The sequence below is a fragment of the Patiria miniata genome, unplaced genomic scaffold, assembly GCF_015706575.1.
Source record: "Patiria miniata isolate m_02_andy unplaced genomic scaffold, ASM1570657v1 HiC_scaffold_20, whole genome shotgun sequence".
Lineage (NCBI taxonomy): Eukaryota > Metazoa > Echinodermata > Asteroidea > Valvatida > Asterinidae > Patiria > Patiria miniata.
Window position 1 is genome coordinate 29,899,273 of NW_024037059.1, and position 61,814 is coordinate 29,961,086.

Here is a 61,814-nt window from a genome sequence, read left to right on the forward strand (position 1 = left end):
GTGTATTCACGTCAAAGTATGTTGCACAAGAACAATATTTCTTTAAATAATACTTTGATAATGCGTACTAGATGAAGGGAATCTCCTCAAAAAGTCGTAGATAGAGGAGGGGTGAGGGGATTTCGAAATATGTTAAGTGAATTTCTGTTAAATATTATAATCGATTACGAAACGCAGTGGCTATTGTTACGGCAGATGTGAAGTTCTTCGGTGAAATTTCGCCCTGAACTTTTACATGGCTACGGTGATTGTGTTTTCTCGTTTACAATTGATACAGGGCGCATGTTTGTGGAATGCATGCAAGGACAAAAATTGTCTTGAACACTACGTGATAGGTTTACTGAAATTACCCGACAAAAATAGCGTAGGAGTGAGGGATTTTGAATTAAAAACAAATCATTTCCAAACAAGAATTATAGTCTTCATCTCGAAAACAGCCCAGCTGATAAAATGTACTTGAGGGCCTGAATGTTTTGGCATGGTACTATGCTATGCTTTTACGAAATAAAAAAAGGATAAAAGCGGAGCTTACTATTGACGATATAATTTTTGTCAGACAAAAATCTGAGTTTGAGCATAAACTCTGACTCCGGGTCCTGCTGCACGGACGTACTCACGTATACCCGAGCGCGAATACCCATCCGTGGAGCGTTCCGCCGGGAACACGGTGTTCCCTCCCCGTTCCAGCTGGACCGCAGATCGGTGCGTTCCATTCATTGCGTGGAACGCACCCGCGTTCCATTGGGAATGCGGCACGTTCCCATTGGAACGCCTGGCGTTCCTACGGAACGTTCCATTGGACCGCGAACGTTCCCGACTTATGAGACGCTCCCTAATGTTCCTCGATGATTTGAGATTTCCCTGGTGTTTTTTTTTTCTATTTTATATTATTAATTGACTTATAGACTATTTTAAAGACGTTAATAAGAAATTAATATACCAAAGACAACGATAATTCACCAAAATGAAGGTTTTCAATTTATAGAGTGTTGGATTTCTTTCTTTCTTTGTTGTTTGTTTGTGACTTTCTTTGTTTGGGGGGGGGGATGTTCAATGTTTGATTTGATTATAATCAAGTATCTTTGAAATTACATTGGAATACTATATTTGAAATCAATTTTAGATAAATATCTTATTTTTTGGTAGATCGAAGGTTCATGACGTCATAGTTATTCCGTGCAAAATGTCCAATTTTTGATTACCTCCCAAGCAATCGACGTCCATGCCTGAATATTAGGTTACAATTATATTAAAGGGCGAATTGCTGCATATCCTCACTACATTTTGAGTAGCAGCCAACTAGCACATGCCGACATACTAAATGTAATCATGTAAAGGGTGAGTAAAAAAACACACCCGTAAACCAAATGTCGGGACTATCGTTTAAGTGAAGTACTGGATGTAGCACTTTCAAAATCTAGGATATGAAAGCCAAATTCATAAGCTTTCTTTTAGTACAAGAATCATTCAAATCACTCATGTACTTGTCAAGTTACGGAATCCGAAACAATTCACATACTTCCCTGTGTGATTTGTTTTCGTTTTGCTGAAAGAACACTGTTTTTCGATCCGTGGACAGAACTTTAACATGGTGGTTGTGTATACAATTCCGTAACTTGAAAATTACATGAGTGATTTGAATGATTCTTGTACTAAAAGAAAGCTTATGAATTGGGCTTTCATATCCTAGATTTTGAAAGTGCTACATGCAGAGCTTAACTAAAATAATGGTGCCGACATTTGGGTTATGTTTTTGTTTTTGACTCGCCCTGCATTGTACTTATTACGGCGGAGATATCTTAATTGTAAAATAGTTCTACGCTTGAATTGACTGATTTCAAATAGTTTTCAAATTAGTTCAAAGATACTTGATTATAACCCCCCCCCCTCCCAATATTTTGGGCGAGGGACGCCAGCGTCGATGTCCCCAATTGATTTATGCAAGCGCATATAGTGCGTTTAATTATATGTTTTATCAAAGCTGCCAATTTTTTGATTTACATCGTAAACATTACTCGTTGACATTCACGTATACGGGCGATCGTGTTATGTAGACTCCTCTTTAGTTTGATCAAATTAGAGTCAAAGGTGTTTTTTATCATCCAAAATGACCTTTTGAACATAAAGTAGACTTCTCTCAATTTTAATGACACTTTTTTTCTAATTTTGAACAGTTTCTTGGGGTAGAAATTGCGATTTTCGTACGAGGTTTACGGTTGGTGCCGTGCAACTCGGTGCGGTATTGAGTGTTCACGGAGTAGTGATCGCCATCTTAATTTTCGTGTTGCGTTTTGTCATTTTACCCCTATATATCCCTCAAAATTTCAAAACCCTGCCCTCTATCTGTGACACACCTGTATGCTCTGGATGTCGCCAACTAGTTTGGTATTAAAAGTCAAATAAATTAAAACGGGCCTACACTACACGATCGCCATTTAACGTAAACTAGTGCAGGGCCAGTCGAAAATGTGCGTGTTCGGAAGGGGCAGTTGAGAACTGCAGCTCGTGCAAACAACGCACATTATTCAATGGTGTGTACGCACACTCGCAAGTTAAACGCACAAAATGTCGTCACCCCCCTGGCACTGATATTTAGCCCTACCGGACAATATGGTATCGCCCTACAACTGTAGGGCGTAGTTGTAGGGCGATACCATCTTGGATGATTGGAGTTGCTCAGTCGACCGCCTACATACAGTGCAGTGATGGTTGCTCAGTTGACTACAAAATGCATGTGCCCGTGCATGCCACTCACGTATATGCACGTACGAAGACATGGTGTGCAGTGCTATCGCCCTACAATGTGCCCGTCCTTTTTGCACTGTTTGCGTCATATTGAGCACGCGCGCTTTAGCTCGAACATGACGTATAGTAAACAATTGAAAAGAACCCCATGATGTGCCCGTCCTTTTTTTCCATTGTTGCGTCATATTGAGCACGCGCGTTCTTGTTCAAACATGACGTAAACAATTGAAAAGAATGGCAGTGCGTGGTGTTATGTTCTAGGCTATAATACTGCCACGTTGAGGCTCAGAAAATACTGCTTTTTTTGCAGCTTTTTCGAGAACCGCTCGTCCAAACCACTTCAAACTCGACACTGCACATTCTGTTGTCCCGAGCAACACGCCCGCCGATTTTCATCTCCATACGGTGCCCGGTTCTGGAGATAATCACCGGACAGACAGACAGACGGACGGACGTTCCAGTCAGACTGAATTGTGGGGTGATAGCATTGTGTTCCCATTATCCCTTTTTCTAAAGATTCCCTTCTGGGGTGATGTTTTTCTATTGTGAAAAAAGTGGGGTGATGTGTCCTGAAAGGAACATCACCCCACAAGGGTGGTATGGTCAGAACAGACAGACAGACAGACAGACAGAGATTCCCGGAATTAAAGTAGAGATGCCAACAGTATGTGTCTATACATTCTGCGGAGATAGTGCCTCCTTTTATCAGGAAATATAAATTTCAAGATAAGAATATGAAATAGGTACCTCCTCCCAACTAGTTCGGTATTCCGACCGTGCGTAATTATGCTTGTCAAGATTTGATGATTTTCACATCGAAATAAACGCAGATACATGTAGATCCCCCACCCTGCCATGAAATGAGTCCTGGAAAGATACGTATAGTGCGTGAAAATATTGAAAGACAAAAATCGGATGCGGTTTAATAATAAGAAATCTTGTTTTCCACCCACACACAAAAATCGGAATGTTGGGTGTTGTGTTTTATACAGTCACTATGATGTCAAAATGCGTATCCGGGTCGGTAGTGACCATTGATCTCCATAATGGAAGTGACTTCGTCATACACGCGCGCGCACCACTGATTACTTGCTCCCATTGGATACTCAAGTTGCGAATAACTTCCGATTCCAATGGTTACTATGCTACTTTATGTGCAGTGGGCGTGGTTTTAAACTGAAGTGACGTCACACTAACAACCGGATGAGCGCGCGAATAATGGGCGCGTTGTCATGGCACGCCGCGTGAAAGAAAGTCCTGTGAGTTCACTACACAAGCGTTGCGCGCGTTTATGAAACTCCAAGACGCGTTGTCATGACATGGGCAAGTTGACGCACTGTAGTTCTATCCAACAACAAGCAGGGTAAAAAAAAGAACGCCGAGCGCGTTTCCCATCTTCAAAGATTGTTTTGAAAATAAAAAATAATCAACGGAGGGTGGGAGTCCATCAGGGACTTGCAAGGAATCATCATTTTTGGGGGAGAATGTTTGGAGCCGTTTTGTCTCTGATTCTGTAGTACGGTTGTCAAGGATTCGACGGAGCTGTTGATCGGCGGTTCCGTGCCCGAGAATGAGGCGTCTGCTTCTGGCTATCATTTTGGTGGCCGGTGCCTGGGTCTCGCATGGTACCGAGTACAAAATTGCCCTGTTGGTGCCATTCACCGACCCGCAGAACGGCAATCTCCAGGCCATTGGAGATCCCATCGCCGGCGCTTTCCCGTTAGCGGTTGACGATATAAACCGAAGTCCAAGCCTCTTGCCTGGTAAGTGAACAAGAATCCTGACAACAAGCTTGACATGAAATCTTTCAATTTTTTGTATGTGAATGTTTCATTTTACTTTAGCGCACCCCTGTCAGCCAAAGACTGACGGGGGATCCTCTAGGGATCTTGACTACCTCCTAGTCAAGATCCCTAGAGGATGTTTCAGGAGGAAACCAACCAAGTACCAAGTAAAGACTATGGGCCCATCGCATAGGAAGTCATAGTTGATAATGGTTCATCATGTTTATTGCTGGTGTTTGTCCTTAAAATAGAAAAAATATCCAAGCTTAATGATGAGGATGTTTCGGAACAGAAGTAGTGTAGGGCCCTGTTCTCTATCTATTAACTGTGATAAGAAACCAAAAAGCCACTTTAGGACTTGCCAAACTTAGTTAGCGACATTACGTACATGTACCAACCAACCGCATAGAGGGCGGGTTTTCTAATGTTGAGGGGAAGTTTGAGCTAAAGCGACGGCAAAAAGCAACATGATAATAAAGATGGTGACCATGCCATGCGCCACCGCGACGCACAGTGAACACGCAAAATCGCGTTGATTCACCTGGCACGTACCAAGCGTAAAACGCGCAAGAAAATCGCATTTTTGACCGCAAGAAACTGTTCAAAATTACAAAATGACGTCATTGGAATGAAAGGAAAACTGTTTTAGGTTGAAAAAATTTTTTAATGATAAAAGACACCCTTGTCTCTATTGATAAATACTAAAGAGGGGCCCTACACTACACAATCGCCCACATGATCGGGGGGGGGGGGGGTGGCCAACAGAGGACACCCCCAACATACAGACACACCAAAGAGTATTTGACCGCAATCGGGGACCCCCTCCTTTTGTTTGTACTTAACTTTTTAGGAAGATATGTTTTGTACACGATCGTAAATTGGGGACCTCTCGGGAATTGGGGACCCTATTGTCCTCTATTGTTCAACGTCCCCTATTGAATGCAGAAACAAACTCACGAAAAAATGTAGGCCTAGTTAGGCTATAGCCTAAGTTAGACCTAATATGTAACCAGAGGAATACGATTTTTTTAATCGCCCCGCTGATAATCTAGTCACCTCTTTCCCCTCTACGGATCTTTTTAATATTTAATGTTAAAAGGGGGCTAAGAGCGCCCTCTAGCGTCAAATGAGTAGCTAACGACTAATCTCGGATGGTATACGCGCGGCATTGTATTTTACGGAAGTGTATATAGGACATGACCCAAAAAAAAAAAATTCGCCCGGGCGGATTACTAATTCGCCCGGGCGAATAAGTAGTCTGCCCGGCCGGGAGAATTAGTAATCTGCCTTGGCGAATTAGTAGTCTGCCCGGGCGAATTAGTAATCCGCCCGGGCGGAATAGTAATCCGCCCGGGCGGAATAGTAATCCGCCTGGGCGAAATGCTAATCCGCCCGGGCGAAATAGTAATCCGCCCGGGCGAAATAGTAATCCGCCCGGGCGAAATAGTAATCCGCCCGGGCTAAGTAGTGGGCCTAAAAAATATTTTCGGTCATGTCCTAAATACGCTTCCGTAGTATTTTGCGCTCCCACGCATTACAACAGATTTGAAGTGTCCATTTTCATGTTTCATTTAAACTAAAAATAACCTACATCCCTTTGTTGTTTTACCGTCTACATACAACCCTCTAAAAAAAAACCTCTTATTCTGGGTTGCTTTGCGCCTCTTACGCAGAAAAAAAAACCTATTGTTCGGCCAAAAATGATTCGGAATAACTTGGTTGGACGTCTCATTTAAAACGAATGACGTTTGCATTGCTCGAAAAATAGAAAATTAAAAATTATTTGGATTCTTTAGGCCACACTTTGTCGTGGGAATGGACGGACTCCCAGTGCAACATCAATGTAGGAATGGAGGCCGTCGCCGACTACTGGGCGCGTGGATTTGTCGGCGTCATCGGTCCAGGCTGCTCATGCGACTACGAGGCTCGACTTGCCGGCGCTATCAACTTCCCACTCTTCGATTACGTAAGAGACTTGAGTCGTCGGTCTTGAAGATTTAAAATTAAATGCAATGGGAGACTTGTGAGACGCGTGGTGGCAGCAAATACACTGGAGGGGGGTCTTTAAATCCTATATTGGAACTTTTTATATGCGAGCACGGAGCGTGAAGCCGTGGGGTCGGGTGCCCGCTTATTAAGGGCCCCGGGAAATTATTGGATTCTAGATGCTCTGTGGTGCGATGTGAGGCGTTTCCTGGGAACTTTCCCCCGATTTTTTTTTGAATGAAATGTGCTCGTGTTTAGATGGGGTCGGGTCTTCAAAGTGGATACGATTATTACATCACAAACATCACATCAAAACTGTATCGACTCTCTTTCGAGATTTTCCTCTTAGAGTCGTTAGGCCAAATAAAAAAAATGTTAAAGCGTCCTGCCTTTTTGAAAAAAAGGGAGGAGGTGGCCCCCGTTTTCCCTCCAAAATGGCAGTTGGACCCTGGCTATTTTTCAAGATGGTCGCCAACTTTGTATTAATGGCCGCCACTTGGACTCGGGAAATGACATACCAGCTTAAGGTCTATATGGGCTAGATGCAACAGACCAAAAGGCCCAAATGATGTCACTGTTTAAAATGTATCCTTTTTTCGGTTAAAAAAAATTAAAAGGAGGTGGCCTCCAAAAAGGAAGCGGGCGGGGACGCTAAACATTTTTTTATTTTTATTGACCTCACAAAGAATCAGCTCAATTCGTAACTGCCTGCGAGCGAGCACGTGCTTGTGTTTTGCACAACTGTAGCTGTCAACCGCCGTATATGAAGCGACCTCGCGCGGCAGCTCGTGCCGACATGACAGAACGTACACTCTTTTGCCATGGGTTGCAGAACCGGATTTTAGCTTCGCGTGGTTTTGAGCAGCAGTGTTTATTGCTTACATTCTGCATTTTTTCTTCTTCCCTCTTCCTTTCCCCTACCTTCTCCATTCTTCATTTTCTATTTTGCCGACAGCACCCTGATTTTGCCGACAAAACTTACTAATGGGCGGGGGGGGGGGGGTGGGGGGGGGTGGGTGGTGGTGTGACCCCCCTACCACCCCCCACACCCCCCCTACACCCGTGACTGTAACGATATCACCATTTTCATGTACGCTTCTTCGGCCTATGTTCTAAGAGACGTTTATACCTTAATTGATTTTGAGATATGTTACAGCATCTGGTGGGTTTTCACGTTTGCAGGGATGTGACGAAGCTGCTGTGTCTAACAAGGAGGTGTATCCTACCTACATGCGGACCCTACCACCAAGTACGCGTGTTGCCGATGCGCTGATCATTACCATGCAGATGTTTGACTGGGATCAGGTATGAATTATCCACAATACAGGGTTCGACCTAACTTTATTTTCATTAGGCAGCCGGGCTACCAAAACAGCCTCTTAACTGGCCCGCGGATTTTGTACTAGTCCGCATATAATTCTTTTATAGAGGGTCTCATTAACAAAAATGTGCATGTGAGGCAATCTTGCCAGTGTTTTGAATAAACAGACCTAATAATTTGTCGTAAACAGTCAATAAAATTAGACACAATTTGATACAGGTTTGCTTTCTGGATTTATATAATTCATTTCTTCCTGTCCTTTCATCTTGTGCATAATTTGTACATGTCTGGAAATCATTGCCATTAAAGACGAGTGTCGGCCTGCGCTCTCCAGAGTTGTAGTTTATAAACTTCAATTATACGGCAACACCTAGTTAACTTTTAAAAATAGAGTGATGAAACGGGGAACAAGAATGACTCTATATCTTGTGGTAGACCTATCTTATGTGTGAAATGTATTGAGTAGTATGCGTCAATTGGTCGAGATGGGTTTAGTTAAATAGACGCGTCTTAGCTAAGATCGATCTTAGCCAGTGGGGACTCGTCTTAAGTCCTAAGATGAGTCACAAGATAAGACGAGTTTCGTAAAATTGGCCCCACTGCACCCTAAGATGTGCACCCCCCCCCCTCCCGTCCACACCACAACAATTATCACCAAATCAAATAAACCTTTAGAAACAACATCGTGTTTGCTTGTTATTTTTTTTTTCAATCCCAAAACCTCTATAGGTGACCGTAGTTCTCCGCAACCATTCAACCTGGCACCAGGTCTACACCGTTGTCTCGGCTAAGTTCAGGGAGAACAACATCACCGTACAGCACGAGGAGGTCTTCCAGTCCGGCTTCATACCCTACAACGACTCGACACCTGACCCCTTCCCTGACATCATTCGACGCACTAAGGAAACCACACGAAGTAATCTCCCGATTCATTCATTTCTAGCATCGTTTTTTTGTATAGAAAATATATGGAATTCCATCTCTGCCAAGTTACACGGCGCATGTTTGGGAGATCACGGCGCATTGTCGCATTGTCGCATAGTCGCATTGTCGCATAGTCGCATAGTCGCATTGTCGCATAGTCGCATAGTCGCATAGTCGCATAGTCGCATAGTCGCATTGTCGCATAGTCGCATAGTCGCATTGTCGCATAGTCGCATAGTCGCATTGTCGCATAGTCGCATAGTCGCATTGTCGCATAGTCGCATAGTCGCATTGTCGCATAGTCGCATAGTCGCATTGTCGCATTGTCGCATAGTCGCATTGTCGCATAGTCGCATTGTCGCATTGTCGCATTGTCGCATTTTCATTCATTAATTTTCCAGGGCTTCACCAAGGGGGCGCTGTTGTGCGGTGTTTGGGTGCAACTAATTTGGTCATCCTCCCCATATTCCAGTTGCTTTCGAGTTAGAAATCGTGCCAAAAGATGAATAGGCTTACATCTTCAGAGTATACATTAATGAATCCTTTTATGCGTTGCCGAGAGAACAGTATTTTTTTGAAATGCATGTACCCGCAAGCCTTAGGCCTAACGCTATATAGTTAATCGCCCGAATGTATCGATATTTTAAACAATTGGAGGGTATAGCTCCTATCCAGAACTAATAATTAATACAATAGATGACCGCGGCAGGACCCACCCGTCACTAGATACACACTACTAGAGTATTGGACACGGTCCACCGTACTTTCATTTCCATATTTAAACGATAGCCTGCCCCCTCCGACTGTTAATTTGTGAATAAATATTTTTTAATTGACTTGTTGTAGTTGTAACTATTACTATTATCGGTCGGATGTGATGTCACAAAATGGAATTCTGGCACCTGATTGGTCAGTTTGGCTTCTCAATGTTTCTCTCTTGAGTGAAAGTTTTCATTGGGCATGTCTATGACTATGAGTGAGCATGTCAAATTCAACAGCTCCGACCGACTCAATACTAGAATAATCAGGGTTAGAATCCAGAAGAGAAAAGAATAAATTGTAGCTTCTCAGAACTATGTTTAATGTTGCATCCTGTTTCTATGTATTTTCTTTGTATATGTTGCAGAAATGTTGAAAAGCTATGGACCTAATTATAAAAAAAAATAAGCTTTAGTTAGGACATAGGCCTATGTTCTTATATTTGAACTTGAGCTACAATGATGTTTTCCATTTGACCTAGTGTCTATGAATGTTACATATTTTCACTTACATGTAATTCCCAGGGTATGATCTGATCTGCCATTACTTTGCAGCTGGTTACACCTATCCTGAAATTTGTGGCATTTTAGAGATTCGACATGGTCTTCGTTGCTGGTAATTTATGATGAAAAATAATGTTTGAGAAAAACAGTCCTTTTTAAAAACGTAAGATAATCAAATTAAATCAAGAGGTGCAAGAAAAAGTGTTTGCCCAATCCCTCCCTGCCAAAAATGCGACAATGCGACTATGCGACTATGCGACTATGCGACTATGCGACTATGCGACTATGCGACAATGCGACAATGCGACTATGCGACTATGCGACAATGCGACTATGCGACTATGCGACAATGCGACTATGCGACTATGCGACTATGCGACTATGCGACAATGCGACAATGCGACTATGCGACTATGCGACAATGCGACTATGCGACTATGCGACTATGCGACGGCACGACGCGACTATGCGACGGCACGACGCGACTATGCGACGGCACGACGCGACTATGCGACGGCCCTATACAAACAGTACAAAACAATGCGACGGCACGACGCGACGGCACGACGCGACTATGCGACGGCACGACGCGACAATGCGCCGTCGACGGCGCATGTTTGGGAGGCTTGCTTGGATCTCCCAAACATGCGCCGTGTAACTTGGCAGAGATGGAATTCCATAAAAATAGGCCTATAAATCTTAGTATAAGCGTGTTACAGGTAGATTATATCATCTGTCATTTTCGTTTGAAACAAATTTGAGGAGGCATGTTGAAATTGTTTTAAGATATTCCTAAAGAAAAAAGCTCTTGGTGGAATATGGTGAAAGCGGCGTTCGAATTAAAGCCTAAATTAAAACATGGCAGCCATTTACAGAAAAATGGTCAGAAAACCTATTTGTCCACACGCGTGTATGAAATATGATCAAAACAATAGCACGGCGTGCACAAAGAACTGCCATAACGATTACCATAATTATCTCATACACAAGTTTGACCATTTTTCTGTGAAAGGCTGCCATTTCTTAGTTTAGGCTTTATTTCCAACGCCGTCTCCACCATATACCAGCAAGATCTTGTAGTTCAGGAATATCCAAAAATCATGTCCACATGTATCCCTAATTTTGAGAAATCTGCGTATTGACACACTTTTACGGGCCTTCACTAAATACACAAAATAAACTTACAGTTTCTTATTGTGGTTGGTTACAAAATAAATTTGTTTTCCCATTTTTTTTTCAGTCTACGTCTTTCTTGGGGAAATATACGAGTTGCGCAGTTTCGCCATCGCCGGTTACGATCAAGGCTTGAATAGCGGGGAATATGTGACCCTTGGAACGGCCATAGACCACAAGATGCGCACCACGCAGGAATGGCATAGCATGAAATGTAAGTAACCTAAGCAGGGACCAATTTCATAGAGCTGCTTAAGCACAAAATTTGCTTAAGCAAACAAAAAAAACTCGCTTATTATAATCAGGTTACTGGCCCAAACTCCATGCGATGAACTTTGCTTGTGACTGGTATTTAGCTGTTGTTTACTACAATCGCATGGAGTTTTGGTTGGGAACCTGGTTTTTTTGTGTGCTTAATTCAGCAAATTTTGTGCTTAAGCAGCTCTATGAAATTGGCCCCTGGTCTATAACCATAATTACTGATGTCTCCAAATATATCAACAGAACATTTATTCAACAGAACATTTAATCAACAGAACATTTATTTCCATACCAGAATAATACAATTATGTAACCACTTAGTATAATGCTTGACCAAAAGGTGTGTATGCTCGTATTTGTTTGTTGCTTTTTATAATTATTGTGTGTTTTATTTAATTCAATTTTTTAGGTGTCTCATGTTTTACTGTTTTAGATATATATTTTATAAATACTATACAGGATAAGTAAAAAAAACATCCGAAACCCAAATGTCGGGACCATTGTTGTAGTGAAGTTCTTTTATGAATTCATAAGCTTTCTTTTAGTACAAGAATCATTCAGATCACTTATTTTCAAGTTACGGAATTTTAAACACAACCACCGTTCAAGTTCTGTCCACGGATCACAAAAAGGTGTTCTTTCAGCGAAACGAACTTGTATTGTGTGATTTTTTCGTTTTGCTGACAGAACGCACATTAAGAGGTCCTTGGCCCAAAGTAGTACAGGGATTTGCCTAACCATGGAGCTATAAAAAGGAGTGGTCTACAGCCGCACTCGAACAAGTCCCAGAAATAAACAAAACGACAAAACGTAACAAGAAAATAAATTGAAGGTGGCGACCACCGCAATGTACCGTGAACGTGGGCAGCCGAATCGAGCCTGGAATAACCGTAAACCGCGTACCAAAATTGTTATTCCTACCCCCAAAAAACTGTTTAAAATTAAGAGAAGTCTGTTTCAGGTTGAAAAGGTCATTTTTTAATTATAAAAACACCCTTGACTCTCATTTGATCGAAAGTAAAGAGGGGCCCGTATCAACACGCTCGCGGAATTTTTGTGTAAGGTGAGCGCGGACATCCGGGAGCTTCATACATTTCCTTGTCTGGCACCCAGACCTTATTAATGTCACTTTAATGGTTCTTGAGTCTGGAGTGCTGAATGGTAACGCCACCACAAAGCAAGCGTGTAAACGCACGTGCTGATGTTTTATTGCGCCGCTGACGTACTGATTTCCCTCTAAAATCTAAACACCCGGGGCAATACGCCAATTCTTTTTGGCGAAAAGGCAATCAAAAAAGTGGCAAATGAGCAGGGTTTTGATATGAGGTTAATTATTGGACGACGATGACGACAAAACCGTAAACGAAGAAGGCGATAGTAACGTGGCGCATTTCACTTCGGACCTATGGGTCTTCGGACCAATGGGACTTCGGACCAATGGGACTTCGAACCAATGGTAATTCCGACTATCGAGACGTAACCGTTTTTTGTTTGTCATACATAGTTCTTGGCTGGGGTACCTATGAAGACGAGAAGGCCATCAAGGCATACGAGTCGGTCATGATCTTAACGCCTAAAGGACCCAAGAAGACCTATTTGTACAAGGACTGGGCGTGGAACGTCAAGGATACTGTTCAACTCGCTCCATTCTTCGGAACTGGCAGATACGTAAGTCAAAAATATACAAAACTAGCCTCATCACTCAGAAAAAAATACGTAAAGGCCCTGTACTGTATGCTTGATGAAATTAAATTAAAGACAATATACAACATTTGCAAACTTCAAAAAGCAAAACTGCCAAATTGTAATGAAATACCTAACTTCAATTTGACTGTTTGTGAAAAATGGTCTCAATTAAGCATCCTGTGAAATCACAGTACCTGGTGTGTGTCTTTTTTTGAAAAGTGGAATTTTTGTATCCATTTCCAACGATGGTCGGCTGACCATCATTAGAAAAAAAAACTGACATTTTCTTCAAATACTGCCCCCAATTCACCAAATTTAGTTGGTCCACAAGCCAGCTATGATTCCCCATACAATTGTAATACATCTTTATTGTGCCTTATTCAACCTTATTTTCAATTTTATTTTGCAATTTTCAAGGGTATTTTTGTGCCTTTTTCGTTTTTATATTAATGAAAATTTACATATTCATGAGCAGTAGTGCGGTGTCATTTCAGTCAGAAACTCTCATTGTTACAGCTATTTCAGCACCAAATTTGCCAGAAATTTGGATATTTTGCTGTTGTAAATTGTCTTTTCTTTGGTAATTTGTTGTATCAGTACAGGGCAGTAATTAAGCCAATGAGCAAACTTTCTCACAGATGTTTTCAATGAGCTAATTTTTGGGTTCACAATTTGAACAGAAAAACCCCTAAACTAAACGGTGTCTTCCTGAAATGACATCACTGCAACAGCGCCCTCTGTTGTCTGGAAAAACATGGACAATATTTATATTGTATAAAGGGAACATACAACATTTGCAAACATCGAAAAACAAAAGCACCAAACTATTGGAAAATACCTTACTGGACTGTTAGTGAATAACAGTCTATCCTATAAAATCGTGGCGTGCTGTCATTTTCAAGAAAACTGGTATTTTTGTATCAATTTTTAACGCTGGTCGACCAGGAATTTATATGTCCCATCGTTGTGTCCACAGTTCCACACCTTTGCTGCGTTCCTGTACGATGCTACCATCCTCTTTGCTGAAGCCTTACAGGCGACGCTAGAAGCCGGAGAGGACCCATTTGATGGTCAGAAGGTTGTCAGCCACACCTTAAACAAGGCCTATCAGAGTAAGTACCGTGGCCTCGTAGTAGCATTGAATTCGTGGTCTGCGGGTAATTCTGCAGGTTGTGGGTGCGAGTCCAGCCTGGGGTTATGGTGCCTGTGCCCTTGGGCAAGGCACTTTGTCACTCATTGCTTCTCTCCACCCAGGAGTAAATGGGTAACCTGTGAGGGCAGAGATGGTTATTGTGATTAATTTTAGCTGCTTTGCGCCGAAATGGCAGCATCGAGCTGTATACTCCCCAGGGAGCTGAGATTGTCTTTGGAATGTTCATTAGCCCAATAAGCAGGGTAATATTAATGATGTAGCCCCTTGAGCTTCAATACTGATGCACTAATTAAAAAATAAATTATTATAAAAAAGTGACAGTGATCACAGTGATTATGTGACATCATGGTCAACGATGCGGGGCAGATATGTCCCCCTTCCACACCTACCCCCCCCCATAAGTTTTAGGGGGAGGTACCAATGGTGATGGCCCTCCGCCAATAATTTATCCCAGTGCATATAGATTTTAAAAGAATGTACATAAATGTATACACTGTATTTTTCCCAACTTGTGTAATATTAGCTCTAAAATTGCTTGTATGTCGCACATCGACGTAGTATACGATTAGTACATAATAACCGACACCCCTATGTTCCAACACTCCTATGTCCTGGTTAGGGTTAGGCTTAGGGTTAGGGTGTGTGTCGGAACATAGGTGTGTCACCTAGTAAATAGAATAATTTCATTAGAGCTTTTTAACAGCCAAGACTTTCTGTTGCAGGTATTTCCATGCTGAACAACCAGATAGACCATCAGGGGGACGGTGTGTCTAGGTTCCTGCTACTGGATATGAATAAGTTGCAGAAAGCTGACTCGGGCCTGATACCTGGCTACCCAGGAATGATTGGAGTGGGAGAATACATCCGAACCATCGAGGGGCAATGGGTAGGAATAAATGTGATGTGATCAAGCTACATGAGTCGTTTGTCGGGAATTTTCATTTGGAGATATAGGCCAAACTAGGGCCACTTCATCACATCACTTCATCACATCTCTTGGTGTTCCGACTTCCATAATTTTTGAACTAAAGATGGTACAAGCATGCGGTTTTCACAGCAGTAATGCTGAGATTGTGCTCTTTTCAAATCTGTTATAAATTTTTTTTTGACCAGGGTCGACTAATAGCTTGATCGCATCACAAATCTTGCTTATTTGGTGTATTTCTGACCACGCAAATAACCGCAACTACCGTTGCGTCTGGATTGGTCTGATCAATTTCCATAGAATTGTGAACTAACATTATATTTGTAGCTAGGCTATATCTAGTGAGCTATAAGCTGCCGTTTCCATAAGTATTGATACGTTTTGTATTTGAGGCTAAGTAAGGGTGCTTAACAACTAACCTGATGAAGCTTTAGCTCCTAAATGCTGTATATTCCGAGAAAACAATATTCTAGGATCTCAATTTCAGTTCAAAAGTTGCAGAGTCACGTTTTGAATTGCGCCTGAAATCAGCATCCAGGACACGTTCTCATTCAGCTGATTGCAGCTACGTGATGATACAGACTGAACCGATTAATTATAGCAACCGCGTGCGCATGTGCTTCGTGTCAATGCTTGCATGCACCCATTCACGGCTTTGCCAAATTAAAAAAAAATACTAACAGAAATTTCCAAAAATGTGTCACTTGACTCATCTGAGGAAATGGCCTTCTTTTATTGTTTTCTTTAAAATGACAGCATGCCAGAAAGAATAATTTTACAGGGAGTCATAGTGCCATTACTATCTTTAAACCAAGTATGCTCTTCAACAATAATTTTGTCAGTTACTTTTTGGATAGCTGCAAATGATCAAATGAATGTACAACATTTGCTTTTGTTGCAATTTTCAGAAATAAATGGATTTGGAGGAATAGTATGTTATAGCAAATATTGTTACACTGACTTGTGTCACGTTTTGGGCTTGTAAATGCTAGAAAAACCAAGAAAACCAATAATGCTCTCGTAGTCTGGTTTCCTGACCCCACTTAAGATAAAACTCTGAGCAATTTAAAGAGTTTGGGGAGAATCAGTCTAGCAGGCTTGTACCCCTTCACAGGTGTGTTATCAAGTGCAATGGAAATGCGGAAGAACTTAATATGAAAAAAATAGGAGCAGTCTTTGAAAAAAACACAGTTTTCTCTAACCAGCGTTGGAAAAATACAATTTTTCTTGAAAATGTCAGCACACCAGGAGCCACAATTTTACAGGATGCTTTAGACTGTCATTCCCTAACAATCCAGTAAGGTATTTCTTGATAATTTGATCATTTCATTTTTTCATGTTTGCAAATGTTGTATCTTCCTTTAAAGACTTTACAGATATTTATTGTTCTGTCCAACAGACTTTCAATAGGACTGACGACTACGATGTGGATATCCAATGGCCTAATGACATGGGCCCTCCACTGGACATGCCCGTTTGTGGATACTATGGCGAACTCTGTCCAAGTAAGCATTCTTCTTCGGGGGCCATTTTTTTCAAACTTCGGCTCTGATCTAACTTCGGGAACATTTGTAAATCCTTTAATACTTATAATCCAAATTAAGAGATTTCACATTTTTACAAGTATGTAGGAGATTTGGTGTGACTACTGCAGAAATGGCCCCATTACTGAACTTGAGTTTACAAAGGAAACTCGTGAAACTCAGAGTTAGAGGCCAAAGCCCAAAGAAAGTCGAAGTTTGAAGAAAGGCCATACATCTTTTGGACTTTTTTTTTGCGGTGAACCATATCAACCACTGTACAAATTTTTTGACATAAAAATGATGAAGTACCATGATGAAAACAGCAAGTGGTAGGCTCCCTGATAAGTATTGGTATGATTTTCAAAAGGGTTTTGAAATTATTTGTGTTCAAATAAAGACATGTCAAAAACAAACTCAACCGATTTCAAGGAATATCAATCATGCGCATATTTTCTAATGTGGAAATTCTTCATCATGTTCTTGTTAACTCTCTTGCAGAATATGGCTTGTACTTTGGCGTTGGCGTACCGCTGGTCTTACTAGTCGTGTTTCTGTCTGTTGGATACTACTTCTACAGGTACGTAGTCAATAGCAGGCCAGCCAAATGTGGAAAAGTTCTCTAGAAAATAATTTCACATCAGTTTTTGGTAACTTACTGACACCCTAAATGTACCTTATTTGCATTTATTGTGAATACCTGCCGTGTAATATATTTTCCCCGTATTTGGGTAGATTTTTTATGTTTTTATTTTTTGAAAAGTTTATTTTTGTGATTTGACTTACTCATCCTAACTTAAACTGTCTTAAGCATATATGTGACCGAATAATAATGAAGACATAGTAACGATGCAAAATGGCTACTAATATACCCTAAAATTGCGCGCATTTACCTTGTCTCCAGATATCATCAAGTAGTCTTGCCAAACCTGTTTGATGAGCTTCAAATTCACCGCGGTTGCTTACTGGCACAGTTACCTACCCTATTAAAACCTTATGGAAAATCATGTGGACAGTGATAACATTGTGATATTTAGCTTAGCAAGCAAAACCGGGGTAAAATGAGGTGTCTGTTAAAGCCAGAGTCCATCATTTGCAGCTATCCAAAAAGTAACTGGCATAATTATTGTTGAAAAACATACTTGGTTGAAAGATAGTAAGGGGACTAAACTCCCTGTGAAATGATTCTTTCTGGCAAGCTGTCATTTTGAAGAAATCAATGAAAGAAGGCCTTTCCAACGGTGCGTCTTAAGAAGCACCATAGGAAATTTAAGTTAGTGCATTTTGTTATTCGGCGAAGCGCGCGCAAGCATTGGCACGACGCACACACGTGCGTGGTTGCTGTAATTCGTCGGATTGGTGCGTGACATCGCGTAGCTGCAATCGGCTCTGTGAGGACGTGTCTCGGACGCTGGATTCAGGCCCAATTCAAAACATGATTCAGCAACTTTTGATTTGAAATCGAGATCCTAGAATGTTGTTTTTCTCAAAAAAATGCAGCTGAAGCTGAGCTGAAACTTCATTAGGTTAGTTGTTCAGCACCCTTCTTCAGATATTGAGCCCTTTGGTTGCTTCAAACGAACAAAATGCACAAATTACAAATGATGGACTATACCTTTAATTGGCCTAATTAGTGAAGGGGTGCCTAACATGGGAGACATGAAAAAGTTCAAAGAAATTCCCAACATAATCGGAAAGAAAATGAATGGAAAGAAAACGTTTTGACATTGACATAATTATTGCAAGCATTTCAGGGGGGAGGAAGGGGGTTCTTGAACTTTTTCAAGTCTCCCACGTTAGGTGGCCCTTTACTAATTAGGCCAATTAACAGACACCTTGTTTTATGCCTAATTTTAGTCCACTTTACGGACAGGCAGCTCATTTTTCCGTTATTAGTTTGTTTTTAATTCGGCAAAGCGCAAGTAACGGTTGACACGATGCTTACGCGCGCGCGGTTGCTATAATTCATTGGTTCAGTGCGCGACATCGCGTAGATGCAATCGGCTTAGTGAGAACGTGTTTTTGGACGCTATAAATTCAGGCCCAGTTCAAAACAGACTCAGCAACATTTGTTTTGAAATCAAGATCCTAAGATATTGTTTTCTCAGACTGTACAGTATTCACTGAGCTGAAACTTCCTCAGGTTTTGTTCAGCACCCTTCTTTAGATTTTCAGCACTGTTGTTGCTTCAAACAAACATAATACACAAATTACAAATGATGGACTGTACCAAAAATGACTTGACTCGAGTCACAAAACCCAGTGACTCATTACAACTCTGTATGTTAAACATGTGAGTGTCTATATTACAGGAAACGCAAGTACGAGGGTGAGCTGGACAGCTTGGTGTGGAAGATTGACTTTGAAGATGTCCAAGCTCGGGGTGGTGATACCAACAAGTCTGGAATCTCCATGAAGAGCATGGTAATTTGAAATATATTCTGTCAACTGACCTCCATTGGGGGAGCGTGGGGAGGGTTTGTGACCCTAGCCGGGGGGGGGGGGGGGAGCACAATATTTTGTAAAGTTTCCTTTTTTTCACCAACGACTGCCTTTCTTTCCAAATATGTGGCCTTTTTACAAAAAAAGTTGTGCCCTGTTTGAGGCAGCGGCCATTACGAGTGCATGTGTCGCCCTGAATATCGTTATATATTGTTCGTTAGTGTGCATACTCGTCTGTTTTGAACGGCCCCCCATCTGCAGATGGTATTAGCCCCCCGCCCCCCACTATTTGATTTTATGGATGATTTCCTATCTTGTATTCCTTGGCAGGTCATGAGCACGATATCCGTCATGACCAATCAGGAGACCCAGCAGATCTTCGCCAGGATCGGCACCTATCGCGTAAGTTGAACGGATTTGCAGTTAACTTTTCATCACTCTGAAAAGACCATGGACTCTTGGGAACAAACAGTTAGACACGTACTATTAAGTGAGCGTACTTGTTTACACGTGAATGGCGTGAATCAGGCATGACTAATTTTATTCTAAATCTGCATAAAGCGGTAACATTTTCGTGTGAGCGTCATCAGGTGCCTTCAGCAACGCATTGAAGAGTAGAGTTTGTACACAATCACTGAAGTGGCGTCTGGATACTACATTCTTTCCCTGAAAGGGTCAACCTGTTGTCTTCTGACTGACTGAGTCACTGACGGACTGACTATTACGGACAGTGCCGCTGAGATGATTGAGACTCTAGGTCTAGCTCGACTCTAGGCAAGCCTTGTATGTTCTTTGAAATGTCTCTCTTTCTCGATTTCTTTGTAGGGAAATGTTTGCGCCATTAAAGCCGTCAACAAGAATCACATCGATATCACCAGGGAGGTCCGAAAGGAACTGAAGGCGGTATGTTAAATAAGTCACATTTTTGATAAAATGAAAGCAGTCTAACGATGCCATTGGTATAAACGTGCTTTTTCAAAATGTTGATTTTCTTTTCTGACTGAAATTTAGATTAATAATAAATTTGCTTGTTTGTTTTTGCAGGCCTTTATACAGTTTCAAAAATTGGTTTTAAATGGCGCGCTCCAGTTCAGAAATTGCGCATGCCATTCAGAACGAATTAGGAGCATCCCGCTCTTAATTCAAAAGTTGAAATTAATTACTTGATTACTTGTCATGGACCGATGTTTTGTGTGCAATGTCTCATTTGAAAGATCATAACTAAAGTAATGCTAAGAAATTATCAATTCTATTTGGAAATCCATATGAATTCCTTCGGGGAACTAACCCACCGGGCTGGTTTTTATGTGCAACCTCTATGAGAGAACGCGGCGAAGAAGTCATTAAAAACTGGCCTTTTTTTTCACATCTGTCGCCACCACTTCATCATTCGACAGGGTCAGTCCTGGACAGGGTATACCTTAGATCTCACTACAGTGTGACCCTAACAATATACTCTTTCAGAAAATGAAAAAAAACTGAATAAAACACTGAGTTTCACTCGCGAATTGATGTTAAACATTGCATTTTCAGTCAAAAATCTCCCTGTTTTGTGTGTAAACCACGCGTTCAGCCAAAAACTGGTCCATTAACATCATAATAATGTTATTAGCGCCACCTGGGAGCTTAGATTTCTCGAGTCATTTTTCTTCGTCTCGTCAGCTTTCCAACAATATAACCCTTATTGTGATTGGTTAAGGTTTAGGCTCGCGTGTATTCATTTACTAAAGAATTGTACATCTAAACTCCAATAAAATTTGCCGTTGCTCAATGGCTCAGCGCGTAGGTTCTGTTTATTGTACACGTGCTAGGCAGCGCTACTGTATATACACAGAGCCCAGGAGCTCTTATCTCTATGTGTCCAAGGTCGTCTGGCTGTGCGCTTTGGCCAGTTTACATGGGTCCTTTTTACCACAAAGGATTTGATATGTATTTTTCAGGTGCCTCCCGCAAAAAGCAAGTATACACCAACTTGATTACTGGATAAAAGCAAAAGAAATATACAAACAGAAGAAATATCACATTTTGAAGTGATTTACCTGGTGATCTACCTGGGTGATATTTCCAAGTGACAAAATTGTCCTAATCTTGACTTCTGCCACACCTAGCAACCGAGTTTTCCACAATGCAGTGAAAGCCGCTGTGTGGTTCTCTATACGGAGGAAGTCCAGTATTTGAGCCACATTCATGGGGTAAAGTTTTAGATTGAGTGAAGTTAAAACAAATGAAACATCTAAAACTATGTCATTGTGAAAATGTAATGTGTACCGGTATACTGACGTTTAAGACCTTATCCAAGTCTCGTAATGAATTGATGTGTAATTGAGAATCTTCTGAGGAAAATCTTAAGATCCGAACTTCAGGCCACTTAAAACAAATTTGAATTGTATATTTCAGGTCAATACAGTCAGAAAGCAGTTTGCAGCAGTTTTTATTCGTTTCATCTTTTGTTTGTTTAGATGCGCGATGTTCGCCACGACAACGTTTGCCAGTTCGTAGGAGCCTGTGTGGACCGACCGCATATCTGTATCCTGATGACATATTGTGCCAAGGGCAGCTTGCAGGTATAATGCTACTAAATTTGTGTCTGTTTTTGAAAAGAAAACATCAGCTTTAAATTGTTACCAGCAGGAATTAAGGACTCCGTGCTCGAAGAGAAGATGCCGCTTCGTCACCACGCGTGAGAGCACTCGCTGGCACAAAGTGCTTACATGCACTTTTTTGTGCATAACACAAAGTACCAAGATTAACTTTACACAAACAGAAGCACACAAACTTGTAGCATCTTTGCGTGAGCGTCAGCCACTGTTGGCTTTGCATGCAAGTCCCTCCCAGTGGTCTCCCAAAGCTCTCTATTTTATAACCGTTGAGAGGGTACTTCTGCATCGAGTCTATAGACTGAAGTCAGTCAATAGCCAGCTCTGACCCCAAAATATTTACACAAGTTTAATAAATTGCCAATGGCACTGGACGCATTAAGAAACAAAGTATTGTTCGTATGATTTATTTCTGGATGTGAAACCGAAGATTCCTTAAAAGTGCCCCAGGCACTGTAGCTCGGAAGCCTGAAGAAACGCGTTATGAAGAAATTACAGTTTTAGAGGTTGGAGGAAAACCCCAGAAGAATATCATGGGGAAACCTACAGAATCAGGTAGTGACTGGGTAGGAATCGACCCTGGGCCATAGTGGTGGAAGGCGAGGAAAATTACCATTGTGCCAACCAATACAATCATTACATAACATAAACATAATACATATTAAACATTTCACTTCCCAACAGCGGATTGCCTTTTCCGATACTCTACCAACTGAGCTATCCAGCCCTATGTTGGCTGTTCCCATACAGCTATATTAAATTACTAGAGCGCTAACTTCGTGTGCAGAGTAATGCCTGCTGGGCACATCCATGTTTGTGCACAAACCTATGGAGACCTAGAAATTTTGTACGGCTTTTGTACGGCTATTTGCATATAGTCCAGCGGATATGTGAAAAAATTGTGCACTTTTGCATAAAAGCGTGAAACTTGGCACAGATGTTTATATTCATGCGAGAAAATGTTTTAGATGTGGAGCCATCGCAAATTTACCCTTTTAGGGGCGTGGCATCCATTTAAAAAAAGAGGGCGGGACTTGTCGTGCCCGCAGTAAAAATGGTTTTTCCCACTTGTTACAAAAGCAGGAAACTTCACAAAGACATAATTATATAGATTATTAGTGTTTTCCAGATTCGGAGCCACCACAAAAGTACCTTTTTAGGGGCGTGGCAGCCATTACAAGAAAAGGGGGGGTTTAATTATTATGCCCACTTTGGAAAACATTGTGCCCATATTTCATGAACGAATAAAACGTCCCACAGACGTTAATATTCATGAGAAAAAAAATTCCAGATGTGGAGCCATCTCGAACACACCCTTTTAGGGGCGTTGCAACCATATAGGGGAAAAAAGGGGGGCGGGGTTTTCATTATGCCCACCCTGGAAATATTGTTCCCACACTCATAGAGAAATGGAACTTTCCACAAACATTGACATTCATGAGAAAACAAATTCCAGATGTGGAGCCATCTCGAACACACCCTTTTAGGGGCGTGGCAACCATATCAGAAAAAGGGGGGGGCGGGGTTTTCATTATGTCCACCCTGGAAATATTGTTCCCACATTCATAGAGAAATGGAACTTTTCACAGACATTGACATTCATGATAAAAACAATTCCAGATGTAGAGCCATTGCGAACACACCCTTTTAGGGGCGTGGCAGCCATATTGAAAAAAGGGGGCGGGGTTCTCATTATGCCCAACATGGGAAAAAAATGCCCACATCTCATGAAAGAATAAAGCTAATTCCCACAGATATTAATATTCAAGAGAAAAAAAAAGTCACACGTGAAGCCATCGTAAACACACCCTTTTAGGGGCGTGGCAGCCATAGTAAAATGGGGGGGGGGTAGTCATGATGCCCCTATAAAAGAAAGTTCTTATGTAGAGCCACAGCAAACTCATCCTTTTAGAGGTGTGAGGGGCCTACTCACTGTGCCCACAATTGCAATTTTTATATTTTGTTGTTGATTTCTTATAATGTTGATTGGCCCATAACCTATATTATTTGGTAATACAATACCCCAAAGAGCATGGGTACATGTAAGTACCGGTAGGCTAACCCGTGTTATATTGTTCAATGTGTGTACTTGCACCTATATTATCATGCACATCTAAATTCCAGAGTGATTTCATAATTACAAATACACAGCACACAATGGCAGCCCTAAACTCTAACATTTAACATTAATGGGCCATGGAAATCCTTTTTTTACGGGGGGGGGGGGGGGGGGGGGGGGGGAGTGTAAAATCCCCCTACCCCTTACCCGTTGCGCTGCATTGACAGCAGATTGGGTAACAACACGATGTACTCGCCTCACAAAGTGGTGGACACGTCCACTATGACTTCACATTCAATGAATCTGTGTACCCCCACCACACAACACCTCTGTTCTCTTAAAAATGGTATATCAAGCTCTTATGAGTGTTTTTTTTTACCCCGACCAAATCCATTAAAAAAATTTATACGTTATACAGGTGCGACACTGCATATGCCTTTTGGTCTGTCAGAAAAAAAGGCAGGGGAAACAATGTATTTGAAGAAGTAACACTAGTCTTTCCAGGACTAACTGAGGTACCCCAGTTTATACCCCTAATTCAGATATTGATGCAGTTGAAAGTTTATCAATAATTCTACAGACGAAAGAACCAGTAACTGGGTTAATATAGATGAGGCCAGAATGCATAGTGTAAGAAAACAAAGGGTTTGACAACAGTAAATTCCAACTATAAAGGCGGCCCTACTCCAACACATTAAACAGCTATCTGAGGTGGATTTTATTATATGAAACGCGGTCAAAATTTTCCACTTTGTGCATATTGAGTACCCCCCCTTTTAAAAATGGATGCCGCACCTCTAAAAGGGTAGGTTTGTGATGGCCTCACATTAAAAAAAAAGATTTTTATGAATGTATTGTCCGAGTGGAATTTAATCCATTTATGAAAGGTAGGCACAACTTTCTTTTATAGGGGCATCATGACTACCCCCCCCATTTTATTATGGCTGCCACGCCCCTAAAAGGGTGTGTTTACGATGGCTCCACGTGTGATTTTTATCTCGTGAGTATTAATGTCTGTGGAAATTAGCTTCATTCGTTTATGAGATGTGGGCACACTTTTCCCATGTTGGGCATAATGAGAACCCCGCCCCCCTTTTTTCAATATGGCTGCCACGCCCCTAAAAGGGTGTGTTCGCAATGGGTCTACATCTGGAATTGTTTTTATCATGAATGTCAATGTCTGTGAAAAGTTCCATTTCTCTATGAATGTGGGAACAATATTTCCAGGGTGGACATAATGAAAATCCCGCCCCCCCTTTTTCTGATATGGTTGCCACGCCCCTAAAAGGGTGTGTTCGAGATGGCTCCACATCTGGAATTTGTTTTCTCATGAATGTCAATGTTTGTGGAAAGTTCCATTTCTCTATGAGTGTGGGAACAATATTTCCAGGGTGGGCATAATCAAAACCCCGCCCCCCTTTTTTCCCCTATATGGTTGCCACGCCCCTAAAAGGGTGTGTTCGAGATGGCTCCACATCTGGAATTTTTTTTCTCATGAATATAAAGGTCTGTGGGACGTTTTATTTGTTCATGAAATATGGGCACAATGTTTTCCAAAGTTGGCATAATAATTAAACCCCCCCTTTTCTTTTAATGGCTGCCACGCCCCTAAAAAGGTACTTTTGTGGTGGCTCCGAATCTGGAAAACACTAATAATCTATATAATTATGTCTTTGTGAAGTTTCCTGCTTTTGTAACAAGTGGGAAAAACCTATTTTACTGCGGGCACGACAAGTCCCGCCCCCCTTTTTTTAAATGGATGCCACGCCCCTAAAAGGGTAAATTTGCGATGGCTCCACATCTAAAACATTTTCTCGCATGAATATAAACATCTGTGCCAAGTTTCACGCTTTTATGCAAAAGTGCACAATTCATCGATATTTTGTCACATATCCGCTGGACTTATATCCGCATTTGTATTCCAAACCGGTGCGTTATCGAAGCCGATACGCCCAAAACCGAAACGCACGATCAGCAAATGAGCGTGTCATTTTGCTCTACGCAAACAGCGCAACGCGTGTGCGTATTCGCTGCAGATGCTTTTTGCCGTAACGTTTTTTTGAACCGTCAATGACACGCTTAAGTTTGCGTATGTTCTACTTGCGTGTTGCATGTAGAGTACACTTTCAAAATTCAATCCATCTTATTTCATTATGTTCTACAAACACGCACATGAATTCAAAATGTCTGCGCCCAGAATGGCTTCAAAGCGTCTCCGCGCACAGAATGAGGAGTTAGCGCTCTAGTAATTTAATATAGCTCTATGGCTGTTCCCCATTTTGTCAATGTCTTTGTTCAAGGGGCGCTAGTCAGAAGCCATAAACCCATATATACCATGTAGCCAGGGATCACACCCAAATGATGCTAGCAACATTAGCAATGCTGCAAACCTGGGAAATAGCAAACGGGAATCACTATATTTTGTGGAATGGATTAGTAACATTGCACCGACATCAACCTCTCCAATGTTACTCCTTTAATCAAAAGGACATTCTGGAAAACGATGACATCAAGCTTGATAACATGTTCCTGGCGTCGCTGATTGCCGATCTCGTCAAAGGCATGATCTACATACACACCTCCGAGATTGAGTCCCACGGCAATCTCAAGTCATCCAACTGCGTCGTGGACAACCGTTGGGTCTTGCAGATCACGGACTATGGGCTGTGGCAGTTCAAGAAAGGGCAAGGCGAAGACCCGGATATGACTGATGATGTGCGGTACAGAAGTGAGTAGAAGAGACCACAAACAGAAATCTGAATTTGGAAAGCCACTTCCAAATCATTGTTTGCTTTAAAAAAAAAAAACCAGTCATTTAAAGCTACAGTCATAGAGCTAGATTAATTACTAGAGATCTAACTCAATGTACAAAGTAATGCCTGCTGGGCGCATCCATGTTTGTGCACAAACCTATGGAGAACTAGAAATTTGGTACGGCTTTTGTACGACTATTTGCATATCTGTGTTTGTATTCCATATATCTGTGTTTGTATTCCATTTGTATTGCATTATCGAAGCCAATATGCCCAAAACCGAAACACACGATCAGCAAATGAGCAATTCATTTTGCTCTACGCAAACAGCACAATGCGTGCACGTCCCTCCGCTGCAGATGCTTTTCGCCATGACGTTTTTTGAGCCGTCATGACGCGCTTGAGTTGTTTGCGTATCTTCCACTTGCGTGTGCATTGCATTTAGAATACACTTTTAAAATTCAATCCATCTATTTTGATTGTGTTCTACAAACACGCACATGAATTCAAAATGTCTGCGCCCAGAGTGGCTTCAAAGTATCTCCTTGCACAAGAATGAAGAGTTAGCACTCTAGTAATTTGATATAGCTCTATGGCTACAGTCCATCTTTTGCAGCTATCTAAAAAGTAACTGACGTAATTATTGTTGAAAAACATACTTGGTTGGAATATAGTAAGGGGACTAAACTCCCTCTGAAATTATTCTTTCTGACATGCTGTCATTTTGAAGAGATCAACAAAAGAAGGCCTTTCCAACGATGCGTCTAACGATGCACCGTTGGAAATTTCTGTTGTAGTTCTTTTTTTTTCGGTGAAGTGTACGCAGTTGTTGACACAACAAACACGCGCGCAGTTGCTATAATTCGTCGGATCAGTGCGCGACATCATGTAGCTGCAATCGGCTCAGTGAGAATGTGTCTTGGACGCTGAATTGAGGCCCATTTCAAAATATGATTCAGCTACTTTTGATTTGAAATCAAGATTCTAGATTGTTGTTTTTCTCGAAATAGTCTATACAGCTGAAGCTGAGCTGAAATTCATCAGGTTAGTTGTTCAGCACCCTTCATTAGATTTAGAGCACGGTTGTTGCTTCAAACGAACACAATGCACAAATTACAAATGATGGACTGTACCTTAAAGAACGGGTGCAGCATGTGCGTGAGCGTGACACCACTCCAGTAAAAGCTTCTAATTCTGGTCGTCGGATTCCACTGTGTTATCAGTTGGGTGTCTGATTTTTTTTCTTGTATCTTAGATATGCTTTGGAGGGCTCCTGAACTGCTCCGGATGGGACAGACCATGCCAGCATGCGGCACCCGCAAGGGTGACGTCTTCTCATTTGCTGTCATTCTGACTGAGATGTACTCACGATCTGAACCGTACAACCTCAACGACGAAGAACCGGAAGGTGGGTTGGAGACTGTCTTCATTTGATTCAGATGATGAGAATAACAATAATAATAATGCGGCGCTCATGGCGCTGCACTGCATAACAAATAAAAAACAATAAGAATAAGTGGACGAACCTGTGTTAACAGGAACGGAGTGCCCATCTCTCTTTCTTTAGCGTTTGGGCCAGACTCATATGCTGCTGTGGGAGGATCGCCACACCTCCTTCACAGCGAGTCTGTTACCTTCCCAGCATTGAATAATGCCGGTACCCATTTAACACCTGGGTTGAGGAGGAGTAATTGAGGTAAAGCGCCTTACTCAAGGGCACAACACGCATGGCCATCGCGGGGCTCAAACCCACAACCTCACGATCATGAATCCTGTGCTCCACCGCTAGACCACACGTACCCATAAGAATAAAGAAGCACCTGATTGACTCGACCCTCTACCCGTGAAGATGATCGTCACGCTAACAAGACGGCATCGTTAAGCAAACAGGTAGAAACCAAAGTCAACCAAATGCTTCTCCATGCAGGTAGGATTTGAAACTGTTCTTGAATGTGCCCAGTGAATTTGAAAGTCTCACAGATTCAGGTGGGGAGTTCCAAAGTCTTGGTGCTGCAATCTGAAAGGGGAGCAAAATTTCAACTGATCATTAGCCTTAGAAATGCGCACTACTTGGATGCATGACGCCCGCACGCGCACGCACCCAAGAAGGCCTCGTGACTTTGCCATACATGCACGCTGGCTTGGTCTTTGCTCCTGTGCTTCTTAAGTTTGCAGCTTCGTTGCTCTAAGCCGCGGTGGCCTTGGTGAAATTACCCAGCCTGTGGTTGGAGCAGAACAATTGATTGATTGATTGATTGATTCACATCCTTATCCTCACAGAAATTATTGCGAGACTGAAGGCAGGTTCTATACCGCCTTACCGGCCGTTGCTCAACGACGTGAATGAGACCGCACCAGAGTGCGTGCTGAAGGCCATCCGCCAATGCTGGGTAGAGGATCCCGAGGACCGACCGGATTTCTTCGGAGCTCGCACCACGCTGGCTCCTCTACAGAAAGGACTGTGAGTCACTTTTAACAAAAGTCCTAAATACGTGGCTTTCATGCTGCTATATTCAGGGGCGTAACTGGGGTGAAACTTCTGGGGGGCACCTGGGGGTGCACACATCTTTCCAAGGAGGCACTGAAAGTAAATGAACTGCGGCTTGCCGTTTTCGTTTTGGACTGATAAGGCCTATCTGCATGTATATGGACGTAAATGCTGTAGCTGTACCTTTTGAAACACAAACCACAGGGAGGTAAGATCTCGTTGTTAACAAATCTTGCCATTGACAACTTAAACAACTGGATTTTTCTGTTGAGTAGGTTTTTGTGGAGTTGTTGAGGTTTTTGTGGAGTCCTTGTTTTTAGGAGTTAGGGACTCTGCCATTTTGAACCTACGGATATACAACATAGCTTGCACTCCAGTGTTATAATTTTGTCGAATTCCTGATGAGCATATACGCTGGAGTTACTCAAGCTATCTCCAACTAACGTTATATATTAGTTTTGTAGGACTGAAACAGTGGATTTTGTTCTCAATATAGACCTACTTGGAGCAGGGCCAGAAACCACCTCAAATAGCACACTCCCAAAAATGAATGTATAAATGAAATTATACAACCATGCGTAATCACTGCAGACGTAGTTTGCCCCACAGTCTTGGCATGACAAAAGCGTAAATTCTTTGGCGTACGCGTACGTAATAATACAGGTTGATACATTTATTGCCTTTATGAACACCAGTGAACACCTTTATGAACACCAGTCTAAGCGCTCATTTCGACAACGCGGTGTACAAGTTTTTGTAATTTCAAGATTTCAAATGCCCTCCCCCCGTAGTTACGTCACTGGCTATATTGAATTATTAAGGGGCTTACTCTTCACTCCTGGAATACTTTTTTCTCTGAAGGAAACCCAACATCATGGACAACATGATTGCCATCATGGAGCGCTACACCAACAACCTGGAGGAGCTAGTAGACGAACGTACCGAGGAGCTGCGACGAGAGAAGACCAAGACAGAACAATTGTTGCACCGCATGCTGCCACCGTGAGTTTCATAGAATAATAACAATAATAATAGTGGATATTTATAAAGCGCACGTATCCACCGGGACTGGTGCTCAAGGCGCTACATCATTATTACCCCTGCTCATTGTGCCCATGAAACATTCCTAACACCATCTCAGCTCCCTGGGGAGTATACAGCTCGATGCAGCCTGTTAGGCGCAAGGAAGCTAATTCAATCACAATAACCATCTCTGCCCTCACAGGTACCCATTTACTCCTGGGTGGAGAGAAGCAATGAGTGACAAAGTGCCTTGCTCAAGGGCACACGCACCATGACCCCGCCAGGACTCAAACCCACAACCTGCAGCTTGACCCGCAGACCACGAATCAGTGCCCTTATCCACGAGGCCACAGTACTCCACACCACGAGGCCACAGTGCTCTGTGGCCTCGTGGGCGTTTTGGGGTTAAACTCGTGAACGTTTTGGGGTTAAACTTACGGAGACCTTTGTCAACTTAACCAAGTTTAGTCCAGTGCAGACAGCCAGTGCAGACAGCCAACTTCCTTAACTGTCGGTGTTGACTGTCAATTTGTCGCTGTGCTCTCTAAGTGACAATAACTTCTTAATCTGGCGAAAGTTCATCACGAGATAATCATTTTTTTCAAATGACATTTTCGACCACTTGGCAGTAACAGAATTCTGTTTTTTTGCATTGTCCAAAAGCTAGCTGTTTGACAAAAATGTCTCTAAATTAAACAGTAATTCATTAACAAAACCTTTTTGCACTTCGTGAGAACATCAATACATGGGAGTCCCATATTTCCCATTACTTTGTACACAGTTTTTGTAACTTCGTGGAAACATAAAACCACAGAGGCTTTTATTATTTGTCAGTGCAACAAAATTGTTAGTTTTACACGTCATATGACAGTTGAGCACGCAGGCATTTGTTCTCTTTCAACATCATTGGCGCGCGCGTGTATCAAAAGATGGCAATCACCGTGACGCACAGTGAACCATGTTGAGTCACATGGCACCGACTGTAAGGCGTATTAAAGACAATTGCATTTTCTAGCGCAAGAAACTTTTCAAAATTACCAAAAAAAATTACCTCTGGTTCTTTTCAGAACCATTTTCTTAGTTGAGAAATTATTCCCACATGGTGTTTCCGCAAACCTTTTATTATTTAGTATCTCCACCATGCAAAGCCTCAAATCATACTCGAAAAAAAAAATGTCAAAGTCTGCTTTAGGTTGAAAAAGTCATTTTGGAATGATAAAAAACACCCTTGACTCTAATTTGATCAAAACTAAAGAGGGGCCCCATACTACACAATCACTATACTGTCTGTAGGTAAAGAAATGCACAAATGTACAGGAAAATATTAGCTAGGGCCCTCCTACCAATGCAAATGGCAAAATCGCTAGTCCTTTTTGTTGTCTGAAAATCGGTACTAAAATGCCAGTGGTGTTACTATTCACTAGATCTATAGCATCACAGCTGATGAAGGGGATCTCTGTTGCTCCGGAAACCTTCGACATGGTGTCCATCTTCTTTTCTGATATTGTGGGCTTCACCGCTCTGTCTGCTGCTAGTACACCCATTCAGGTAATTACTTGTGTCGGGTTTTTAAACTTGCGTCCCACCAAGATCTTACCATGAAGTTTGACAAAAAGCAGAAATCCACAACATAGGCCAAGTTCGCGCAAGGACTATAGTTGACCAATGGTTAACTAACGTTTGCCCGAACTCTGTCTAGTCGACGGTGGTTGACTACGCTAGTCGACTATTTGGAACCAGCCTACTGGGGTTGGTTGCTTCGCTGGTAACCAATAGCCGCGCGCATTCATAACGCAAGCAGAGAGCCAGGATCCAGAAGTTTTGCGATGACAATTTGACCAGCGTTTGACTAGAGACGTTCGCACGTTGCTATCAGTGCGCAGGCGTAAGGTACGTCACAAATCAACCACTAGTCGACTAATGGTCCTTGCCCGAACTTGGCCCTATATGTCATCACGTGCCTACAGACTATGTGCACAAGTACTCCCTCGACGGTTATAAAGGGAAAGTTGGGGAAGTCCACTGGGAGGGACATTGTGGAGCGCCGTTGGCCAATCATAGGCGTGACAAGCGGGGGGAGGGGGGAATATAACCCCCCCATATTTTGTGAAGACTGCCCTTTTCCATTCAAATGCCCTTTTTTAACCAGCGCTTAACCCCCCCCCCTATATTTGTGAAGAGTGCCCTTCTTTTGTTAACAAGTGCCCGTTTTTTTCTAAACAAGCGCCCCGAAACCAGCCACCCCCCCCCCCCCATTTGGTTTTAGGGAGGCCAAGTGACCAGAGATAAAAACCCTGTCTACATTTCAGCACAGATGTGCAAGTGCAACCTCGTCCCCAGTGCTTACTATTTCCAACCGCGTTTCCAATAGTAAACCCTGGATAGGAAACTTTCTTCCTGTATCCTGATTGGATACCGCAATTGGCTAGTAATGGATTTTTATCGTGTACTTGGTGCTATATATTCACAACGTGCAGTACGTGTTTTCGCGATCATTCGTCCACGCCTTCTCGAAAATACTAATTTCCTTTCCAATTTGCTCATACTAATATGAAATATGATACTGCATGTTTTCTCAATAAGATCGTAACAGTTTGATTTCAAAAATCGTGTTTTCATAACTCACGCCGTGCTCGCGTTGCTACGAATTGACTCTGTTTTTACCCCAGACACCGCATACAAAAACAAACGCTAATGTGTAACGCATATCCAGGCACCAGACTGTTCCTCATTTGCATACGTGTGCAAAAATCTTGCACATGCAAATGATCCAATACCAGGGTGAGAGAGCAGGTAGTGGTGGGCGCGTACTGCGCGACACCCTGGGGACGAGGTTGGTGCAAGTGCCCTTTACAAGAAATCCCCCCCCCCCCAATAAAAATGCCCCTGCCAATGGTTATGGTGTTCATCTCATGTGCCGTGGTACTGAGTTCGAACCCTGACGGGAAACATGGTGATTGTGTTCTTGCGCAAGACACTTTACTACAATTGCCTCTCTCCACCCTGGAGTAAATGGGTACCTGTGAAGGTAGAGACCAAAAGGCGCTTATCTTGAGCTGCTGCAAAAACTGGTGTGATGGCCTGATGAACAAGGGTAATAATTGTGAAACGCTTTGAGACCTTTGGTATAAAGCGCTATATATAAGCACCACATTGTTATTTTTACATTCGAACGCATTGCAGCTGACGCTCACGCGAAGAAGCTACGGGTTGGTGCAAATCCACAAAAAAATAATCTTGCGTATTTCGCGCCATATGCGTGCGCACCAGACAACATGCACGTGATGCGTCTCTCCAACTAGGGCTCTCGAAAGTTGTCAAAAAGCGCCCTCTGTGTTCGTAAACGGAGTCCATAGGTTTATGATCGGGCCTGACTAAGCATACAATTAAAGGTACAGTCCATCATTTGTAATTTGTGAATTTTGTTCGTTTGAAGCAACAAACGTGCTCAAAATCTAAAGAAGGGTGCTGAACAACTAACCTGATGAAGTTTCAGCTCAGCTTCAGCTGTATATTCCGAGAAAAACAGCATTCTAGGATCTCAATTTCAAAGATTAAAAAAATGAACTACTAACGGAAATTTCCAGCGGTGCATCTTTAGACACACCGTTGGAAAGGCCTTCTTTCTTTGATTTCTTCAAAATGACAGCTTGCCAGAAAGAAGAACTTCATAGGGAGTTTAGTCCCCTTACTATCTTTCAACTTAGTATGTTTTTTAACAATAATTACCTGTTACTTTTTGGATAGCTGCAAATGATGATGGACTGTAGCTTTAAGGCCAAGTACATGTATGAGATACATGAGATTTCTTCAGTTAGATTTGGGTCTTCAGTTGTGTGGCAATTTCGTCTATGGTTTGACTTAAAGGTCTAAATTTATTCTTAAACCACCTTTTCATATACGCCTTTTCATCGTCCATTGCATGAATATAGTTGCATGTATAGTTTTATAAGTACCAATATACAAACCAAATTGAAAAGCGGCTTAATGTATTCAAATTTTTTCAAATTGTCATCTCAAATTACTGCAAACCAAACCTATCCCCGCATTCTCACCATTAACGTCGTGTTCTCAACTTGCCAGGTCGTTAACTTGTTGAATGCCTTGTACACGCTGTTCGACGCCATCATTTCCAACTATGACGTCTACAAGGTAAATATTCCATATAACCCAGCAGATTGTTTAAAACCAAACTTGCAACAAAATTTAAATCACAGGACGTTAAAATGTGCTATTAGCTAATAGTTCCAAGTTACATTAAGACAAAAAAAGAGATGTAAACATGTTTTCTATTATATCTGAAAGTGAAATTAACCAATAATGAATAATAACATCTTACAAAGGTTGAAACCATTGGCGATGCCTACATGCTGGTCTCCGGCCTACCGCTCCGTAATGGCAACCGTCATGCCGGTATGATCGCCTCCGCTGCATGGCATCTGCTGGAGGGTGTTAGTAGTTTCATCGTACCGCACAAACAAGAGGAGAAACTCAAACTCCGAATCGGTATTCACTCAGGTAAGATCGTTGTCTTTGCTTGTTGTTGAGGTACTCATGATGGATCGCAACTAAATCACAAGTCTAGTCACAAGTACATCACAAGTCTAGTCACAAGTCCATCACAAGTCCAGTCACAAGTCCATCACAAGTCCAGTCACAAGTACATCACAAGTCTAGTCACATCACAAGTCCAGTCACAAGTCCATCACAAGTCCAGTCACAAGTACATCACAAGTCCAGGCACAAGTACATCACAAGTCCAGTCACAAATACATCACAAGTCTGGTCACAAGTACATCACAAGTCCAGTCACAAGTACATCACAAGTCTAGTCACAAGTACATCACAAGTCCAGTCACAAGTACAGCTTCAATCCTGTCACAAGTATATCACAAGTCTAGTCACAAGTATATCACAAGTCCAGTCACAAGTACACCATTAGTCTAGTCACAAGTACCTCACAAGTCCGGTCATAATAGTGAATCACAACTTCAAGCTCTGCTCATGCTATTTGTGCTTGAGAATGTTGTGTATGTATGATGATTTTTTCATTGTTTTGGACTTTTTTCAAGGATCTTGTGTGGCAGGTGTAGTTGGCCTGACCATGCCTCGGTATTGCCTCTTTGGTGACACGGTCAACACAGCGTCTCGTATGGAGTCTAACGGACTCGGTAAGTAGAATCTTGTGACACAAGACAGCTCAAACTGTGTTGTCATATTAATAGGTCTCCTTCAAATGACGTCATTTCCTACAGACCTTCCACGTGCATCGGCACTTTGAGCGTCAACTTGCATAACGCGCATCAGCTGCGTCGCATTTTGAACACATTTCGAGCAACCAGCCCGCGTGTTTGGAACATGTTCAACACTGTGTTATGCGTGCTTGATTGCGTAAAATACGCAGTTGTAGTTCTCCTACAGAGATGGCCGTCATTGAGCGAGCCCTATTGGAGAAACCCAAGTTTTCTAACCGTAATTAAGCATGAAGTATGAACCAGCCTCGGCTCGTGTTGGAAAACTTCATTCCGTTTGCACTATGGACTTCGTGCACATTTACATGGTTACAAATGGAGAGTTGGGGGAGACCACTCGAAGGGACTCTTGAGCAAATTGCCAACGGCGTCCGGCACTCATGCCTACACACCAAGGAGGGGGGGGGGGGGGGGGTCGTTTGAAGTCAATGTTTGGCATTGGCATTGTGCAGTGAGTACCACAGTGTGATTTACACTGCCATCTAATACCAAGCACCAAAGCTGGGGAGTTTCACACAAAACTATCCCGCAATTCACAATAAAATAATGCATCATTGCACTTCCATTGTGTAAAGGGTGTATGTATCAGTGGCGTAGCCACAGGGGGGCACGTGCCCCCCCCCCCCACAAAATTTCTGTACCCCCCGGGTGCCTACCCCACCCCACCACAATACTGATAATGCCCCTTTTTCTTCCCCAACCAAAAAGGGTTTTTGTAAGTTGTATTTTTTCAGTTAGCCAAAGGCTTACTTTTTACAGTTTCTAATGTCAGTGGATATAGCGAGGCCTTATGGGGCCCAACTGGGAAAAACTGCAATAGAAAGTTTGTGATATGTGCCCCATGTGATATTCTGATGCCCCCTGTGCCCCCCCCCACTAAAAGAATCCAAGCTACGCCACTGGTATGCATTACCCAAATTCAAAAATGTTTTCTTAGCAAGATCTTTTATTTGATTTTCTTTATCGTAACTGATTTTCTTCGGCATTTTGCGTTTCGCTTTTGAATAATGTTTTTGCCCTCACCCCTACAATCTCACAGCGCTCAAGATTCACGTGAGTCCTGAATGCAGACAGGTACTGGAAGAACTTGGAGGATACAATCTAGTAGAGAGAGGACTGGTTGCCATGAAGGTACGGCAGTTATTTTCATTGCGAAGATCCTTTCAAAGGGTGTATTTGATTAGCTCACCCGGGTCAACTCGGGTCAGCCCCGTGCCGTTCGATTAGCTCTGACGTCATTCTCGGGGCTCACCCGGGTCAGCCACCACAGACCCTGCTCGTGGAGCGGAGTCAGTGATGGAAATACATCACTCGCATGCGTTGTTCAGCCCTAGAAACAGACAAATATGGCGGCCGGACAGTGGTAAAGATCAAGTGAACCCACAGATCAACTTTATTTGATGTCTAAACGTAATTAATTATTGATCTCATTGTGACTTTAGAAGCTATAAGTCCAGCCTAGCATTTTTACTTATTTCAACTGACAGAAGAGCAGAAAATCTGAAAAAAGGACTCGGTTCGAAAAGGGTGTTTTGTCAGTGGCTACGGCTGCAGCCATGGACGTCACAATGGCCTGCGTTTGAGTGTTTAATCAGCACAGCTCTCTTGGCTAACCTGTCTTCCTTTAGCCGAGTTGATCCGGATGAGCTACTCGAACGCACCCTATATTTGACTGACCAACAATAATTGTTTAAATCCCCGAACTTAAAAGAAGTATTGACTACTTTGGTGAGTGTGGCAAAACTAGCCTCCTGAGCTGCTCCATACAGTGTTTGCTTTTCCCAAGGTGACAACCAGGAAAAGGAATGTTCCATGGATCACCGAGGAGGCTAGTTTTACTACACTACAAGTTGAAAGCAGTCAATATTTGTTTTATAATGCCCCACCAACAGATTCTGCTTGTTTTTGAGGGATAGCTTAATAATTTAACAACAATCTCATAAAAACGTTCTTATAGTTCAATACAAAAGTAATTAACAATTTCCCGGCACTTTTCCAAACTACCCCTTCATGAAATGTTTGAACCTAAGTTTGAAGCGCGTGGTAACAAAACATGCAACACGCAAAACCCATAATATGCGTGTGCATACACTGCTGTTGCTATGTTGGTTGCTAAGAGCATAGAACTTTGTCAGCCTTGAATACTGTTTTAGTTGTTGTATTGTCTTTTTTGGCTGTGTGTAACAGGAAAAATGGCTCACTAAGAAAAAATCCTGGTTCAAATGATTAGGTCACGATTTACTTTGATAAACTTGAACAAAGAAGAAAAAGAATCAAGGAAACAAAATAAACTCCTCAAAAATTTAATTTAGTCTCATTAAAAAAAAATCCTTTACATGCAAAAAAAACCCAACAATTTGAATCCTTATATAAAAAAAGACAATTTTCTCAAATACTTAAAAAAAACTCAATCTGGATCAAACGATGAATAAAAAAACACAAAAAGGAATTTGCCAAGGAGTAATAAATAAACAATTGGATACAATTTTAGGAGAATAAGAGAAAAACTAAGGTTGAGATTGATGACTGAACTTTATACAGTTTACTGGAACATACACACACGCATAAGTGCGTATTTGCCTGTAATCAGGGACCCCCTATTGTCCCTCTTTTGTTTGTACTTGAACTTTTTAGGAAGACCTCCCATATGTTTTGTACACGAATCCAAATTGGGACCTCTCGGGAATTGGGGACCCCGTTGTCTTCTATTGTTCAACGTCCCCTATTGAATGCAGAAACAAACTCGACCGCAAAGAAGGAATAAGCGATCGCAATAGCCCCCTGTCTGGCCTGAAAGCTTACATGGTTTAAGATAGTATGTCAATAACTCATCATGGGAAAAACCAGTTGCTATGTTAAAGAGGTTGTGGAATGCTCGAAAACATTTCCGTCATTTTTTGGGTATATGTAGCCTAAGGTGTGATGAAATAAAAACGACTATTGTTTCCGTCATAAAATGAGTACAAAAGGTACTTTTGAGCGCGGTTTCAAGTCCTGTCATGCCTGTTTCGACCCGAACGTGCAATTTGTGTTAAAGTCATCGTTGCGGGCAGCAAACAAAACACAGTAAATCGTGACATAATAAACAGGACTCCCGATGCAGAGTAGCATAAACGAGTCCTGTTCATTACGTCACGATTTACTGTGTTTTGTTTTGCTGCCTGCAACGACGACTTTTACACAAATTGCACGTTCGGGTCGAAACAGGACCTGAAAAATAGCTCTCAAAAGTACCCTTTGTACTCAATTCATGACAGAACCAATAGTCGTTTTTATTTCATCACACCTTCGGCTACATATACCCGAAAAATGACGGAAATGTTTTCGAGCATTCCACAACCTCTTTAATCTCACTGTACACAACCGGTATGTACATGTACACTGTACATACATGTATGTATAGGCACTAAGTCAACGTCATGGACAAACAATACAAACGCTATCAATTCAAGTTTAGAGTTCAACGAGGAAGTCTGTCTCTGTTAACTACGGAAGCACAAAATGGACAGTGCACAAATGGTTTGTGTGATAGGTCATCAGTTTTGTGATTCAAGGAATTATACATGCAAAATGTACAAAGCTTTGAATTAGATATTTACATAGTCTCGTGCCATTGTGTTTCATATACAGTGTACTTTTACCAAATGAAGATTGGCAAAATACACTTCATTAAGATTTAAGACATTTCATATTACCTGACATAAAACTTATGGACTTTTTTGTTTGTTATAACATTACAAACGGTGATGACCATATTTACAACGTAACAGTAGTAAATTAAATTTTGTGAATTGAATGCCGAATTTAAGAAGTTACGGTCCCTTTAATCTCAAAGTTTGTCAGCAAAAAGTGTTAAACGGTTCAAGAATCATTCAACCCTTTTCCTTTTTCTCCATTATTTAGCCACGATTTCTTCAACGATTTCTCTTTCCGACTTTATTACTGGAGAGTACACCATAGGCCTACTCACACATGTGTTGGGACAGCAGAAAGTCCCCATAATTTGGTCCTAATTTGCCTAACAATAAAAAACTTCCCGTAACGCAATGTAGGCCTACCCAGGCCAACGCCCATGCCAAAATGCATTGAGGGGGATTAACTGATAACACACCAACGTTACCAGTAAATTCAATTTCAAATGGGTTTTACAATCTGGGTAAATATTATAATATCAGGAATGTAGCAAATGTAAACAACCCTGGTTCAACTACAACATGTCATGTTCTGCGGGGCCTTGTACATGTGTATGGCAAATCATCAGATGCAGGTTAGCCCCGGTTCAAGTACAGCAATTAGTTTTTCAGAGGGGCCATAATCGGACAAATCACATCCTCTCAAAGATCTTAACGGAGTATACGTCAGCGACAACTACGTCGCCAGCGGGGGTGAATGCCATTTCTAAGGGATTGTACAACCCTTGAGCTACTGTTGCTACGAATGCACCATTTGAATCGTAACGCTGCACTTCAGAGTCTCCCTGATTTCCAGGATGAACAGCGACATATATGGTCTCATCATCATCGCACAGGACACCAGTTGGCTTAGCAGCTTTGCCATTCATGAATGTCTTGACACTGAACATCTCTTTACCTTCAAAGTTAACGCACAGCAAACTTTGGCCCTGGTAGTTTGTGAAGACTAAACAGCCAAAATTGCTTATTGTCAAGTCAGCATCGACCATATTATTTGAGAAGCTTGCAATCAATGATCCATCCATGTTGTGGACACTGATGACCTTTCTCCCCCTGTCAGCGACTGTTACTCGTTGACTGTCAACAGCAACAGCAGTGAGGTCACTCTCTGATCGCCCATCGGCATCGTTTTCCGAAGGTGTAAACTCGCGAACAAAGTGGAGCTCATTGTCAAACACCTTCACTTTCTTTTTGTCCGTGACAAAAAGCAGATCATCATGGGTCACAGCAACGCCAAAAGGAGCTTTCAACTGATGCGTAGCATCTCCCTGAGCGACCGATGTTTTATACCGACCAGTTGAGCTAAATAACGATAACCGTTTTAAAATTGTGTCAGTTACTACAATGTCCCCGTTTCTAAAACATGCAAAACCTATGGCTGATTCAAATTCCCCGTCACCGGTACCTTGTCTGCCGAACTCTTCTTTTAACTGCCATTTCTCGCTAACACAGACCTCCCCAAGCTCTGCATCACTCACAATGTCTTGACATCTGACACCAATGAACGACGGACCATGATTCGCCTGTTCAAACTTGAGCTCCTTCTGGAATTCCAAGTTGTACATCACCTTCGGCTTGAGCTCCAAAAGCTCTAAATCATCGGCTTGACTCATCAAGTCATTTACTGCCGTGACGATCTGATCTGCGCATTCCATCTGGTCACGATTGTGCATGAGGGCCTTTTCGTACTCACTGTCTCTCTCCTGACCAATTTTGTTCACCTTGTCGGTGAGAAGCTCCGCTTTGTTTCTGATTTTACTGATCTCTGCCTCCGCTTTTACATCAATATCTCTACGAGCCTGAGCCAATTTCTTTTGCAATCTTTTACGTGCATGTTCGATTGACTTTTCAGTAGATTTGAAGCGCTGCCTGCTTTTCTCGAACTTCTGCAGTACGTTGTCAACGTCACTGCGGAAGAACCTGATAGTGTCATCAATCTTGTGGTAATTGTGCTCTGCCGACCGATGAGCTAGTGCGGCACACATTGAGCAGATTAAGGTGTCACATGTGTCACAGTAGAAACACAACTTCTGGTCAGTGTGGATCGTACACATTCGCATGATGGGTTTGATATGGCCTGCTGGAGCGATCTTTGATTCCTGCCAATCTCCAAATGAAATGATTTGATGGTCTTCGGTGTACTTGACCCTCCCATGGGCTTTCCGGCATTCTTGGCAAAGGTTATCACTACAATCAAGACACCTCCAAGTGGCCTCCTTGCCTTCTCCACAGTCACATGTGACGGTAGGTGCGGATGTTTCTCCTAATACCACTTCCTGTTGTTTGACCTCATCGACAAGAGAATTAATAAAGAAAGACAAAAAAAGACTCTGCAATCCTCCATCAAGAACTTGTGTCTCTCTCCTGCAGACTGGACATGTTATCTTCTCTGTCTCTGGCTTCTGTTTGCTCATCATCTCTTCCAGACACTTCAGGCAGAAGCTGTGCAGACAGTCCAGCATCTTGGGATCCTTGATAAGACAGCAACAGATGGGACATTCCAGATGCCCCTGGCTGATCTTGTCCATGACAGTTTTGGCTGCAGCCTCCGCCATATTTCATGTGTGACCTAATCGAAACACAACAAACCTCCGTGTCTGAAAAAGCTCAAAATTATAACAAACAGGTGATTGCTCCGCATGGCTGTGCATATCAGAACTGGGTACCCTAGTACCCGACTGTTAATGTCAGGAACCGGTTCCAGATTTTGGAATCGAGTATCCGTAACCAACTTTGCAATTTACTTAGTAACTTCTCAGTCAATGAAAAAGAAATGTTTTGAATGTCAGAGGAATCAGGATATATGGAAAACCAAACCGATTTCACATTTTATGATGCTTGCAAAAGTTGCAGTTTTCACCACATAGCTAAAGAGCTCACTGTATACACCCTATCTAGCCGTATTGCCACACCGATGTGGTAGTATTATCATGCAGACCTTTATGAACAATCTGAACAGCAACTTTCCAGATTTGAATTTTTGGCTGGGGTTTCTTTAACGGGTACCCATATTTTTTTCAAATGGGTACCCATATTTTTTCATTAGGGTACCCAGTTCCTGTACTACCCATAAGTGCACACCCCTATGCCCTAACCCATCTCTTTTACGGCACACCAGCCTGGGATACATTTGTATTGACACTAACTAATTGACTGCCCGCTAACTCATTGGGAGTTACAAATTAACGGCGGCCGTTTACTGTTCTTCAATACACTGATATATGACCAATACCTTTATGCAGAAATAATAATAATGGAAGTAGGCCTTAATGTAAAAAGGACCAAAGACATAGACTTGGATTTCAGACTTCGATTACAAAAAGAGAATTTGATATTTTTTAAAAGCATCGATCATGTTTATGACAAACATACCTACTTGTGCATCACATACACTGAAATGCTAAACATTCAGGCAAATCTCATGCATAATTTTCTTGGTAGGCCCGTAGGCTACATTTGACATGTTCAAAAACAAAGCGAAACACATGAAAAGCAAAAACCATGTAAAATCCAGCCAAAATGTCAGAACTCACCTACTTTATCTGGATCAACAGTTAGCCAAAGTTTTCCACCACAAACATGATACTTCCGCCAAATGTTAAAAAGAATGGCAAAACTACCATCAACTTGTAAGTTGTAAGCCTTAGGTTTGTACATGTACATGTCAGGCCTACTTCCTCAAGCAATGAATGGTACAACAACAGCTCACTCCTTTACTCAACACTGGAAAAACCAGTTGCTATTTTTGTCACAGATTACTATGGTCTTTATTCAAGTTCAGTACACGTCTACATGTGAACAATGCTGTAAAAGCTATTGATTCTTGGTTACAGTTCAAACCTACCTCTGCTCACTGAAGCACAAAACAGACATTGCACAAATATCACCACTGCATGCATTGGTAAAAGTCCTTTACATTTATAAGCAGACAAATAAAAAATCACAAGCAACACAGAAAATTTTGTGTGTGCACGCCTCAGCCAGAAGGTTTTTGTTCAACAAATATCGGGTACCGAAATCTGGGCAGCCGACCCATCATGCATGCATGCAGCACATTATTATTATTATTATTAATTTCAAAATTGTGGGCACCACAAAGGCCCAGAGCACCAATAGCTCATCCAAGCACCATTTGACTCGGAGACCATAGCTCTTCAGGTTTTTGGGCACCCACAAAGGCCCTGCGCTTGTGGCATTTTTTTTAAGCGGATAAAACACCCCATGGTTCATTAATATTTTTTTACTCCTGCCATTACGATTTTGTAAATAATACTTAGGTTAGACAAAGCACAGTGTGCAACATTATGTAGGTAATTTAATGAGCAGTAGAATTAAAATTTGTGAGGTAAAAATGACTATACAGTTCTTCAGAGGCTGAGACAAAAGTGACTGCCCAGCAATTTTTCCTTCCCGCCTAAACTTTCTACTTCTAGGATGTAAAGAACCAACCCTACTTCTCATTGGCCCATAGTCAGGCCTTGCCAAGTGTCACAGAACAAGATCTCTTATTGGCTGGTTGCCCCTCCAAGCCTTCTCAGCAATTGGTTAAAATTTGTGGCTATTGATTGGCTATTCTCCTGTTTACAGGATCCCACTTTTCTCACCAATTTGTCTATGGGGTTTCATGTACAAAGTTCTCCATAAGAAAGTACAGTATGTAAAGCATTTACAGTGAGATGTTTGCATGGAGTTAGCCTTCTTTTTGTACAACACGTATAATATAACCACAGGAGAAGATCCATTGCAAATTTTGCTGTTTATAAATAATTTGATCATTTAGTAATAAAATTGAGTATAACTGTTAAAATGCCTACAAATAGGCAGTGGCGCACCCAGGATTTGGCTTTTTTGGGTGGCTTACAATTTTTTATTTTTTTTGAATCACCCCGTAAGACCCAGTAACTTTTGAAATGAAATTGAGATCCTATATTAGTTTTTCCTCTGAATACACAGCGTTTAGAGCTAAAATTTCATGTTACCTAATATAAAAGTTATGGACTTACGAACAGTGATGACTATATATTTTCAATTTTGTGAATTGAATGTCGAATGTTAAGAAGTAGCGGTCCCTTCAATCTAAAAATATTTTGTCAGCAAAAACTGTTTTACGGTTCAAGAAATGCTTTTTCTCTTTCTCCACTGTTTATGATTAGATTTCTCTTTCCGACTTTATTACTGCAGAGTGCAACATAGGCCTACTCATATTTGTGAGGACTGAAAATGCTGTGGGGACAGCAGAAAGTCCCAACAACTCGGTCGGTATTTTCCTAACAATGAAAAACTTCCCCATAACGCGATGTAGGCCTACCCAGGCCAACGCACATGCCAAAATACATTGAGGGAGATTAACTGAAACACACCAACGTTACCAGTTAATTTAATTTCGAACAGGTTTTACAATCTGGGTAAATATTATAATATCAGGAATGTAGCAAATGTAAACAGCCCTGGTTCAACTACAACATGTCATGTTCTGCGGGGCCTTGTATGGCAAATCGTAGGAGTGCAGTGGTTAGTTTTTCGGAGGGCCATAATCAGGCAAATCACATCCGCTCAAAAATCTTAACAGAGTATATGTCAGCAAAAACTACATCGCCAGTGGGTGTGAATGCCATTCCTAACGGATTGAACAACCCTTGAGCTACTGTTGCTACGAATGCACCATTTGAATCATAACGCTGCACTTCAGAGTCTCCCCTTTTGCCAGAATGAACAGCGACATAGATGGTCTCATCATCATCGCACAGGACTCCAGTTGGCTGAGCAGCTTTGCCATTCATGAATGTCTTGACCCTGAACATCTCTTTACCTTTAAAGTTAACGCACAGCAAACTTTGGCCCTCGTAGTTTGTGAAGACTAAACGGCCAAAATTGCTTATTGTCAAGAAATTTTTGACCATATTGTTTGAGATGCTTGCAATCATCGATCCGTCCAGGTTGTGGACACTGATGACCTTTCGCCCCATGTCAGCAACTGCTACTCGTTGACTGTCAACAGCAACAGCAGTGAGGTCACTCTCTGATTGCCCATCGGCATCGTCAGCCGAAAGTGTAAACTCACGAACAAACTGGAGCTCAGTGTCAAAAACCTTCACTTTCTTTTGGTCCGTGACAAAAAGCAGATCATCATGGGTCACCGCAACGCCACAAGGAGCTTCCAACTGATGCCCAGCATCTCCCTGAGCAACCGATGTTTTATACCTTCCAGTTGAGCTAAACAACGATAGCCTGTTCAAAACTGTGTCAGTTACTACGATGTCCCCATTTGTGAAACATGCAACACGCGCTGCGAATTGAAATTCCCCATCACCGGTACCTTCTTTGCCAAACTCTTCCTTTGACTGCCATTTCTCGCTGACACAGACCTCCCCAAGATCTTCATCACTCACAACGTCTTGACATTTGACACCAATGAATGACGGACCATGATTCGCCGGTTCACACTTGAGCTCCTTCTGGAATTCCAAGTTGTGCATCACCTTTGGCTTGAGATCCAAAAGCTCGACATCATCGGCTTGACTCATCAAGTCATTTACTGCCGCGATGGTCTGATCTGCGCGTTCCATCTGTTTACGGTTGTGCATGAGCGCCTTTTCGTACTCGCTGTCTCTCTCTTGACCAATTTCGTTGACCTTGTCGGTGAGAAGCTTTGCTTTGTTTCTGATTTTAGTGATCTCTGCCTCCGCTTTTGCATCAATGTCACTACGAGCCTGAGCCAGTTTCTTTTGCAATCTTTTTCGTGCATGTTCGATTGACTTTTCAGTAGATTTGAAGCGCTGCCTGCACTTCTCGAACTCCTGCAGTATGTTATCAACGTCAGTGCGGAAGGACCTGATAGAGTCATCAATCTTTAGCAAATTGTGCTCTGCCGACCGATGATCTAATGTGGCACACATTGAGCAGATTAAGGTGTCGCAGGTGTCACAGTAGAAATACAAAGGATGGTCGTTGTGGATCGTACACATTCGGGGGATGGGTTTGCTATGTTCTGCTGGAGGCATCTTTGATTTGTGCCAATCTCCCAACAAGATGATTTGATGGTCTTTGGTGGACTTGACCCTCTCATGAGCTTCGCGGCATTTCTGGCAGAGGTTATCACTACAATCAAGACACCTCCACATGGCCTCCTTGCCTTCTCCACAGTCACATGTGGCGGTAGGTGCTGATGCTTCTCCTAATGCCGCTTCCTGTTGTTTTACCTCATCGACAAGAGAACTGAGAAAGAAAGACGAAGAAAGACTCTGCAATCCTCCATCAGGAACTTGTGTCTCTCTCCTGCAGACTGGACATGTTATCTTCTTTGCCTTTGGCTTCTGTTTGCTCATCATCTCTTCCAGACAGTTCAGGCAGAAGCTGTGCAGACAGTCCAACATCTTGGGATCCTTAAAAAGACAGCAACAGATCGGACATTCCAGATGCCCCTGGCTGATCTTGTCCAAGACAGTTTTGGCTGCAGCCTCCGCCATATTTCAAATGTGACCTAATCAAAACAGAACGAACCTGTGTGTTTGAAAATATTCAAAATTATAACAAACAGGTGATTGCCCCATAGGGCTGTGCATCAGAACCGGGTACCCGAGTATCCGACCGTTAATGTCAGGAACCGTTTCCAGATTGTGGAATCGAGTTCCCGTAACCAACTTTGCAAATTACTTAACTTCTCAGTCAATGAAAAAGAAATGTTTTGAATGTCAGTCGGAAAATTTCAAAATGAAAAACCGGATTTATGGAAAACAAAAACTAATTTTATGTTTTATGATGCTTGTGAAAGTTGCAGTTTTCACCACATAGCTAAAGAGCTCACTGTATACACCCTATCTATCTGTATTGCCGCACCAATGTGGTAGTATTATCATGCAGACCTTTATGAACAATAAGAACAACAACTTCCCAGATTTGAATTTTTGGCTTGGATTTCTTTAACGGATACCCAGGTACCCATATTTTTTTCAATAGGGTACCCGGTTCCTTTACTGCCCGTAAGTGCACACCTCTATGCCCCCATTTCTTTTACCGCACACCGTACCAGCCTGGAAATCTAAATGTAACAGGAGATTCATTTGTATACATTGACTGCATGCTTACTCATCGGGAGTTAGAAATAATAAAATGGGAGTATAGGCCCTAATGTAAAACAAGACCAAAGATATAGACTTAGATTTCTGACTTCGATTCAGAAAAGAAAATTCAATATGTTTTTTCTCTAAAAGCATCATGTTTATTTCAAACGTTGGTGGGAAGGAACACCACCTACTCACTCGTCACATTTACTGAAATGCTAAACATTCCTTCAAATCTCATGCATAATCTTCCTGGTAGGTCTATAGGCTATATTTAACATGTTTAAAAACAAAGCGAACGCACGAAAAGAAAAGACTTGTGCAAAATCCAGCCAAAATGCTGTATGTAATGAACTCACCTACTTAAACTGGATCAACAGTTAGCTGAAGTTTTCCACCACAAACATAATACTTCCGCCAAATGTAAAAAAAGTATGGCAAAACTACCATCAACTTGTAAGTTGCAAGCCTTAGGCTTATAATGTGTACATGTCAGGCCTATACTTTATCCTCATGAGATGAATGGTGCAACAACAGCTACATTCCTTTACCCAACACAAGAAAAACCAGTCGCTATTTGTGTCACACAGTACCATAACAAAGGAACACTACGATCATGATCTTTATTCAAGTTCAATATAGGCCCACATACGCACATACGAACAAGCACTGAAAATGCCATTGATTCAAGTTCACAGTTCAAACAGGCAACTCTGTCTACGGAAGCACAAAATGGACATTGCACAAATATCAACACTGCATGTGTTTTTATAACTCCTGATGCATGTATACATGTATACATGTTAAGATGCCTACAAATACGATTTTATATTTTGAAAGATATGAAAATGGAAAAAGGAAGGTCACAAATATGAATTGCAAACGAGGATGTATTAAAGTATCCACGATATAAAGCTAAAAATCAGGAAATATATACCCTACGTTTCATTCATGTGTACTATTGAAGTGACTGTTACTGGTTGTAGTAGAAAAAATAGCACATGGTAGGGGTAAGGTGGCTTGGCTTAAATCCTGGACACAACAGAGATGCCACTTTTAAGGTTTTAACCTGAATTCTGGTTTTTTTTTAAATGTGACAAAATTGAAAGTGCTGGATTTGGTCTGAAACATCCAGAGAACAGACTTGTGAAAGGCGTAAGGGTAGTGTCAGGTTTTTAGTAGTGTTTCAGGCTTTTTATTGATATATTGTTGGCATCTCTGACACAAGAACAGCCCATTTTTTAAAGAACATCGGAGTCTAGCCACAAAATGATCGAGACCCAAGTAGGAACATTACAGCAAAAATAAAAATAGAAAAGCAACCCTTAGTACAGCTGGTCGGACTGCCTGTAAAATTATTCTTTCTGGCATTACATGCTGTCATTGTGAAGAACACAATAAAAGAAGGTCATTTCCAAAGATACGTCAAGGGACACATTTGTGGAAATTTCCGTTAGTAGTTGGTTTGTAATTGGGTGAATCCGTGAATGGGTGTGCACAAGCATTGACACGACAAACACATGCGCGCATACATATCATTCATTGGTTCAGTGCGTGACATTGGGTACTGTAGCTGCAATCAGCTGAATGAGAACGTGTCTCGGATGCTGATTTTGGGCACAATTCAAAGTATGACTCTGCAACTTTTGAATTGGAATCGAGACCCTAGAATACTGTTTCCGCTGAATACACAGCATTCACAGAGCTAAATCTTCATCAAGTTGTTACGCAACTGTCTTTAGATATTGAGCACTTTTGTTGCTTCAAACAAACAAAAATCCACAAATGACAAATGATCTACCTTACCTTTAGTTTTCACTGATGCAAATTATCAATTCCATCATATTTCAAAGGAAACAAGAGATAACTGTTTCAATCATTCTCTTACCTGTGCCTCTTTATTTTTTTTCAGGGCAAAGGTGAAATCCTGACGTACTGGCTTGAGGGACAGGATCCAAGCTACAAGATCGACAGAATCAAACCACCCAAACAAAACTTGTAAACATCTAGCATTATCCCAACATCATCTGCAACGGAAGTTACAAAGTCCAATACCATTTAGATCAGCAATTATTTGTAAAGAGGCAAAAACCATAACCAGCTATCAATCTGAACTAGAAATTATACCACAGTGTGTGTAGGTCTATTTGAAAAAGCTAACAACAAATTCAAATTAGCACACAGTTTTGTGTTCACCAACAGTTTTGTTGTTCACGAGAACAGCTTTCATTTAGCAACTTTAAGAAAAAAAAGTTTAATCGTACTTGTACAATAACTAACTTTGATCAAGTCACTGATTTACAAAGACTGAATTATTTTGAAGTCGCATTATAATCTATTACCATGTAGAAATTCTAACAAAAATTACATCAAACAATCTAAAAAATAATTTTAATCAAACAAACACACTCTGAGTTCAAAATGTTGAGAGTCGCTACTTTGGTATTAACTTGTATTCAAACTTCACAAAAAAGAAAGAAATGTATATAACATCGAAAATTACTTTGTAAACTATAATATATCAGTCTAGAATCCAAAGTTGAAAGAAGAAGCAAGGCTTTTACAGATTTGTAACAAAGATGACACTTGAATTGTCATGGTATTGATAAGAACAAAATCAGCATTGTTATCATACAAAACAGCGTGACTAGAAACTAACTTTAAATGGACCCTTGTTAACTAATGCAATATGAGGTATGCAGCTGCAAAACGCAAATAGTAGAATGTGAGGACTCGGGTATTATTCACTTTTATAAATAAAGCTTTAGCAATTTTGGACGCACAGATTTTTATAAATTGGCATAGAAGTAAGTTGTGTAACGTGAGAATGTATACAGCAAAAAAATAAAACCCAATCAGACACTGGTGTAAATGGAGGATTTTCTATTGTTCCTCTTCGCTTTTCCTTTGTTTATGCCTAAACTGTTTCGCAACAGCTCTCATTGGTTTTGTACACGTTTTCCAACAAACCGAGGAGTCCTCGATTTGGTATCTGTCCTCGATGCATCGATGATATTGCACGTGTTCGTCCTCGATTTGCACCATTAACATGCACTGCATCCTTTTACGAAGCCATTTTGTTGTTTTGTTTTGGTTCATTCACATTCGGAATTCAAGGTTGCCAGATGGATTCCAATTCGATTTCTATGAAGATCAGCTTTTAAAAAGGATACTTTGACAAAGTTTGCAGGGAAATCAGTTAAAAATGTTATTGTTTTTCTCAAAAAATTGACGATTTTTGCCCAAAATCTTTAATATAATTATTGGTTGTTTGAATGTTAATTGATGCTCCTCTAACCTCTAAAATAATTTCTGCATAGTTTGGAGAAAAGTAATTTTTTGGCCAAATTTCATTTAAAAAAGTGTGGTTTTTTTTTTAAATATTGGCCAAAGAAATGAAATTGGCAGTACTGATGCCTAAAGGACCCTAGAATACATTCCAATTCGATTTCTGGACAGATAAGCTTTTAAAAAGAATATTTTGACAAAAGTTTGTGGTAAAATCAGTCCAAAATGTTGTTTTTCTCCAAAACTTGATGATTTTTGCCCGAAAGCGTTAAAATATTGGGTGTTTGAATGTTGATTGATGCTCCTCTTACCTTGAAAAGAATGTCTGCATAGTTTGGAGAAAAGTCATTTTTTGGGCCAAATTTCATTAAAAAAGTAAGGCTTACCCCTTCTGTTTTTTGGTGTTTTTTTTTTTAAATTTTGGCCAAAAAATGAAATTGCTTCAAATTTGCTGGAAAGATGCCTGAAGGACCATAGAACGCATTCCAATTTGATTGCTGGACAGATAAGCTTTTAAAAGGATATTAGGGATATTGGGATATTAATAGTCGCCCCTAGAGGAACTGATGACGATTCGAGCATGTATACCTTGGGGCGGCCATTAATAGTCGCCCCCTAGAGGTACTGATGACGATTCAAGCATATACCTCTAGGGGCGACCATTAATAGTCGCCCGTGCAGGTACAGGTGGCGATTCAAGCATAGGGGCGATCATTAAAAATCGCCCATAGAGGTACTGATGACGATTCCAGCATGTATACCTATAGAAGCGGGACTCTCTGCATCTGTATCACAAAAATGGTCCTTTTTCCCTCTAGTTTCCCAACCCATTATTATTATTCTTAATTATTAATGCAGATTTCATTAAACAACCTCATTGTGTTTAATGGAATCTGGGTTGGGATTTTTTTCGTGATACAGATACAGAGAGTCCCGTTTGTTTCTCTTAGAATCTAGTATCTACAACATAGTTTTAGCTCTAGCTCTATGTCGAATTCCTGATGAGCATTGGAGCTGGAGTTACTCAAGCTAGGGGGTTTCCCAAGCTAGAGTTTCTCAAGTTACACGATCGCCAAAACTTCGAACTTTTGTAGACTTTCTAAACTACACCAGTATTGCCGTTATTTATTGTACGGTGGTTGTTTTTTGTCCTTGTGGGTTTTTGTTTGTCATAGTTCTCGGCTGGGGTACCTATGAAGACGAGAAGGCCACTAAGGCATACGAGGCGGTCATGATCTTAACGCCTAAGACCCGGCAAGAAGACCGATGTGTACAAGGACTGGGCGTGGGACGTCAAGGATACTGTTCAACTCGCTCCATTCTTCGGAACTGGCAGATACGTAAGTCAAAGAAAATATACAAACTAGCTTGATGAAATTAAATTAAAGGTAATATGCAACATTTGCAAACATCCAAAAACAAAACTGCCAAATTATTATAAAATACCTAACTTGACTGAAAGTGAATAATATTCTCTCAAGCATCCTATGAAACCATTTAGGTGTGATGTCATTTTTAAGAAAAGTGGAATTTTTGAATCCATTTCCAACGATGGTCGATTTTTTTTTTTTAAATACTGCCCCTAATTCACCAAATCTAGTTAGTCCACAAGCCAGCTAGTCGGTTCCCTGATCTGACAATTCCTCGACATCTATAAATTGGTCCGTTTCATATAAAGTAGGGTCAGGGAACCAGACTACAAGAACGGCATTTTTTCTTGTTTTTTCCCCCAGCATCTATGAACACAAAACTTTAAACAGGTCAGTGTAACAATATTTGCTATAAAAATACTAACCCCTCAATCCATCCATTTCTGAAAATTACAGCAAAAGCAAAATGTTGTATATATCTAACTATAATTCCGGAAATCTCTGTCTGTCTGTCTGTATTTTGATTATCTTCAGAACCGGACACCGTATTAAGTTGAAAATCAGCGGGTGTATTGCTCGGGACTCCAGAATGTGCAGTGCTAAGTTTGAATGTGTTTGGATGAGTGGTTCTTGAAAAAGCTGCAAAAAGCAACATTTTCTGAGGCAAATGTGGCAGTATTTATAGCCTAGACCACCACGCGTGCACTGCCGTCCTAAATTTCAATTGTTTATGTCATGGTGTGTGTGCTCATTATGACACAACAATGGAAAAAGGATGGGCACATGCATTGTAGGGTGATACCATTGTCCAGTATGGGTGAATAGCACTGCAAACCATATGTTTCCGTAGGTACATGTATGTGGTGGCTGCACGGGCACATTATTTTTTGCCGTCGACTGAGCGACCATTGTAGGCGGTCGACTGAGCAACCTTACTGCAGGACGATACCATTGTCCAGTAGGGGTGAATATCTGCGCTATTTTTGCAGCTTTTTCGAGAACCAATCGCCCAACCCACTTCAAACTTGGCACAAACTCTGATATGAGTGTGCGTTCATCCTGTCAAAACAACACCATTGAATCGCGTGTGTTGTTCGCACGAGCTGTTCTCAAAAACTCTGCAAGCATGCAACCAATACCAGCGGCAAAGCAATTTGCGCTTCCCGAACATGCACATTTTAGACTGGCACTGCACTAGTTTGTTTAATAATGAAATGTAATTTTTTGGGGTTTGGGTTCCACTTTATTTGGACTCACCCTGTATTTGTGTCAGGTTTTCAACCTCCGCGCCACTAAAATGTTTATGTGAAGTTTGACTAAAAGCCCAAACTGCAGCAGGGAAATTCAAAACATATGCTGTCGTCACATGCCAGCCCCAGCCTATAGACTTCGTGCACAGGTACCCCTCGATGGTTATAAAGGGAAAGTTGGGGAGACCACTGGGAGGGACATTGTGGAGAGCTGTTGGCCAATCATAGGCGTAGCCAGGGGGGGGGGGGGGGGGTAAGGGGGATATAAACCCCCCAATATTTTGTAAAGACTGCCCTTTTCCATTCAAATGCTCTTTTTCACCAGCGCTTACCCCCCCCCCCCCATATTTGTGAAGAGTGCCCTTTTGTTAACAAGTGCCCGTTTTTTTCTGAACAAGCACCCCCATGCCCCCACCCCCATGTGATTTTACGGAGGCCAAGTGTCCAGAGAAAAAACCTGTCTACATTTCAGCACGGATGTGCAAGTGCCCTTTTCAAGACATTTTTACCCCCCCCCACCCCAATAAAAATGATCTTGCTACGCCCCTGCCAATGGTTACGGTGTACAACACGTGTGGCATGGTACTGGGTTCGAACCCTGACAGGAAACATGGTGCTCATGTTCATGGGTGAGACAATTATTGCCTCTCTCCACCCAGGAGTATAAATGGGTACCTGTGAAGGTAGAGACCAGAAGGCACTGATCTCGAGCTGCTGTAAAAACTGGTCTCATGGCCTGATGAACAGGGGTAATAATTGTGAAGCGCTTTGAGACCTTTGGTATAAAGCGCTAAGCACCACATTATTACTGTTACATTCGAATGCATTGCAGCTGACGCTCACGCGAAGAAGCTACGGGTCGGTGCAAATCCACACAAAAAATAATCTTGCGTATTTCGCGCCATATGCGTGCGCACCAGACAACGTGCACGTGATGCGTCTCTCCAACTAGGGCTCTTGAAAGTTGTCAAAATGCGCCCTCTGTGTTTGTGAACGGAGTCCATAGGTTTATGATCGGGCCTGGCTAAGCATGCACTTAAAGGTACAGTCCATCATTTGTAATTTGTGCATTGTGTTCGTTTGAAGCAACAAACGTGCTCAAAATCTAAAGCAGGGTGCTAACAACTAACTGGATGAAGTTTCAGCTCAGCTTCAGCTGTATATTCCGAGAAAAACAGCATTCTAGGATCTCAATTTCAAATGAAAAGTTGCTGAATCATGTTTTGAATTGGGCCTGAATGCAGTGTCCGAGACATGTTCTCACTGAGCCGATTGCAGCTACACGATGTCGTGTAGCAACCGCGTGCGTGTGTGCGTTGTGTCAACGCTTGCGCGCACTTCGCCGCATAAAAAAAAACGAACTACTAACGGAAATTTCCAACGGTGCATCTTTAGACACACCGTTGGAAAGGTCTTCTTTTGTTGATTTCTTCAAAATGACAGCTTGCCAGAAAGAAGAATTTCACAGGAAGTTTAGTACCCTTACTATCTTTCAACTGAGTATGTTTTTCAACAATAATTACATCAGTTACTTTTTCGATAGCTGCAAATGATGGACTGTAGCTTTAAGGCCAAGTACATGTATGAGATGCATGAGATTTCTTCAGTTAGATTTGGGGCTTCAATTGTGTGGCAATTTCGTCTATGGTTTTGACTTAAAGGTCTAAATGTATTCTTAAACCACCTTTTCATATACGCCTTTCCATTGCATAAATTTAGTTGCATGTATAGTTTTATAGGTACCAATATACAAATACAAAATTGAAAAGCAGCATAGTGTATTCAAATTTTTTCAAATTGTCATCTCAAATTACTGCAAACCAAACCTATCCCCACATTTTCACCATTAACGTCTTGTTCTCAACTTGCCAGGTCGTTAACTTGTTGAATGCCTTGTACACGCTGTTCGACGCCATCATTTCCAACTATGACGTCTACAAGGTAAATATTCCATATAACCAAGCAGATTGTTTAAAACCAAACTTGCAACAAAATTTAAATCACAGGACGTTAAAATGTGCTATTAGCTAATAGTTCCAAGTTACATTAAGACAAAAAAAAGATGTAAACATGTTTTCTATTATATCTGAAAGCAAAACTAACCGATAATAATTGATAACGTCTTACAAAGGTTGAAACTATTGGCGATGCCTACATGCTGGTCTCTGGCCTACCGCTCCGTAATGGTAACCGTCATGCCGGTATGATCACCTCCGGTGCATGGCATCTGCTGGAGGGCTTTAGTAGTTTCATCGTGCCGCACAAACAAGAGGAGAAACTCAAACTCCGAATCGGTATTCACTCAGGTAAGATCGTTGTCTTTGCTTGTAGTCGAGGTACTCATGATGGATCGCAACTACATCACAAGTCTATAGTCACAAGTACATCACAAGTCCGGTCACAAGTCCAGTCACAAGTACATCACAAGTCTAGTCACAAGTACATCACAAGAACATCACAAGTAAATCACAAGTCTAGTCACAAGTACATGACAAGTACATCACAAGTCCAGTCACAAGTACATCACAAGTCCAGTCACAAGTACATCACAAGTCTAGTCACAAGTACATCACACGTCCAGTCACAAGTACATCACAAGTCCAGTCACAAGTACATCACAAGTCCAGTCACAAGTACATCACAAGTCCAGTCACAAGTACATTACAAGCCCAGTTACAAGTACATCTCAAGTCCAGTCACAAGTGAATCATAACTTCAAGCTTGCTCCCGCTATTTGTGCTTTAGAATGTTGTGTATGTATGACGATTTTCTTCATTGTTTTGGACTTGTTTCAAGGATCTTGTGAGGCGGGTGTAGTTGGCCTGACCATGCCTCAGTATTGCCTCTTTGGTGACACGGTCAACACAGCGTCTCGTATGGAGTCTAATGGACTCGGGTAAGTAGAATCTTGTTACTCAAGATACTTCAAATAATGCTCATATATAAATTGGAGAAAGTGTACGCACAAACGTAATTAAGCATGAAGTATGAACCAGCCTCATCTCATGTTGGAAAGCTTCATTCCATTGGCGCTGTGGACCCCATGCACAATACGTGGAAGCCGTCCTGGGCGCAGACATTTTGAATTCATGTGCGTGTTTGTGGAACATAATAAAATCACACGAAATGGATTTCGGATAATGTACTCTATTAAAAGGCAAGGCCCAAATACATTACGCCAACAACGTAAGTGCGTTTTCTGTGAGTGTGACGGTAAAAAAATGTTAAGGCAAATGTCATCTGCAGCGCCTATGCGTTTGAGTTTGCGCAGGTTGACGCAGAGCAAAATGAAACGCTCATGTACTAATTGTGCTTTTTGGTTGTGGGCGTATCGGCTTCGATAACACACTGGTATAGAATACAAATGCAGATATGCAGATAGCCGTACTAACGCCATACAAAATTGGAAGTTTTCCTAGGTCTGTGCACAAATATGGATGCGCCCAACTAGGCTCAATTTCATGGCTCTAATACCGTTAGCAAAAATCCATGCTTACTATAGCAGAAAATTCCCTGCTGTCGGTAAGCGTATTTCACGGGTTAGCGAGGAATTTTGGCTTGTGAGCATGCGTATGTCCTGTACTAGGATTCTGTGCTTATAAGGTTAGTGCAGAATTGTGGTAGCGTGGCGAGCACAAAATGATGATCGTAAGCGTGGAATTTTGTGGTAAGCAGAGCCATAAATTTGGGCCATGCAGGCTTCATGTGTACAGCAAGTTAGTGCTCTAGTAATTTATTATAGCTCTGTGGTATAACCAAACTTCAATTATTCATGGAAAATGTTCATGATGTTTTATATTTGTGATCCGAATAATTTATTTCCCTCCCCCATCAATTTAACAGCGCTCAAGATTCACGTGAGTCCTGAATGCAGACAGGTACTGGAAGAACTTGGAGGATACAATCTAGTAGAGAGAGGACTCATTGCCATGAAGGTATGGCAGTTATTTTCATTGCATAGATCCTTTCTTAGGGTCGTTCAATTAGCTCACCCGGGTCGACTCAGGTTAGCCCCGTGTCGTTCGATTAGCTCTGACGTCATTCTCGGGGCTCACCCGGGTCAGCCACCACAGACCCTGCTCATGGAGCGGAGTCACTGGTGGAAGTATTTTGTTCATTCCAAGAAATGCACAAACAGGGTGGCCAGACAGCAAAAAGGATCAAGTGGACCCAAAAATCAACTTTATTTGAAGCCTAAACATAATTATTTATTGATCTCATTGCGACTTTAGATGCTACAATTTTAGCCCGGCATTTTTAATTATTTCGAATGATGGAAAAGCAGAAAATTTGAAAATAAGACTCAGTTCGAAAAGGGCATTTTGTCAGTGGCTACGGCCGCGGCTACGGACGTCATGTGAGGCTCTCGATGGCCTGGGTTTGAGCGATTCATGAGCACAGCTCTCTTGGCTAACCCGTCTGCCTTTAGCCGAGTCGATCCGGGTGAGCTACTCGAACATACTCCATATTTGAATGACAAACAAAAATTGTTTGAATCCCCAAACTTGAAGATATTATACAAGTATTGACTATTTTGGTTGGTGTGGTAAAACTAGCCTCCTGAGATGATCCAAGGGAGGCCAGTTTTACTACACTACAAGTTAAAAGCAGTCAATATTTGTTTTATAACGCCCCACCCAAACATTCTGCTTATTTTTGAGAGATGACTGATTAATTTAACCGAGATCCCATAAAAGTATTTTTTAATTTCTGTTTGAAAGTGATTGAAAATTTCCTCGCACTTTTCCAAATTAACCCTTCATGAAATGTTAGAACCTAACTTTGAAACATGTGGGAACAAAACGCACAACATGCAAAACACTGCTGATGTTATGTTGGTTGCTACGTGCATAGAACTTTGTCAGCCTTGAATAGTCTTTTTAGTGGTTGTATTGGCTTTTGGGCTGTGTGTTACGGAGGAAGAAATGTCCCACTAAGAAAACAACTGGTTGAAATGATTAGGTTGCGATTTACTTTTAGAAACTGGGACAAAACAAATAGAAAATCAAAGAAACAAAATTAACTTCTCAAAAATGTAATTTAGTCTTATTAAAAAATATCCTTCACATGCAAAAAAAAACAATTTAAATCCTGAATTAACGAACTAGTTTAAAAGAAATCTCAATCTGGATCACACAACGAATTAAAAACTCAAAAAGGAATTTGTCAAGGTGTTAAATTAATAATTGGATTAAATTTTAGGAGAATATTAGGCCAAAAAAAAAAAGGCTCCGGTTTCTGGTAGGGAGCTTGCCCAAAAAGTGGTGCGGCGACGCGGCTTTTTTTATTTTTTACCTGTTTTTTTTGCTTCAAATGTCGGCTGGTGACTGCAAATGGTGCCCGACTAAACTTAGTGCAAAAATTATGGGAGACCAGAGAGGCCACATAAAGCTTATTCTCGATCATAACCCCATCTAAAAACACGTTAAAATTGTGCAGCAGCAGGATTCCAGTCAAACCAGTGAGTTTGGCGGTTTTGAGACATCATCTTTCATTGGAAAAAAAAAACGTTTTCATTTTGCCGACGCGCATGGCTATGGCGACGGGCGCGCAAACCAGAAACCGGAGACTTTTTTTTTTGGCCTAAACAACTAAGGTATTAAAAAAATGGATTGACAGAAAAAAATTTAACCAAGGGGAAAAAAGCCAATGTCATACATAACTGTTCCAGTACCAATGATACAAACGCTTTTGATCAGTATTGTAGTTGAGTACTTTTTTCCAAGTACCGAGTACTGCCCAGTCCTTAAGTTACTGAGTACAAGTACTTTTTCTTCTGAGTACAAGTTCAGGTCTCCGAGTACGAGTATTTGTACTTGTATTCCAAGTACGAGTACGACAAATGGTTCATTGTGCATAAATGTCCCAGGCCCAGTCAGACCAATATACAGACCCACTCACGCCTAGCTGTTAAATGTGTTTGTCTGGACGTACACAGAAAAAAATCAGCAAAATTGGATGTCTCTGCAAGTAAATCAACCATTTCCAACTGAAAATATCGATAATAAAATAAGGCCGTGGTAAGTCAATCTATACAATTTTTTTTTTTTGAGAACTGCTATTTGAGTAGGAGTACTACAACACTGCTCTTGATTCAAGTTCAGAGTTCAAACATGCAGTCTGTCCGCGTTAACTACGGAAGCACAAAATGGACATTGCACAAATGATTTGTGTGATAGGTTGACGGTTTGTGACCCAAGGAGTTAACAAAACATGCAAAATGTACAAAGCTTTGAATTGAATATTTACATAGTCACATGCCACTTGTGTTTCATATACAATTTACTTCTAAAAAGCGAATATTGGCAAAATACAGTTCATTAAGATTTGTAAATCTTAAATGTCTTAAAAGACATTTTATATTAGATTTAAGACATTTCATATTACCTAACATGAAAGTTATGGACTTATTTTTATTGTTAATAACATTACCTTACAGTGACGACCTTATTTTACAACATTGCAGTAGTAACTAGCATTTAGTGAATTGAATGCTGAATGTTAAGAATTTACAGTGCCTTCGATCTTAGAATAGTTTGTCAGCAAAAACTGTTATACGGTTCAAGAATCATTCAATGCTTTTTCTCTTCTCCACTGTTAATAACTAGATTTCTCTTTCCAGCTTTAGTACTGGAGAATACACCATAGACTCACACATTTGTGGGGACCGAAAACGCTGTGGGGACAGCAGAAAGTCCCTATAACTCAGTCCTAATTTGCCTAACAATAAAAAACTTCCCCATAACGTGATATAGGCCCAAAGCCGTATCCAGTGGGGGGGGGGGGGGGCACTTTGCCCCTCCTGGCGGATTTATTTGACAATTTTTTTTGTCAGCAATGATTTGAAGTGTTTATAGAGTTCTTCTGAAATCAATCCCACCAAAAAAACCCCGCTCAACAACCATTACAATGCGCCGTGAAATTGTCCATATAATAATATACATGTAGTATACATAATAATGGTAAGTTTTGAAGAGCGCCCCCATTTGGAAGATGCTATAGGCCCAGTGGCGTATCCAGTGGGGTGGCAGGAGGGGCACTTTGCCCCTCCTGGCGGATTTTTTTGACAATTTTTTTTGTCAGCAATGATTTGAAGTGTTTATAGAGTTATTCTGACATCAATCCCACCAGAGAAAAGCCACTCAACAACCGCCCCCCCCCCCCCCCCCCACTTTTTTATTTTACGGAGGGCAAGTGTCCGGAGATAAAAAACATGTCTACATTTCGGCGCGGATGTGCGGTTGCCCCACTGACATCAAAAGCTGGATACGCTGCTGTATAGGCCTACGCACATGCCGAAATACATTGAGGGAGATTAACTGATAACACACCAACGTTACCAGTTAATTCGATTTCGAACGGGTTTTACAATCTGGGTAAATATTATAATTTTAGGAATGTAGCAGATCTCATGTAATGTTCTGCAGGGCCTTCAATACAATAAGTAAATTGTCATCCTCCATACAAATGACCAGCATTGAAATACGCGCTGTATTACACACACAGATGGGTATAGGCTAATGCATACATCCTCTTCTTACTGAAACCACAACTCCTGAAAGTAACGGGTACTGAACATAGGAACTGTACCCCATGTAAATTTAGTATGTCTGCTTGCTGTAGAAACCAAATATTTACGATTGATTGTGGAAACATTTTATGTAGGTACCCATCAAATTAAAAAAGCGACAACTTTTGCACTTCAGCACACTGACTCTGTCCGACATCCATTTACAATACATGCTTTTGAGGCGGCCGAGTCGCTCCGCCCAATGGCCTCCGGGGTGGTCTGTTTGCCTGTCACTCAAGAAGTTTATTCATAAAGTAACTGCACAGCTAGTTGCTGTCAACTTTAGTGAATATTGAAACCAATTTTGAATGAAATTCACATAAATTTACTGTATGTACCTATGCAATATTCATCAACCATTAATTACTCTGAACGGTTGATCGACTGTATAATTGACTTATCGCCGTCTGCGAGTTAGCCACACTCCTAAGACAACCCTATGGAATTCGTTCCGCGTCCTTTTGTATGTCATGTAATTGGACAACATTTCACAAGCTGCGTTGACGTAATGCTAACACGATTCTACTCCGATAGGTCAATCGACCGATGACCCGTAGACTTGGTGCCAAGTCGGTAATTGTTTTGTGAATGGTAATACTGGCTCCACGCACGCAAAATATATATCGCTGCATGCAATGCGGTAGTCTGGTTCCCAGACCAAAGATGCTGACTATTGATGTTTAATTACCGACTTGGCGAATACGTTTTATGTGAGTATTTTGAATCCCTAGCGAATTCTATGCGAGCAGTCTGATTGGTTCAAATTCCATAGTGTGTTCTAGGCCCCCCTACGGAGCATCATTCCAATATCTTCGAGGGTTTGCACTTTGTATTGTTTAACATTACAAAAATCATTATAGGGCATGCACGATTCAATATCACAATCATACATTTTATTTCAATACACAATTGACCTAGCTGATGTATTGGTCGTTAAAACGTCGCCAGATCTGCAAACATGCCCCCTACGTATTGAGAAAAACTACCCATGCAACGGAATGAATGAATCCTCATTTGCATAGCGGTGCGGGATTGGATCTCATCGCAAAATTGCACTGCATATGTATTGCGCTGCACACATATATGAATAACGGTGCAAGAACGTAATCGTCAAGTCGTTAGATATGTCGCAACCACAACTTGTATCATGGAGCTAATGAACCCGACAGACATGATAAACGCAACCCACCGGTCGATTACGTACTCTTATACCAGCCGTGCTGATGGAGT

At 41.4% G+C, this 61,814-nt stretch overlaps 3 protein-coding genes across 3 annotated transcripts; 2 read left to right on the top strand and 1 right to left on the bottom strand.

Annotated features, from left to right (window-relative positions):
* Positions 1 to 4,084: 4,084 nt before the first annotated feature.
* LOC119728554 (speract receptor-like) lies at positions 4,085 to 49,983 on the top strand. Its single transcript, XM_038200842.1, has 24 exons — positions 4,085 to 4,508; positions 6,326 to 6,495; positions 7,698 to 7,820; positions 8,566 to 8,752; positions 11,263 to 11,409; positions 12,961 to 13,124; positions 14,119 to 14,254; positions 15,018 to 15,181; positions 16,620 to 16,725; positions 17,242 to 17,320; positions 19,053 to 19,164; positions 19,513 to 19,584; positions 20,008 to 20,085; positions 21,642 to 21,746; positions 26,326 to 26,566; positions 27,847 to 27,999; positions 28,872 to 29,052; positions 29,941 to 30,081; positions 31,527 to 31,650; positions 34,186 to 34,254; positions 34,446 to 34,620; positions 35,175 to 35,273; positions 36,394 to 36,485; positions 49,019 to 49,983. Exons 1-24 carry the CDS (start codon positions 4,316 to 4,318, stop codon positions 49,106 to 49,108), a joined length of 3,201 nt encoding a protein of 1,066 aa, XP_038056770.1. The 5' UTR covers positions 4,085 to 4,315; the 3' UTR covers positions 49,109 to 49,983.
* On the bottom strand, positions 42,096 to 46,533 carry LOC119728555 (E3 ubiquitin-protein ligase TRIM71-like). Its single transcript, XM_038200843.1, has one exon. It carries the CDS (start codon positions 46,510 to 46,512, stop codon positions 44,590 to 44,592), a length of 1,923 nt encoding a protein of 640 aa, XP_038056771.1. The 5' UTR covers positions 46,513 to 46,533; the 3' UTR covers positions 42,096 to 44,589.
* Positions 49,984 to 51,675: 1,692 nt separating the features above from the next.
* On the top strand, positions 51,676 to 57,246 carry LOC119727994. Its single transcript, XM_038200075.1, has 4 exons — positions 51,676 to 51,734; positions 54,887 to 54,955; positions 55,146 to 55,320; positions 56,858 to 57,246. Exons 3-4 carry the CDS (start codon positions 55,170 to 55,172, stop codon positions 57,244 to 57,246), a joined length of 540 nt encoding a protein of 179 aa, XP_038056003.1. The 5' UTR covers positions 51,676 to 51,734; positions 54,887 to 54,955; positions 55,146 to 55,169.
* The last annotated feature ends 4,568 nt before the right edge of the window (positions 57,247 to 61,814 follow it).

Bases quoted from the DNA above. Each gene is read 5' to 3' on its own strand.
- LOC119728554 (XM_038200842.1), top strand. From the start codon at position 4,316: ATGAGGCGTCTGCTTCTGGCTATCATTTTGGTGGCCGGTGCCTGGGTC. The intron at 14,255-15,017 runs GTAAGTACCGTG...TTTCTGTTGCAG, and splicing joins CTTAAACAAGGCCTATCAGA to GTATTTCCATGCTGAACAAC. The intron at 36,486-49,018 runs GTACGGCAGTTA...ATTTTTTTTCAG, and splicing joins GAGGACTGGTTGCCATGAAG to GGCAAAGGTGAAATCCTGAC.
- LOC119728555 (XM_038200843.1), bottom strand. From the start codon at position 46,512: ATGGCGGAGGCTGCAGCCAAAACTGTCTTGGACAAGATCAGCCAGGGG.
- LOC119727994 (XM_038200075.1), top strand. From the start codon at position 55,170: ATGCTGGTCTCTGGCCTACCGCTCCGTAATGGTAACCGTCATGCCGGT. The intron at 55,321-56,857 runs GTAAGATCGTTG...TCAATTTAACAG, and splicing joins CCGAATCGGTATTCACTCAG to CGCTCAAGATTCACGTGAGT.